Here is a 72,089-nt window from a genome sequence, read left to right on the forward strand (position 1 = left end):
ATATAAAATGGAGAGAAAAAGTGGAGAACGATGATGGAGAATGACTTCTAGTACTTTTTACTCAAAAAAGGCTCTTCACACTTCGGTTCATACAATGACTCTTAGACTAGGCTTTTATAGCACTAGTAAGACCTTTCTAAATGTATTGAGACTCCAAAAGTCTCTTAGAAACCTGTACCTACTTAATAACTCTACAAGACTCTTAGAAACTTATACATACATAATAATTCTAGAAGACTCTTAGAAACTTGTACATACTCAATAATTCTAGAAAACTCTTGTACATACTCAATAATTCTAGAAGACTCTTGTTCAAGTTTAATTTATTCTCAACATTTTCTACAATAGATTGATATCATAGAGGATTCAGGTTGATGATGTGTTTGATCAGCCACATTTCCTCCATTCTGGACTGATTTCATTCATGAGTTGTCTTTGTAGGCCAGCCATCCACAACTGTCCAATGTGGTGAGTTCTGTTAAGCGTATGCACTGACCAAGGGAAGTATATTGTGGAGGCTTCTGGCCGAATTGTTGTTCATCTCTGCACTATTGATATGTATGCTTTTCCCGTCCTCCATCCATCTCCAATATGGAAGGTGCTCAAACATCTACTTACCTGATATTGCTGACATCTACCAGTGAACCATCTGTTTTGACTATTGGGATCTAAGATAGTGTATCCATGCTAGTGCTTAGTTTCATTCTTCAAAAAATGGCTGTGCTGCATGACACAACTAACACGTTTTCCGAAATGCTCTATAATTTTTAAAATCCGCACGATGTCCAAATTTGCAAATATATGGCTCTAAAACGATGATTTTAACTTTTGCAATAGTGAATTTTTTGAAGTTTGCATGATATATCGATACGCTCTCTGGTTCAAACTCTCACTAAAAGATAGATTCACATGATTTTTTTTATAGACCTCAAGAAGTTTAGATAACTATATCTGTGAACTTTTTGTAACTCAAACCTAAAAACTTCATAAATATTTTATTAAATCCGTATATATAGTATGACATTCACATAACCATTTATGTGAACTTTTTGGTCGAAACATCGTAAGCTAACTTCACATATATAGTACGAAGTTCACATAAAAACCTACAGATTTCAATTAAGCAACTCAAGGAGATCTACAAATAGGAAGTGATCTGTACAGCAATATCAAATAGGAAGTGATCATACAACAACTCAAGGATGTGCAAATTTTTGGTATGTGATTTTTTTTACATTCACATGCTTGTTGAATCATATATAAAGTTATTTTTGTTCATTTTATTTCTTTTTTTATTTGTTTTTAAAATATTCTTAACCCCTTTTCCTTTAGAATTCTCAACATTTTTCTTCTCGCCTTGCGGTGATTGTCATGAAATTGTGATGATTCTCGTGATTTTTTTTTGCTATATTTCGACAAGGTTTAGATTTTATTCACATCGACTTTTCAGGTTAGGTCGAAAGGTGAGTTTCATAGTCATATTTATATTATTTCATTCCAAATTTTTTGTTTGTTTGTGGATGTGAGCATTCAATAGTCCTATGCATCTTTGTGTTTGATTGTTGTTGTGGATGTTTTTTGTATATTCCTTATGTTTTATTTTATATTTGTCATCAGATATATCGTTTATGATATATATATATATATATATATATATATATATATATGTGTGTTGTAGATAATTTATGTTTGTTTGTCCTTTAATTAATATTTGATGTTTTTGTGTTAATGTAATTGGGCTAGCATTTATTATGCACAAGAGTTGAATAAAGGGATAGGGGGTATTGTGGGTAGTTGGTTTTTAGAGTTGTTGTATGTAGTTATGTTAATTGAATGTATGAAGTATACGTAAATGGTCTTTTTTCATATACTATTTTTATTTAATGAATGATATGTTGTGTGGTTGGTATAGATAGTTAATGATGACCTTTGAGAAGGTTAAAGTATACTATCATAACACTTATCACTTTACTTGATATATAGTGATTTCCAAAAATAGTAGCTATAAGAAAATTATGACTTTGATGTATCATAAAACTGGATATATGGAAGAGTCAATGATCCTCTGATATAGTTTTCTCTGCGCCTAAATAGCTAACATATATGGATGGATGTGTTAGTTGATGATGATATAGAATAAATGTTATTTAGTGGTGACGTTTACTTAGTTTCTCATAAAGTTAAAAAAGAAGTTTGCGAATGAAATGATGAGAATCTTCTAAAGAATGTTCATCTATCTGAAGCACCATTGATCGAGCTCAGTCCTTTGGTAAACATCCAACTATAGGCAATGAAGGACTTTCATAAACAATTGATGTTGTAAATAATCAGAGGATCACTGAAGAGGATGTTAAACTACGTGGGAAAATCAATGTTGGTGATCTTGGTCGCAGTAATGTGAATGACATCTAGCCTTTTAGGGCAAATGATAAAGCTAGGTACAAGTTGTTGGACTTTGTAATTTATGCTTGAAATAAAGGTGTAATGATAAATGTTATATTTTTATGGTTAATTTTAAAATGTAGAAATGTTGCATGTATGAAAGTAAAAAAAGTGATAAATATGATGAATTTTGATTTAGTTTGTGCAACAAAATAGTCAATTAGTAGTAGCAATGATGATATAGACAATGGATAATCGAATTATATCAATGATGATGACTATACCATGTTTGTTGAGATATACTTAAAAATGATAGAAGATAGTTGAGACACTGATAACATTAGACAAATAATGATGGTTAAAAATGTTTTACAAATAGCAATTGGTAAGTCAAACCCTTGGTATGGTTGTATAAGCTATATGGGCTTTTGTTGGGTAGTAGAACTATTTTATGTTTTTACACTAATAAGATGTAGTTGAATAAATTTTTGTTCAATGGATTCTAATGCCATAAAGAGCAATTGAAAATCATCGAAGTGGAGGCATCTCAGTTGTATGACGAGTTGCGTAACAAAAAAGTTAATGATTGTGAACATTTTCAGTGGCTAACAACTAGATCAAACGATCGAGAAATTTCTTTCGACAAAAGATTTAATGATCTTTAATACTGTCACAAATTTTGAATGATGTGATTAGAAATAACTATAAAATAAAATTTATGAAGAGCTACAATAACAGTGTTGCAATACATATGGTTGATCATTGAACAACCTTATAATGAAAAAAAAAATCATATAAATTTCAGGTATTATTCACAAACACATGCATGATAACACAAAGATGACTTCAAGATAAATCGTGAATAACATCAGTCACGAGAAAGGTGTAGAGATTACTTACAAACACGCATGGTGTGGATGAGAATGGATGATGGAAACACTATATGGTTCATTCGAATAGTCCTTCAGGATGCTTATCACCTATTTGGATCATTTGATGAAAGCTAAATGAGGATCACTAGGGTACATTCAGATCTATCAAAAATATCGATGTAAGTATCTATTCTTATTCTTCTGTTCACGCATTAATGACTTTTTGAAATGATGTCCTCCAGTTCTTATGGTAGATAACACATTCCTAGAAGTAAGATACATGTGTATATTATTGTCGGCCTATAATATTGATTCTCATGGTAAGATGCTTTTGATAGCATTTACAGTTGTGGATAAAGAGACGAAGGATTCATGGGCATGATTTTTGAAGTATGTGAAAGAAGAGTTTGTTGTCTTTGAAGAATATAAAGAGAGATTATAATTTACAATTATCTCATATATGCATGAAGGTCTAAAATATGTTGTATCTGATATATGACTTACATGTCATGTTGGATATTTCATGAATCACTTGACGCAAAACTTTTTTAAGAAATTTGATTCACCACTGAGTGCACTTTGGTAGAACGCAGCCCCAACAACCATGAGACAATAATGCAATTATTTTCTTGAAAAAGTCTAGGAGCAAGATGAAGTTGTATACCATTATATTACTACCGATGTGAATCCAAAACATTGAGCTAACAATCACTTTTCAACAAGAAGATATGAGCGCTTAATGTATAATATAGCAGAGAACTTCAATGCATGGATTCTCGCCATACGTGACAAGCATCTAATCTCTCTTATTGAGAGACTTTGTCTTGTGCTGATGAAACTTTTTGAGAAAATAAAGAAAATCACAGAGCAAATAATAAGAGTTGTGACGCCTAAGATAAAAGAAAAGATATACGAATTGAAGATAAATACACAAGTACATGTGAAAGTAGTACATTGTCATCGACGTTAGTACAAAACCCTCGACCAGTCTCACAGTTATAGTGTTGATCATGACAAACAAAAAAGCTCTTGTGAAGAATGATATGTTAACAGGATTTTATACGAATATTCAATCACATGCATTTTGTATGAGGGCAAGCTACCAAATGATTATTGCGACAAGTTTTTTACAGTTGAATCATATCGAACTGTATATATAATGCATATTCATTTCTTTCGATGATGGATAATGTCCCACATATCTCTCTATTGACTCTTATTCTTATATATCGATCAAAAGTGGTTCGTAAATCAGGACAACTTAAGAAGAAGAAATATAAAACAAAATACAATGATGTTGTGCCATACAAGTGTAGTGTATATGTTGAGGTTGCATACAATAGGCAGAAGCATAAATAATATGTTTGTTTATCTATGTTTATCTTGCAAAATATGTTTTTATTAAGAGTTGTTTAATAAATTATTTCTTGGTATTTATTTATTTTTTTAATGAACTGCTCTGATGTCTTATGTAATTTATTTATTTAGAGTTGTTTAATGAATTGCTCTAATGTCTTATGTCTTCTATTTATATGTTAGGTATTTCATAATGAATACTTATATATATAAAGGAAAACATCAAAGCGAAAAGGGAACCAAACCCCCACCCCTTCTTCTAATGCCAAAACCTGCGCCAGTTGATGATGATTTTCATGAAGTTTGTACTGAAGTTTTCATTGCTAGTGAAGTTTTCACCTATTTCATTTTGAATGAATGAAATAAATATATGCATGAGTAGGTTCATTTTCGAATGATTGGAATGATTATATATGTATAGGCATGTGGTCTAATTTTTTAATGAATGAATGATGATATGAGCATGTTCATTTTTTAATAAATGGAATGGATATATGATTGTATGAGCATCTTTATTTTTGAATAAATAAAATCAATATATATATATAATCTTTGAATGAATGATTGTATGTATATGTTTGTTTTTTAAATAAATGAAATGAATATATGATTGTATGAGTAAGTTCATTTTTGAATGAATGAAATGAATTATTATATGAACATGATATCATAAGTCTCAAAGATGGACATCCACAAATGTATGAGCAGGTTCACACATTTTGATGTGCGAATGTTTCGACATGTGAGAATTTTTGAGTTGTTATTGACAACTTTGTAATCAAATGTTTTCAATAGATACTTTGTAAATGAAATTGATATATGCATTACAAGATTTATTTTTAATGATTAATTAAATGAATATATGTATCAGCATGTTCATTTTGAATAACCTTGATGAATCATTTTTAATCAACATTCGCACATTAGACACATCAATGATTGTAATATGAGCATGTTCATGTTCATTTATGAATGAATGATAAATCACCTTGAATGAATGAATGAATGTATGAGAAAGTTCATTTATCAATGAATGAAATAAATATATGTATAAGCCTGCTCATTTCTTATTAAATAAAATGAATGAATGTATGAGCGTGCTCATTTTTTAATGAATGAAATGAATGTATGTATGAGCATATTCATTTTTTTATAAATAAATGAAATGAATGATTGTATGAGTGTGCTCATTTTTTAATGAAGGAAATGAATGCTAATATATGTATGACAAGGTTCAGTTAGACGACATTCATACATCATATTGTGCGAACCTCAGGTTTGTCACCTTAATAAGTGAGATGCTGAATTGGAATAAAGGCGTACTACCTTGCATGGGTAGTATAGTGCTTATGTCATGAATGATAATGTAAAAAGTTATCTTGGAGGGGTATTGAGCCTTGCAATGCTTGATGATATGAGACACATATAATAAAATATATTGAACCCTTTTAATAATGACCCAATAAATTATTCATTTTATGGCTTATCTTGGAGAGGATAGGTGGTATAACCCCTGTGTGATCACGTTGTTAAAATTTTTATAAGAGCAAGATGTCTCACTTGGTCTTCAATTCTAGGGGGTATAGGAGGTCAATCTACCAATATGTCTTAGGTGGTAGGTCCTACGACTGCTGCAGTAGTATATAATGCATCCTAATTATTGTTGCCTATGCAGAGTTTATTCTCGGTCACAAACCGTCCGCTTTGGATTATTGATCAGTTAGTCACATGAAAAATAAAATATATTGCATAATAAATGCTCAATATAGTCTCTTATGTTTCAAGGTTTTCTTACGAGTACATGATGAGAGTGGTAAGCAAGAGAATCAAAGACCTTATATTTGATCACATTTACTTTATGTTAAACATGTATTGAAAACATGTTAATTATGCAAACACTAAACATTGGATATTTGCATGATGTTAAATGGCAATATGAAATTATTGAGAAATATATTTGTGAGATTATGAAATAGTTTCGGTTAAAACTATAGTATCATGCTTATGTTTTGAATTTGGATGTTGGAAGCATGCAATTGATGATTGTATATCATGAATTATTCATTTTGCAAATTGATGCCCACAACCCAATAAAATCTTATTTTTTTTGCTTTCATAAGGTGCCTGACCAAAATCTCGATTTCACTAAGTATGTACGTATTAAAAGAGGCCACATCCAAGACTGCATGCATGATAAAAATTAAATTCCACATAGATGTATGTATCTAAATCCCCCTCCAAAACATATGTAGTCCTTCTTTGCATAAGTGTGCATGGTTATAGACTCTTAGATTAGAAATACAAAGATTTATGAACTCATGTTTCAAAGACATGGTTAGGTAAACATACACTCATGTATGCACAGATTCATGGTCAATTAAGCATGCTAATGTATGTATACAATATTATTTCCTCACATATTTGCATGCCTTTACACAGTCTCTAACATGGATCCTCCATGGAAATCGATAATATCATGATGCCAACACATAACCAGCTATCTTTATCATAAAATAAATTATGTTTTTGCATAAAACTTCGCATGTACAAAATTTTATTTTCGTAAGAATGAAATGAATCAAAGGCACATCTATGAAAATCGATAATACCATAACACAACCACAATAACAAGCCATTTTATCATGAAATCAATTCTGTTTTGGCATAAAAGAAACATACATAAATTTTTTGTTTTAAAAGGTGAATAAAATAAAAAAAAATGAATCCATGGAAGATGATCCATAAATCCTCTTTCATATATTTTAGAGTAGACATATAAATCTACTTTTTTTCATGAATTTTCATCTAAATCATGCATGAAAAACCCATCTACATTCGATTTCTCACTTAATTCAAGAGAGGAGACCCGTACCTTCACGTAATTTAAAACAAAATAAGCAAAATAGTGGTGAAAAAATCTGGATGGCTGGAGAAGAAGGCTCCTCCTTCTTTCTCCTTTCTCCTTTCTCCTTTCTCCTTTTTCCTCTCTTTTCCTCTCCTCTTTTTTTCCCTTTCTCTTTCTTCCTTCTCTTTCTTTTTTTTTTTGTTTAAGTAAGCGAAGAAGGAGGTAATGCCCTCCCACTTCTTTGACTCTCTCTAAATGGGCTGGAGAAGGAGAGTTTCCTCCTTGGAGGATTCTCTCACTCTATTTCCAAATGTTTTTTAACTCTCATGTTTTGACTTTTTTTCAAAGTTTTCAAATTTTTCAAAAGTCTTTTCCAAAACTAACATAAGTCTCGTGCAAGAACTCCATTTAAAAGTCCTTCTCACCCCTAATTAAAATTCAAAATTAATAAAAAATAATTCATTAATTAATTATTAATTAATTAATAATTATCTAAAAGCTTCCAAAAATAGCCAAATTAACTAGGGAGGCTTTTTAATCTTAATTAACTCAAATTTAAAGCTCTTAAATGAATTTAAAGCTATAAAATTGTTGGGCATGGATTTAGATTTGGATCCGGATCCAAGATCCAAATCTATTTCCAAAAATTCAAATAAATTTTAGACTAGACCAAATCTAAATTAATATGGGTCTTAGATAGAGTCTAGATCCACATTAATTTGGATCAAATCCATCGGATCCAGTTCAATCTAAATCTGGATTCAAACCGATAAATTGCTCTTTTTTTGAAAAAATATGATTTTTGGGCCAACCGAAACTTGAATTTGAAAAGGTAACATACTGTTGCGCTCGACATTTTGAGACGCATCTAATGACATATTACACGAATATCAAATTCTGAGTTTCGCTCAAAAATAACTTGAATTTTATTCGAATGTTGCTTGAATTTAAAAGTAAAAAATAAAACTCTTTTTTACACTTTGATTGGCTCGTATCGACATTGTCGATGAGACCTGGGCCAAGCTCGGACTCAAAAGCATCAGCCTAATAACGAAGTCCAAACAATTTTTCTCTCAGACTTAGCCAAATTTTTGAAAATCTCAAATTTAACTAAGTGTGAAAAATACACGATATTACATCAAGGTCACAAACCATAAATCCCCCTCTAGCCAAAAGTATTGAAAAAATGCCTTTATCATTCTGGTTCTACCGATGGCTGCACTCATAACAACTTTGCTATTTCATATAAACCAAACCCCTTTTAACTAATTCCAAGTATATCCCTTATCAAAATCATCCCTATGCCCAAAATGCCTATTCTTACTCATAAATGACCTATATACCCTCAAATTCAAACGAACCTGAATAGCTCCAATCCAAACCCAAGTTTCAATGATTTCAAAATCCAAATTTCATGATGACCCAATATTCATCAATACTAAACATCCACCTCATATAATAACTCATATTTATTAAATAATAGCTATAATAAAAGGTCCAAAATTTTGAGGTGTTACACCCTCCCTTGTTAGTGATCACATATGAGCATGAGAGTGATGCATCTCTTGAAGTGGATCATGCTCTAAAGATATGAGATGAGATTCTCGCTATGTTGAGGCATAACATAGTGAAGGCTCAACAATGCATAAAACAGATCTATGACAAGGGTCAATTTAATCAAACATTTAAGGTAAGAGATTGAGTGTGGATGAAATACAGACCTCGATAATAGAAGACTCTCTTGGGCCAAGATTACCACATGCTTCTGTCCAAGTACTACTGATAATACTGAGTTGAGGAACAAATTGAGAAATTGGCCTATCATTTGTCACTTCTCGAGGAGGTGAAGATTCACCTTGTCTTTCACATATCTCACCTCAAACAGTTTCATGGTGAGCCTTAAAAGGTTATAGATGTGTAATATCTGACATTTTTCGGTATTTTTTTTATTTTTATAATATTTGGATAATAGAATATTTGAATCTTTTTTTATGAGTTTCGCGTATACAGTTGTGTTTGTATCGAAATTTTGAAGAGAATGGCCTTTATTTTGTCAAAATCAGAGTTCAAACGAGTTTAGAGCATGCCTGACAAGTTACAGGGGTATAGTAGTTATTTTAGGTTAGTTTTGGGGGTATTTTGGTCTTGAGAGACATAGTTGCCCAACTTTGCATTGACCAGCCCAGTCAACTATGAGAAGGCCATGTCTGACTTTTTTTTTACCGGATGTCATGGTGGTTATTTCTAGGTTAGTTTAAAGGTTTAAATGAGTTTTGGAGGACCCATTTGAAGTTGTTTTTGGTTTTAAGGAAAATTTTGATCTTTTTGGTAGTCTTGGAAAAATGTTGCCTGGGACCCAACCACCCAGCCAAGTGGTTGGGCCCCTTAGGGACCTGGTTCTAGGAACCAGGTTGGGACCCAGTTAGCCACAAAGTGGTTTAGGACTCTAAATTTCTCGATTTTATACTTTGCCTTTATTTTTATCTATTTTAAAAACCCTTTTTAACTTTTATTTTAATCATTTTCAAAACCCTAATGTGGGGTTGTAAACACTCCAAATTTTCTACCTTCGCTCACAAACCCTTTTCCCTTGCCACTGGGACCCACTCTCTAAATCCTTCAGGAAACCAGTTGGTCGATATTTGAGCCAGGGCCATTCAGAGCCCGAATTTTGCCTCAAATTCAAATATTCCAAAAGACAATCTCCCTTATGGCTCAATTTTAATCATCAATCTTTAACTCCGAACAAAAATGTTTAATTCTTTATTTCTGCCAAGGGTCCGAGACTTCAATCCCTCATCCAGGGTTTGCCCTTTGTATCTCATTTCATACCATTTCATGTTGTTTCATGACATTTTATGTCATTGCATCCATTGCACGTCATTTTCGAGATCCAGTACTCCTGTTTTTCAAAATATTCAATTCAGATTCAAGTTTTAAAAACTTTTCTTTCGAAATCAATTTCAAAAACTTGGGTTTTAGATCGATATTTTCCTTTTGTCACCCCCCAGGATCTTATATTTCTTTATTTCAAAATATTTTCCTTAGAAAGTGATATGAATTCATTTTAAACTCCATTTTAACTGATCTTAATTCTCGAATGAGACCCATCTATGTGGTATCGCTTCTTTTATCTAGATTTCTCAAATTTTCAGAGTCCTAGTTAGATCAGGACTCTATCTTTTTATCTTTTCAAACCTCTTAAAAATTCTATTTTGATTTTAAACCAGATAAAGTCTTATCCCTTGTCCATTCCTTTCATTTTGGCCAAAATCTTAGAGTTCTAGTCGGATTAGGACTCTTTTTCAGAGTTTCAGTCGGATCAAGACTCTACCTTTTACTGTTATTTCTACATGTTTTCGAGAAAACCTTTCAAAATCTTTCATTTTGGCCAAAATTTTAGAGCTTCAGTTGGACTAGGACTCTATCACAGAGTTTCAGTCGGACTAGGACTCTATCCTGATTTCATCCTTTATCCATGTTTTCACTTATTTTCAAAAACCTTCTCATCTGACTTTCGAAGAGACAAAAATCTTAGAGTTTCGGTCGAACTAGGACTCTATCACAGAGTTTCAATCGGACTAGGACTCTGTCTTTTATTGTTGTTTTCACCTATTTTTGAGTAAACCTTTCAAAATCTTTCGAAAGAAGTCAAAATTCTAGAGTTTTAGTCAGATCAGGACTCTGTTCCAGAGTCCGAGTTGGATTAGGACTCTAATCCTGACTTTATTTTTTAGAGAAGCTTTCAAATACTTCTTCATTTACCCTTCAAACAATCAAATTTCAAAATTTCATGACTTCGTTGTAGAGTTTCAAAATTTTAGGACTCTACCCCAGAGTTTCAATCGATCCAGAACTCTACTCTAATTTTCTCTTTTTACTTTTATCTCTTATTTTTTTAGAACAGATTTAGTTCTAAGAGTCTCAAAATTCTAGGACTTTATCCTAGAGTCCCAGTTGATTAGGACTCTGACCCTGGTCTTGTATTTTGTTCATTTTTACTAATCCCTGAGAAGGTCTTTCAAAATCTCTTCATTTGTCTTTCAAAAAAACAAAAATAAAGACTTTCAAAATTTCAGGACTCTGTCCTAGAGTCTTAATCGGGTTAGGACTATTCTCAATCTTATTTTCACTTTTAATTTCACTTGTTTTGAAAACTTTTTCATTCGTCCTTCAAAAATTAGTCTATTTGCAGAGTCCCAGTTGATTAAGGACTCTAATTCACAGTTTCGATTGAATTAGGACTCTAACCCTAACCACATTTTCTGACTTATTTTCATTAGTTTTGAGAAAATACTTCAAAAACTTCTTCGTTCAGCTTTCAAAAACCTAAATGTCAGAGTTTAAGTTGGTTTAGGATTCTAGTCTAGAGTTTCAGTTCATTTAGGACTCTATTTTCAAAACCTCTGATTGTCATCTGATGGTTTTAACTTTGTTTTAAAACCCTTTCTAGTCTTTATTTCAACTTTTTTTAAAAACCTTGATGCGGGGCCTACTTAGTTGGCGCCACATCTAGAGGAGTCTCGATCCATTCAGAACTCTGATGGATTCCAAACTTTCAATTTCAAAACCAATTTCATTTTAAACCTCTTTGTGAAAACCTGTATTTTCAAGTTTTAAAATCGTTTTTGAAAAATCAAGTGGGGCCCACTCTAGGTGGCGCCACAATTGAAAGAGTTAGGGTTAGACAGTGTTCTAATTAGGTTAGGAGACTAGAAGAGTCAAAATTGATTTTAAAATTTCATTTTTACTTTGAATTTTAACTTAGGTTTTTAAAGCTTTCAAAATGTAGGATTTTAAAAACCAAATGTAGGCCCACAGAGGGTGGCGCTACATTTGAGATTTATTTTAAACAATTAGGACTTAATTAGGATAGTAATTGGGGCTTTAATTAAGTTAGGAGACTTTAGAAAAATTGTCCCCCCATGTAGCTTATCCAAAACATTTAAAAAGAGCCCAAAAAAATCAAAACTCTTCCTAAACAAATAAAAAAAAATCTATTTAAAGGGGCCAAAAGGGGGGTCGATCCTCATTAGCTCTCCCTAAGCTCCAGCACGTTCTCCATTGTTGTAGCCCCCAAGGTAAGGTTCCATTTAATTTATTTTGTTATTTTAATCATTTTTATTGTTTTATTTCATTGATTTCACCATTATCGCCCATTATTTGTTGAATTCAAGCATGCTTTTAGTTCAAAAATCATGAAAGAAATTCAAGAACATGATCTAATGTTGTACTATGAGATTCGTCTGTTCAATGGGTTGAATCCCTCTTTTGAAGACTAAATCGAATTCCAACCATGCTTTCCCTGATTTTTTATTTTATTTCATCATATTAATTTTTATTTTATTCAGTCAAGCACCAAATCTAAATTCGTTATATTATTTATTGCTATTTTCTTTATTATTTTTCATGTTTAGATTAGTTTATTAATGCTTTATCGATAATCCATGGATTTCGATCTCGGGCATGCGGGAACTACGTTATTTTATATTCAAGTTTCTGTAAAAAACATACAATTTTTTTAGACTTAAACTATGAATATGTCAATGATTTTCTATAAAAAAATTGGATTATTTTGGGTTCTGAAACCTTGTCAAAAAAAATAGAAGACCGAACTATACTTTTTAAACCGTGAAATCACTATGTGGATTCAGAAATGACTTGCCGAGGCGATATCTCCCTTGTCGGAGATCCGATCGATGATTAGTAATTTTCAGTGTCTTTGTTATCATGTCTAGTATTTCCTATAATTGTTTTAGATTTTTATATATCTGTTTGTTATTTTTCCTTTATCAGAAACTAGAATCGGTTTTACAGAGCTCGTTATGCATTATCTAAACCTTAGATCGACTTGTGTGGATTGTATCTCCCTCACCGGAGATCCGATCGATGATCCATAAAAAGAAGTATTTTTATATGTGTAACTACTATTATCTGGGAAAATTTTATAATTTTTGAACATGATTTGCTATATTTTCCTGTACCCAAAATCAGATGTATTTATTTCAACTCGTTATTTATTTGCTAGAATCAAGCATATATTGCCAGAGTGATATCTCCCTAACCAAAGATGATTTCTTCAATCTGTAAAAAGAAAAAATTTTGTTTATCTGTCTAATATCTTTCTGTAGATTTTTATGATTTTTCATGGTGATTTGATACCTGATTCGGGTCTGACACTGTGATAGGTATATGCCCACGGGTAAAATTGTATATTTTAGGATTTTATTTAATTTTTATATTTAAATAATGTCAAAAATATATTTTTTTAATTGTAGTTTAATTTGAGGGTTATCAAAACTATCCATGTCAATTTTTACAGATTTTTGAATTTATTTGATATATTATTTGATCAAATTACAAAACAGGGTGCCTGTGGAGTCCCAGTTCGAGTAAAACACTGGAGAAAATCACTATTTTTGTGATATTTTATTTTTTTATATATTTTTAGGGTTTGATCATGTTTATAATCATGATAGGGTGCTTCACACTCGATTTGGTGTTTATTTGAATCTGTTTGAGCCTTAAATCAAAAGTTTTACAAAAATCTTTTCTGAAAACCCTGATTTCAAGGCCATAGTCTTGTTTTCAGGGGCATTTTGGTTATTTTTATCAAAATTCTGAATTTTAAAATTATTTATTTTCATTAGTTATTCAATTTTATATCATCTTTTATTATGTTTATCTCAAGAAAACATGGAAAAAGGCTTATATCCGGATAAATCCCTCAATTTCAGATATTGTTGGATAAATCCAAAAAAATCGGCATATTTTCATTAACAAGTTTGCTAATTTTGCTGGGATATTTAAGATTAATTTTTTTTTATTTTATTTTATTTTAATTCAATTAGTGATGTGAATTAATTATAAATTTGGAATAATAATTTACTTTTCCTGCTTAGAATAATGTTGCATTGCATATAGTTTGTTTGTTTCAATAATGTCAATGTGTGTTGAATGATGATTCATGCATGTTTAAACTCACAATGGTCTACACAAGTGGCACATGCACTAACTTCTAAAGAGTTGATAAACTCGGTGGGTTTCATATTTATGGCCATAGTTAGAATACGAACAAAACCCAGATTTATCATCTTTTTCTAAGACACAAATGGCTTACACTCTTAGGCATTTTTAGAAATCATTGTATATTTCAAAGTTTTCTAAATATTTTTCCCTTTTAGAATCAAATGAACTATATTCAATACATGTTCATGGCCATAGTCAGAGATATGTAAAGAATTTATTTCATCTAAGTTCTATACGACACAAAAATTCTTTTTCTCAAAGATTTTCCTCAAATCGTTCAGAATTTTTTTTTTATATAAATTGCATTCATTTATTCACTTAGGTTTAGATTGCATCATGAAAATATTTCATAGGGCCACACGCCCCTTCTTCTGATTTACTTCATAAATTCATCTCAGAGAAATCAATTTTCTCAAAGTTGCTAGATTTTCCTCATAAATTGATTTTCACAATAAATCAAGATTTCTTCAGAAATCGATTTTCTTTTCTTCAAAAATGTTCTCTCAACATGGTTCACGATTTTCCAAGTGTCTCATTTTTTAAATATTTTGAAGTATTTCAAGCATACATCATGTTTTTCAAGTCAAAATCTTTCTAAGTCATAGCACATGCATGATTCTTTATGCATTTAGGAAATAGAACATCGATTTAGACAATTGAGCAAAGCAAAGCATAAGATTGATCATTGGTTTTATTATCTCTGGTTATGGTTCCAGGAATGGTTGAACCTCGTACCGACAGGCGAGTCCCATTCTTCAGAATTATTCTGCATTTTAAAACGAAGGCGAGTTATTTTCAAAATCTTTTTCAAAGGTCAGTTTGACTTGCAAAAGTAAAAATTTGCAATGATAACAGGGGCCCACACAGTTGGCGCCACATTTAGGAGAGTTTCAACTCATTCAGAACTCTAGTTGATTTAGAACTTTGTTTTTTATCTTTTGTTTCAAACTTCTTTTTGAAAACCTTACTTTTAACCCCTTTATTTTCAGGTTTTTAAAATTATTTTTTTGAAAAATCAAATGGGACCCACAGTAGGTGGTGCCACATTTGAAGAAGTTTAAGTTAGTTCAAGTTTAGTTAGTGTTCTAGTTAGATTAGAAGTTTTAAAAAAAATCAAAATCAATTATAAAACCCCATTTTCATTTTAATATTTTTAAACCTTGTTTTTAGCTTTTATTTAAAGTTAAAAAAAAACAAATATGGGCCCACAGAGGTGGCGCCACATTTGATGTTATTTCAAATCAATTTGGATTCAATTAGGTTAGTTAGTTAGCATTTTAGTTAGGTTAGAAGTCCACCAAAAATCGTCTCCCTTAATTGATTTAATTAAAAAGAGTTTTAAAAAATAAAAACTCCTTAATTAACCCTAATTAAGGAGGTTTTGAAAAACTATAAAAAAGGCATCAAAGGGGGGGGGGGGGTCGATCGATGCTTTCTCACCCTCTCTCTCTCTCAAAAATTTGTGGCTTCCTTCCCCTCCAGCAGGTCCTCCATTTCAGCAACCCAAGGTAAAGTTTTTACTTTGTTATTTTTATTGATTTTATTAATTTTATATTTTTTTTTCATTGATCTAACCATTGTCGCCCTTGCATGTTGATTTCAAGCATACCTTTCATTCAAGAACCATGAAATCGATTCAAGAATATGATCTAAGGTTGTATTAGAAGGGTTTTCATATTTTTAATCCATTGAAATGATTTAGATTATTACTTTCTACGCCAAAGAAAAGAGGAGATTCGATCCCTCTATGGATCAAATCCCTCTTTCAAAAGGCCAAATCAAGTTTCCAGCCATGTATCCCTTAGTTTTTTATTATTTCATCATATTCATATTTATTTCACTCGTTCAAGCATCAAATCATGATTCATTATATGATTCCCATATTTTTTTTATGATTTTGCATATTTAGATTAGGGTATTTCATGTGTTTATCGGTAATGCACACCCCTTGATTCTGGCCACGCGGGAATGACGTTATTTTATGTGTGTTTTTCTGTCAATAAAATATGGTTTTTTTAGGGTTGAATCATATATATGTCAGTGACTTTTCATAAAAATTCATATTATTTTGAGTTTTGTAACCCTGCTAAAAAAATCAGAAACTGAAACCTCGTTCCTGTACCATGAAAATATTATACAGAATTAGGTACGGTTTGTCGAAGCGATATCTCTCTCATCAAAGATCCGTAAAAAGCAATGTGTTTAACAAGATGTCTAGTATTTTCTGTGAAATTTTTAGATTTTGTTATGGTCGTCTGTTATTTTTAATTTATCAGAAATCATAATTTGTTTATTAGAGACCGTTATGTAGGGTTTAAGCCTTGGGTCAACTTACGCAGATCGTATCTCTCTAATCAAAGATTGTTTTTACAATTTATAAGATGTCACGAATTCATAAACATGTCTAGTTTTATCAGTGTAATTTTGATAATTTTTTAACTTTATCTTCTATTATTATTTGAACTGAAATCAGAACTATCTTTTTCTGGAGCTGTTATGTGTTCGCCGAAATCAAACGTATATTGCCGGAATGATATCTCCCTAACCGAAGATGCTTTTTTCGATCTGTAAAAAAAACTATTTTTGTTCAAATGTCTAGTTTCTTCGTGTAAAATTTTACTATTTTTCATTATTGTTTGGTGCCTGATTCAGGTCTGACACTATGACAGGTACGTGCCCGCAGGCAAAGTCGCATATTTTCCTTTCTTTATTTGATTTTCATATCAAAATAATGCCAAAAATTTTATTTTTAAATTTCATTTTAATTTTATGGTTATTATAAGTGTCCATGTCAACTTTTATGAATTTTGAAATTCATTTGATACATTATTTAGTTAAATCATAAAAATAGGATGCCAGCGGAGTCCTGATTCAACTGAAACTCTGACAAAAATTGATATTTTTATAATATTTTGAATTTTCATGAAAAGTTTTATATTTTTAAGGTTTTATCATGTTCATAATCATTCTAGGGTGCTTCACACCCGATTTGGTGTTGATTTGAATCTGTTTGATCCCTGGATTAAATTTTTTTTTGAAAACCCTGATTTCAAGGCCATGGTCTTGTTTTGAGGGGCATTTTGGTTATTTTTCCCAAAATTTTGAATTTCAAAGTTATTTATTTTTATTATTTATTCAATTTTGCATCATCTTTTATTATGTTTATCTTAGGAAAGTATGAAAAAGAACTTATATCTGGATAAATCCAACAATTTCTAGATATTGCTGGATAAATCCCAAAAAGCAGGCATATCTCCACTAAAAAGTCTGCTAATTTTGCAGGGACATTCAAGAGTGTATTTTCTTTTATTTTCTTTTCCCTTTTGATGTAAATTGTAATTGTAAATATTGAAATAAGAATTTAATTTCCTGCTTAAATTAGGGTTGCATTGCATATAGTTTATTTTTTTTATATATGATTCATGTGATGAATGATTATTCATGCATATTTAGATCCACCATGGTCTACATGAATGGCACGTGCACCTGCTTCTAAGGAGTTAATAAACTCGATTGAGTTTGTATTTATGGCCATAGTCAGAATACGAACAATATCCAGATTTATCATCTTCTTTTAAGCCACAAACGACCTACACTCTTAGGCTATCTTCAAAAATTATTGTATTTTCTCAAAAGTAAGAATTTTTCCCATTTAGAACCAAATGAGATATATTTAATGCATATTCGTGGCCATAGTCAGGAATATGTGCTGAGTCTATTTCATTTAAGTTCTATAAGGCATAAAAACTCTTTTTATCAATGATTTTTTCAAATTCTTTAAAAAATATTTTCTCAAATTGCATTCATGCATCATCTAGGTTAGATTGCATCATGAAAAGATTTTCACAGGGCTACATGCCCATCATTTTGATCAATTCAAGAGTTCAAAACCCAGAAAAATCAATTTTCTCATAAATCTCTAAAGTTTCTTCAGAATTTGATTTTATTAAAACATCAGGATTTCTTCATAAATCGATTTTCCTTTTCTTCAAAAGTATTTTCCAATGTGGTTCATGATTTTCAAAGTGTCTCATTTTTCCAAGTATTTTCAAGTATTCGAAGCATACATCATGTTTTCAATCTGCATTTTTCTGAAATTCATAGCGCATGCCTAATTCTTTATGCATTTAGGAATATAACATCGATTTAGACAAGTTGAGCACAGCAAAGTACATGATTGATCCTTAGTTCGATTACCTCTGGTTATGGCGCCGAAAATGATTGAACTTCGTACCGACAGGCGAGTTTCATTCCTCAGTATTTTTCCGCATTTTAAAACGGAGGCGAGTTATTTTCAAAATATTTTACAAATGTCAGTTTGTCTTGAAAAAGTAACATTTTGCAATGATAACACCTCTCCTCCACCATGTTCATCAGGGTTCAACACTCTTGATACGTGTTTCACAGGTTTCACAATCCAAAAATCGTAGGTTCGATCCTCTTGAGTCCGTCGGAATCAAATTTCAATATTCGTCCGTTGTAAATTCAGACCTACCTTCTAGTCCCTCTTTCGTGTCTTCTACATCGTAGATTTCGGAGGGTGTAACACAACCCTCATTGTTTCAATGCATATGTCTCCCATCCCCATAATTTTTTAAGTACTATTATTTCCATCTTTACTACACCAAAATCTCTAGACTTGCATAAAGTAAAGAAATCAATTCATGGGGTAGCGTGGTAGGAAGTAGGGGTGTAACCGAGTCAGGTTTGGGTAAGGTCTTATCATACCCAAATTTTAATTGGTTCTAAAAGTAAGACCCAAATCCGACCCAATCAAATTCGGATTTGGGTTCGAATTCGGTGCAACTACAAACCGTGTGGACCCATATGGGTTAACATGTGCAGGTATACATTGGGTCAAGTTTTTAGTAGCCCATTTTGATTCGAGTTGCATTCGGGTCTGGTTATGGCTGAAAAAAGTAGACCCGTATAGGGTAATGAGTTCAGATATTAACAGTTTGGGTCTTAATAGGTTCAGGTTTCATCTAGAGTCTTGAAATAATTAGTATTTTAGACCTAATTACTAGTTAATAAAAAATATGTGAATTAATGGAATCAACTATTTATTAAGAACATTATATGCTAACAAAATAGAAGCTTAATAATTATTCTAAATAATGTCAAAATCTTAATATAAAAAGAATATATCCATGCCAACCAAATATTTTAAGTTAAACAAGAAAACCAATGATATATCATATTTAAAATGTATCAAATTGAATGAGTTCTCAAGTATTATTCCAGGATTGACTTCAATCCTTCAATTTTCTCGACAAAAGGGCAATAGAAAGTATATGCAAAAATAAATTAAAGTTTTGATTACTAAAATGCAATGCATGTTAGTTTTAAGTTTATCAACATCTTGCTGAATATATAATATTTACCAATTAGAAACTTTTAGATGAATGGGATATAAAGCTGGTTTGGCTACTAGTCGATTGAGGTATATAGTTGGGTCGGTTTTGGGTCGATTCAGGTTCGGGTGTACAATGGATTCAGGCATGAAACGGGTTTGGGTACATATAATCGGGCCAAGTTCCAGTCAGTTTAGTTTTAAAATATGGAGAACCATTTGGGTTTGGGTATATAATCAGGTCCATTCGGGTTAGGGTCTTCATTTACAATCCAAGACCCTACCTTCTTTCACTACAAATCTATATTTTGAACCAGTCCAAAAACCCACGGGCCCACTGGTATTGGACCATGTCGGGTACACCCCCGTAGGAATCACTAGTATCAACAACCCACTCTACAGATTGAGACGTCACATTCAAACATTAATGATTGCAATTTGAAAGAGTAATGATGTCACCTTCAGAAGTAACTGCAGTAGACTTTTTATTTTCTTATTTGTCATCGTCGTTTGCACCTTTGTTTTTTTTTTTTTTCTCTTTTGATAAACCAATAATCTCTTTTTAAATGCCCTAGCTTGCCAGAACGGCACCAGTTCACACCCTTTCCTGACTTAGACCAGCCTCTAGATCTTTGACGGTTGTTGGGCTTTCTACTTATGCTTAGGGATGGCAGCGGGGCGGGGCGGGGGACAAGGTCTCCACCCCCGCCCTGCCTCAAGATTTTATCCTCCACCTCTGCCTCCATGCCCGGCGGGGAATGGATTTTATTCTCCATCCCCATTTCATGTCCTCCATCCCCGGTTCAAACGGGGATGAGGCGGGGCGGGGATATTGCGGGGAAAAGTGGTCGGGGCGGGGTTGGGGCAGAGATGAGGCGGGGACGCGGCGGGGTGGGGAAAAGTGCATGTCCATCCCCGCCTTCACCCCCGGACGGGGATGGATTTTAACCTTCGTCCCCGCCTCCATCCCCGTTTCATACCCTTCATCCCTGGTCCAAACGGGGCGAGGCGGGGCCCCGCTTTCCCCCGGTCCACTGCCATCCCTACTTATGCTCCCTTCCTCTATTTTCCTATAGGAGGGCTTGTGATTGTGAAGAATCCAAGAATTTTCTTCTTGTTTCATCATTATTAATTTGTGATTTAATTCAAAGTCACATTTCCATTTGGCGGTGAAGTTGCTAAAAAGACACCACCCAAGGTCTCCTAGCTATCAGGTTAAGAACTCAAAAGTAGGGAAGCCTGCAACTCATCATCTAAACCCATCTGCATCGAAGGTATCTGATTAATAATACTTTGCATCTTATTTAAGTGCTTAGAAATAGAACCACACTCTTTAAATTTTAAATTCACTAGCTTTCTAATAAAAAAAAAAAACTTATCAGCGACATTCTTCCTTTCATATAAGCCTTGTAGTTTCTTCCAAGGAGAGCATGCTGACATATGGTGGAAGACACTAACTATAACTACTGAGAAATGTAACCCGATAGTCTTTCAGTTTATCTTTTCTTAATCTTCATCACTTGCCTTTTATGGCTTAATTAGCACCCTTAAGAGGGGCATATAGATCCTTGCAATATAAGAGATCTTCCCTCTTGGCTTTTCATATCAGCCAATTGTTTTCATTAAGGCTACCATGACATAGTGACAAACTTTTTTATCGGCAATTTCTCATTTTTCAAGAACTCGCGAGAAATTGAAAAAAATTCCATAAATCTCACATTTTTTTGGCAAAATCTTGGCAATAAAAAAATAAATTAAAAAATATAAAAATTATTTTTATAAGAAAATATTATTAAAAATTATTTAAAAATAAAAAATACATGATTTTTTTTTGCGATAAATAGCTGTTTAAAACATAAATATCACGTTTAAATCACGGTATTTATGTTTTTTTCATAAATCTCGTGATATTTTTTGAAAATCTCGTAAGAAATTGCCGTTTTAAACTTTCAGACAATTTCTCATGATATTATCGCGAGATTTTACGAAAATCTCACGATATTTGTCACACTGCTCCATGATTCTCACAGAAATTAACTTAATTAAGAACCAAGATCTGATAGTATTTGTCGGGAAGCAATACCTTTCTATGTGAGAGTGGATGATAGCGAAAATCACACTACAAAACCAAGCAAACCACAGGACAATATTTTTTTTTCGTGAAATTAAAGCCCTCCTAATGAAAGATAAAAACCATGGGGCAGTGCCGATAAAAATCAATAAGTGAAATAATATTAATACAAGAGATCGTCTCGAACCAATATATATGGTATTGAGGATCTATAAGAAGATAGAATAAGAGACCGTGCTAGACACACGGCTTGGTCCACGACAGGATGAGCAAATAAGTGCTAGACATGGCTTGGATTCAGATAACTGAAAGCTAATTGCTTCAAAGTTAGGTGAGCTCCTTGCCTCTTTATGACTTTGACTTAGGCTTCTCCTTGGGCTTTAATGGAGTCGGTGATGTAGAAAGGCTAACCCTACAAATGGAGGATGAAGGGTTGACCAAACATGCACCATTGTGGTCCACTCAAACTTGATTGTTTATCTTGGCTGTGACTGGTCAACCAGGATTTGTTGGTTGACTTCTTCGGGTAGCCTCCTTCGGCTTGGTCGACCAAGGTGGGCCCGATTTTTGTGGTCTGGTTTGAACTGCGAGTTAGTTATGCACGTGACCTACATCTAAGGTGGGCATGTCCTTCCAAGTATGTGTGGAGCCACAATGGATTAATACTTCTTTTTCTACTCTGTTTTCCACTTTGAAAAAGAGTGAGAAATACAAAGTTTTTCCGTCAGGAAATGCAATTCCCTTGGGAATTGTAAGAGGATATCCAATCCGAATCAGACCCAGGGATTCGGACGCTTATAATAAAACCAAAATGTGGATTTGGACTTATTAAATCAAATTTCTTTTTTATTCGGGTTGGATTTAGATCATTATCTTAGCTCTGGCCTAGTTTAGATTTGGATCAAAATATGATCCCATTGGAATTTTTACATGTGAATGGCTTGTTTTGTGTCTTCTTTACTCGATCCAGTATTACCTCATATATTTAGGATTCACACTCAACCTTATCGGATTGGATCAAATTCACATTTAGATCTACTGTTTATCACCATTTTTCCCTGGTTGTATTTTGTCCCTAACAAAGAGGGTTGACGCGGTAAACATGGATTTTGGAGTTGTCTTTGACCATGGGAGCAGTCGCTCTCAGCTGGGCCTACTATTTCAAAGTTCAAACCTATTTTGTTGCTCAAGAGATCATTTCTACTCAAAAACTTCTTTTCTTTCACTTCATTCTGTTATGGTCAACCACTTTTATCACATGGCAGTAGTGATGACTTTGGGTTTTGAATTCAACTGGTCAACCACTTTTATCACCAGTGAGTGCTAAATGCAAACAAAAACGGGGTCGGTTGCAGGACTGTTGTTCGTTGAACTACAATTTGTTAATTTTTCGTAAATGGACAAACAGGCAAACTGCCCCCCATGAATACACAAACCCACATGCGTCCCTCTCGACTCCCCAAAGTCCTCCTCCTCCTCATTGATTCATTGATGCAAGGTCAGACTGGTGTGCAGGACTTGTTGGAGATTCAAAATTCAACGGTACTGGAAATAACATGATCATTTTGTAATTTAAAAAAATCATGTTATCTTGCAGAAAAAAAATATGATGTAAGGGCCTGTTACGCTCTAACCAGCTATCGGATCAGATTTAATCAAAACAACCTGCATCATTGAGATCCAAGGAGGGGGGTTATCATGATAGAAGATGACTTTGAGCATGAATGGAACAGGATCACACTCTCTCTCTCTCTCTCTCTCTCTCTCTCTCTCTCTCTCTCTCTCTCTCTCATATTTGTTATGAGCAGCAAATAAGTTGTATATAGACAGAGCAGGTAAACAAGCTAAACGAACCAAACCAAAGGTTGTTCAAGTTCAGCTCCTTCTTGTGGCAACCAAGCCAAGCTCGGGCTTATGGTGAGAGCGAGTTAAACAAGCTAGCTCACGCCGACTTCTTTTCAAATAAAAAACAAATTTTAAAATTGAAAGTTTTAAAATTTAAACTCTTAAATTTATTGAGCTAAGGTTAAACAGCTCTTTAATTGAATAAATACATTTGTTCCAAAGCTGTAAGTGACAGGATTTGAACTCTAAACTCATTGCTTGCAAGACAAACAGTACTTCAACCATTTACACTCAGATAAATATATGCAAAATATATTTATTGCTAGTTGAACTTATACAAGATAAGCCAAGCCGATCACCCATTATTCATGCTCTGCTGATTGAGCCTATTTCAGGATTTCAGACAAGCTCTTTATGAGCCGAACATTAAGCTGAGCTATGAGTAGCTTGTCTCATTTTCTAACCCTAGACGTAGGTCAAAAAATGACTGACACTGTATTTAAATCAAGAAAGCTTTAGTTCCAAATTCAAAATCGAGTTTCCCTTGAGCCATATAATGGCCTTCGCATTGTAGTCATTTAATTAAACCTCTATTGTACCATATCAGGACCAATTTGTTGCCTAGTTCTAGATTCCGATAGTGTTAGTGTTGGTTTGATTTAGGAAAATCATCTTGATTTGTCCTTAAATTTGTTCATGCTAAATCATTGAAAAGATCAAAATAAATAAATAAAGCATAATGTGAAAGTGTACCCGAATCTATCATTGCACCGATAAATTTTGATGGTGTTTGATCTTCCAAAACCTCTATTGGTGGCCTTTCCTTCTTCTTTAAACCTAATAAGAGAGGGACAATTTCTTTTTTGTTAGAGAGAAAAAAGAAAATATCCACTATATATGGTTTTTTGGACCATAACCTATATGTAATCACCCTATTATTTTCTTTTCAATTCAGCCTATTATAAAATCAAAAAATAACATATGAGGGCAAAGTATTTACACATTATTATAACCATATTTTATAATATGTCATATGACCCAACAACATAAGATCACTTCAAATGGGCTTCTACCTTGGATAGTTTATAATGAGTGATTAATTACATATGTAGGCCCACATAAAATATCTAAAAAACTCTCACTTGGGCCACATATGTTATTATACAATCATGCATTATACAATAACTTTATGAGCTCAATAACACTATCTTATCAAATGACATCTCTAACAATCTGGTCCATTGATCATGTCAACATAGAACCAAAGTGATCTTCATTATATTTATCATAAAAAGACTCATCAATGATCATATATATTGGCATAACCAACGACATAGACCAAGTATGGATGTGAAGCATAAAAATTATATGTAATGTGATCTGAGCATGCCTATTTTCAACTGGTCCTGCCTTATTCTTTAGTGAGATCACAATAAACGAGTGTAGAGTAAAACTGAAACCTGAGCCTTATACTGTAGTAATAAAATAAAACTTTAATTTATTTTATAACATCTAAACGCAAAATCCTACTAAACCAACATATCATTAAATGATATAACACCCATTTGGGCAGTATGCTCGTGAAAGACCTTCAGTGGTAAACCTTTGGTAAATGGATCCGTAATCATGGAATTTATGCCAATATGTTCAATAGAAATTTGGCCATTTTGTACTCTTTCTTTAACAATAAGGAACTTAATGTCTATATGTTTTGACTTTGATGAGCTTTTGTTGTTGTTGAAATATAGTACTGCTGAATTATTATTATAAAATAATTTTAATGGTCTTTCAATGTTATCTAAAATTTGTAACCCAATGACAAAATTGTGTAACCATATTCCACGATTGGATGCCTCATAATAGGTTACAAACTCTGCCATCATAGTGAAAGATGCAATGAGTGTCTGCTTAACACTCCTCCAAGAAATAGCTCATTCGGCCAACAAATAAATATAACTCAACGTGGATCTACGACTATCTTGGCACCTAACAAAGTCAATATCAGAATACCCAATGATCTCTAACTGAATTGACTTCCTCTATGTGAGCATGTAATCTTTTATTCTTTGTAAGTATCGCATAACCCGTTTGGCTGCTTTTCAATGATCCATTCTTGGGTTACTCAGATATCTGCCTAATATTCCAATAATGTATGTTATATTCAGACGTGTATACACTTGAGCATACATAAGATTCTCTACAGCAGATGCATAGAGAATCTTTTTCATATTCTTAATTTCAAACTGGCGTTTGGGGCACTAAGCGAGACTAAACTTGTCTCTCTTAGCAACAAGGGTGTCATATGGTTTATAATTTTTCATGTCAAATCTATCAAGAATCCTTTTGATATAGCTCTTTTGTGATAATTCAAGAATACCTCAAGAACGATCTCGATGTATTTAAATTCCTAATACAAAAGAGATGCCAACAAGATCTTTCATTTCAAATTTCTTTGTCAGAAATCTCTTGATTTTATGCAATAAGTCTATATCATTATTGGCAAGTAATATGTCATCGACATATAAAACAAGAAAAATGTATTTACCTCCACTAAATTTACGGTATATTCATTCATCAACCACATTCATCTCAAAACCAAATAAGAGGACAACTTGATGAAATTTATGATATCATTGACAAGAAGCTTGCTTAAGTCTATAGATGGATTTCTTTAATTTGCAAACCATTTTTTTCTATCATCTGAGACAAAATATTCTGGTTGCACCATATATATTGTCTCATCAATGTCACCATTAAGGAATGCAGTCTTTACAGCCATATGATGTAGTTCTAAATCAAAATGAACCATAAGTACCATCATAATTATGAAAGAATCTTGCATAGAGACTGGAGAGAAAGTCTTTGTATAGTTAATGTATACCCTTTGAGTAAACCCTTTTACAACAAGATGTGTCTTATATCTTTCAACATCACTCTTCGAATCCCTCTTGGTTTTAAATATTCATTTGCAATCAATGGGTTTCACACCTTCAGATAATGGAACAAGATCCCATATGTCATTGTCTTTCATAGATTTAAACTCTTCATGCATAGCATCTATCCACTTTTGAGAGTTAGAACTTTGTATAGCTTGATGAAAGTTGATTGGATCATCTTTCTTTAAGTCAGTATCACTCTTGTAACACTCCAAATAATTAACTTGAAAATTATTGGAAATTTTTTTTCTTCTAAACAACAGCGGAAAAGCTTTATTAAATCCTTAATCAAATTACTTGGGCGAGTTACAAGTGATAGCACAGACACAAGGCATTAAGTAAATAAACTCTTGCATTGAAATACTATAAGTTATCAATTACAACTTAATGATTTATTACAAGTCAAAATCCCTCAGGACATCCGAAGAAGATATCGTCATATGGCACTGTCCGCAGCGACGACCCCAATAGCTCACCATTCTGTTTCCTGAAAAATATTAATTCAGAATGGATCAGACCACCCTGTCTGAGTAAGAAGCATAATATCCATATGAATGTGCTCAGTGTCATGTGTACAAGTATATATGCTACACATTTATATAAGAAACAACAAACTTGGGAAACTAATGTGGATGTTCACTTGACTTAATTAATCCATTTCATATAGAGTTTTCATAAAGCATCAAAATGCAACACATCATATTTAAGTCATCACGTTTTTCATGTAAAGAGAACAGATTTGAGCTAAGCACCACATGAATCCCAGCATACTCTAATGATTGCAACATCAAACATTATGTAACTTTTGAAGATTCTCATAAATGCACTAACTTTATGTTTTCTCTTGTTAATTATCCTATGGGTACGCAGAGGCATTCGACATCATAGCGGACTGAGACCACACAGGGGTTTATGATTTTATAACCCGTATGACTAGCCATACGGATATCCAAAGAGGACGGTTCATGACCAAGAAAGTACTCCTCAATGGCTAGAACTAAAATTAGGATGCACCCTATACTTCTGCAGAAGACTTGGACCTACCACATAGGATGCATTGATAGTCCTAGCCCCCTGACTCTAAGGACTGGGGACCAGGTGAGACACTTAGCTCTGATAAAAACAAGAAAGTCTCATGAAGTTTGTACTATCTACCCTCTCCAAGGTAGACCATGGGTCCAGTAACATACACCATCTTTCAGGTGTACCCAAAGCCCTGGAAAACCAGTAACATATACCGTTTTCAGGTATACCCAGTATCCTGAAAAATCAGTAACATATACAGTCTTTCAGGTATACCCAGAATCCCTTAGTTATTTTAGATATGCATATTTTTTATTTTTGTTAGTTTGGGTCCAGTAACATACATCGTCTTTCAGGTGTACCCAAAACCCTGGGAAACCAGTAACATATATTGTCTTTTAGGTATACCCAGAATTCCAATAGAAACTGATAACATATATCATCTTTCCGGTATACCCAGAATCTAAAATTATCATTTATATGATCATGTATTAATTTAGCTTTTGTTTTTGGTGCTAGGGAATATATATCGTACCCCACTGGTTATGACGTAACATGGCATTATCTAACTTTATCATTTCTTAAGTGCTCGTATGGCACTCTCAGCTTCCTGCAAAGTTGTAAGCTTGACTTTAAGCTTTCATATGCTTATGCCATGAAAATGTCCTTTATTATGCAAGCTTTTGCAAAATATGCATAGATCAACTAGCACGTAAACATGTCATAACATGAAATCATAATTTAATTGTATGGAATTCACATAGCATCATCGGTGCCTGTATGGCATCACACGGATTTGTCATGCTCAGTTTTAATTTGTACCAACGTGCCTTTATAGTTTTTTTTCTTTTATTGGTGTCATAAGAATATGTATTTAACCATAGGCAATTCATGCATCAAAACCTTCATATGGCAATTACATATGTAAACCATGTTTAACATGAATATGTCATGGATATCTCATTCATATGCTACATTCATTGACGCATAACTTTTTTTTTTCACAAGCGTATAATAAATTCATTATGCTAATTAAACATGTGTACTACAGTGAGCCTTTGCCCTAACCAATGTATGTGTGCATCAGTGCATTTCCGACCTATGCGAAATAAGGGTATAATAGTGAATTTCAAATGTAACATATCTTATTGTAGGGGAAATAACAAGTACACATAGCATTGCACAACTCAAGAATGAGATAACATTCATTCCAGGAACCAATGGTGCAAAACTGCAACTTTTGCAAAAAAGTGTATGCGTACACTATGGTGGCCAAAACCATTCAAAGTTGTATATATATATATATATATATATATATATATATATATATATATATATATATATATATATATATATATATATATATATATTTATGTGTATCAAATAAAACAAGGATGCGTATACTATTGACGTTTTGCAAATTCGAGAAGTTATTTTCTTATAAGATTGTAATGAGCCCCCCCCCCTATCTTCTCAAAATGTTTTATCACACACACACCCATATATATATATATATATATATATATATATATATATATATATATATATATATATATATATATATATATATATATATATATATATATATATATATATATATATATATATGTGTGTGTGTGTGTGTACACATTTGATGGGGCTTATTAGCTATTTATTTATTATTGCTCTTAAGCAAGTTCAACAGTTATGTATACTGGAAGAACTTCTGTTGTAGAGGGGAATATGCTAGCCCCCAATCTGTCGCCATAATGCAGTGTACAACAATTTCACCCAGGTGGTGACCCGTGTAAGTGGTCGATCCAAGTACCGGTAAGCACTCACACAATTTTTTTTTCAAACACATACTCATATTTTTCCTAACTCTTTTGTTACCTGTCAAGTCATTTTGACAACTCGCATGCATATAGCATACCATATTACCGAACCCGAATAGTACCAGCTCCTTAAATGAGACCAAGGACTTGGTTCGTACTTAGCTGCCCTCCTTTTTGTTTTATTTCCTATAATTCTTTTGTCTACTCATGGCACATCAATAAGGTGGCGTACCCTATTGGTAACTCGAGTTTGACGGAATGACTCAAGTCGACATATCCTGTTGGAGACACTACTAAGGTGCAACAACAATTACCGTTGCCCAACGCATCAGGACAACACCACCAAGCTGTTGTGGTTTATCAATCGGATGGGTCAGCAGGCCCCAAACGACCCACTACCATCACCCCGGACTACAACATATATTGGGTCAAACTGTTTACCAGGGTCAGGTCCAGTTTATGTAGATGCCCACCAATTATCTATATTTACAACCTTGTGATTTGACTTGCAGCGTCCCAACACAAGTTGACGCGCCTTAGCTGTTGCTACAGGCAAGAACACTCGACCCAGTCTGCCACACGGGTTGTGCACAACAAGGTGTCACACTTGTGTGTAGCGAGGGAGAGGCAACTGGCAGGAAACCTTCAGATTCTAGTCTATCTGTACCCCTAGGCTGCATCTGAACCTAGTCAATCGGGTCTGCCCCATCCAGCATAACTTTGTGTTATCTCTTTTTTTTTTTTAAACCGTGGGTGTATATCTATATGTTATGTGATTTAACAGCCTAATAATTTCCATCCCAAACATCACAAATATAGAATTCCAATTAACCTGTGAGTGTGTGCAACCATTGGCCTAGCAACTGCAATACAGTTTGATCTTAATAATCACAATTCTCATGAAATGTTTGGTTATGGACAGGCTTTAGATTGAGTAATGAGGATGTTGAAATAGATTCAAGAGAATAAACAGACTGACTCAAACTATTTGACAATAATACTATATAGTTTCATTGTTGGAAAAATGAACGCAAAAGTTTTCAGCATATAAGTTAATTAAAACACAAAAATTTAGAATAACAACAAAATCAACGTCTAATTGGGCAATTCAACAAAACCTCATTATGAGATGGGAAAAAGTAGCATTTTGGAAACAATGGTTAATTTTTTTTTTTTTAAAAGCCCAGTCCTAGCCCTGCCCTGATTCCATATGAAATAGATTTTTATCCATTTTTTAGCCCAGCCCTGACTGCAGCAAATAGTTTGATTTGTCCATATGAAATAGATTTTTATTAATAATTGTAGCCATTTTTATTTTATCTCAAAAAAAAAAATCGGGGGCGCTACCCCCGACTACATTCCCCCCCCCCCCCCCCCCCCCCCCCCACACATGAATCCTAGCTAAGCTGCTGGTTAATCCAATGATTGAACCATAGTCCAGACCATGCATCATTGCGGCAGTTTTTAAAGGCATTCTGCAAATGAGGAGAAACTGAGAATTCTTTTATTGGCACTATGTCAAATTTGCAGTGTCCCCATCTTGACATTCCTTCACACACTTGCAACTCTTGGTCAAAAAAATGTCCTTTTGTGAATTGTTGAAGTTGACCCACATTTTTTAAATGTTTTGTCTTCTGTTTCTTAACTTTATGGTCAGACATGGTGCCACTAAATCATAGATGGTTAATGGTATTGCTTTAGGCACAAAGTCTTAATTAGAGGCATGGTCCTCCTATTGGCATAAATCACGCTGGCATTTTGTACTCTTTCATTTTTTGTACTTGGGAAGATTGTCAAAATTGGAGCTCTGTTTGCCTCTCCAAATAAAACCCCTCCTCGGCAAATATATATATATATATATACAAGGTTGATCTTGGATGCTAGCGAAGGCAGAGAAGTATCGAGTACAAATCACCTTATTCTTATATTTTTTATATTTTTTTGTTGACAGTATCCTATGGATGTGATCTACAAAGTTTATTTAGTAGAAAATGGATTTTGAATCGGTAATGTAACATGTAAGTAGTGTTCTTTAAGAGCTTAAAAAATTAACTGCCCACAATTCAGTAAAATTTCACAACTCGAAAAATCATATTTTTGAATAAAATAACAAGACTTGAACCTATGATTTCCAACTTAATAGTTTCTTCAGTCCATTGCCTTTTGTGGTCAGAACAGCCAAAGAACCATTGACATCAATCCAGGGGACAGATTTAGAGGGGCAAAATGGTTATTTGGAAACAGTAGTTTGGCTGATGTGTAATATACGTTGACATTTTTAGGTGGTACCAAAGGCAACCGACCAGTAACGCACATTTAAATTAATAAAAAAAAAAAAACGAAAAAGGTGTTCTCGGGTCATGTCGGTACCTTAAGAAACTAATTCCAACCCGAATTCTTCTCTCGATGTCATGTTGGAGGTGGACAACGAAAGTTACGAATTTGCCCCCAAATCTTACCTCTCGATAGACTTCTTCTGACCGATCTTCTAAATTGAAAGACCGTTTTATCCTTAGATAAATAAAAAATCATTCGGGCCAGGACTCGAATCGCTTGCACGCTTCCATAGTTCCAATAGCCATTTGGACCAGGACTCGTACGGGCTATGAGATTCAAGTCGAATATCCACTGTGATTCAAACACTTGATATTTTTTGTAAACTTAGATCTATACAACAGTTTCTAAAACAGGAGTTTTAGAATATGAAAAATCTCAATATAATGAATCTTGTGCTGGCAGTCAAGAAAAGAGGGTTTCATCTTTTTTCTCATTTTCAAGGTTGTCTACTTGGAGCAGAAAATTACAAACACAAAAATTGATCCGATTGGGTAATAATGCATTTTCTAGACTTGGCTGTGAACCTGACTACATAGGGGAACAGGGGGGCTGGATCTGGATCCGGATCCGGATCTGATTGGGTCTGATTGACTACATGTATCATCTTGTACAGAATATAGAGTCCTAGTCACTATTAGTTGCTTGAAAGGTCAAATTAAATATCGATATTCACTACTTAATCACATGTAAACTTGTCATATTAAGGTAAGCCATTACTGAAAGCGGATCTGGTTATCTATGTATCCTAATCATACATCAGCATGCAATCGGGCTCAGATTTAGAATCAAATCATAAAACCGGTTCTGACTCGATTAATTAATTGAACGTGAATCTCTTTGCTAAATCAGACTAATGGATGGTCTGTGGGGAAATCTGACCAAGTCCTGTACCAAAGGCACGCAAATGGGCTTAGATACGGGTCAAGTCATGCTTGATCCAACACTGTATTAGCTTATCTTAGTTGGGTCGCTTTTTAATTAGATCCAGGTCCGACTCAACTCACATGCCGGGTTCCATGTCCATTGGCTACAGGGATACATTCGCTATTCTCTAAAAGGTCACGACCCTTCTCGTCATTCAACTATCAAAGGGAGCACCAAGCAAAAACTACAATAAATGAAGTCAAAGTATTCCTTCGTATGAACGACTCCGTCTCGGTACAACTAAGTCGGCAATGCACCGACCATCTGGGCCTTCCCCTTCACCCTCGATATTCGAACCGACCCAACTTCTGTTTTATAAAAAAGTATATATATATATATATATATATATATATATATATATATATATATATATATATATATATATATATATATATATGTTTTCAAGTATAATATAAAAAAATACATATATTATGTATAAATAACATGAAATGTTTTTACACGCGAGTTTACTCGTGTTCGGTTTGTCCCGTTTGAGGATGAACTGAACTCGAGCTCGACTTGGCTAAATTAACATGAACACAAGCCGAGCCACGAGCTCAATCCACTAGTAAACGAACCGAGCCTGAACATGCCCAGTTCGGTTAGTTCGGCTGGTTTAATTACCAGCCCTGCCCTAGGTGCAGTACCTTAACACAACATGATTAATTTTGAGTTCGTAATTGAATCCTCTAAAAAGAAAAGACTTCGTAATTAATCAACATTTGATCAAAATTTAGCAAAGCCTAGTAAAGAAATGAAAATTTAATGGCTACTATAGATCGTACTCTCCAGAGGAAACAACCAGTTTTTTTAAATTTTTTTTTTATGTTAAGCTCCACAAATGTGATTTACATGGTCTTTAAAAAAGAAAATATATTTTTTTGCTGTTAATTGTGTTACGTAAATAGATTTTTTTAAGAGCATAAAAAAGAAATCAACAGCCACGGTACACCAAAATTCATAATTTGAGAAAAAAACATTGACTTCCAAAACACACTATGCAAACCGTTATCACTAATAAATAGACCATGCTGAGTGCAAACTGAATTTATAAAATTTGCACCTGAGGTTTTATTAAAAAGCACGGGACAATACTCTTTCATAGTATTTAGGGGTGTCAAAGGGTCGGGTTTGGTTGAGACCCAGGTGAAACCAGACTTGGACCAGAATTTTGGGTATAGTATCGGGTCTGGATTCGAGTATAATCAGGTCTACTATAAGAGAAATCATACTCGGATTCTATAAAAATTACATGAACCATACCCGATAAAATAATATTTTTTATCATTTTTACATTGAAAAATTGCGGGTCTTAATCCCAACTGCGGTCAGGCCCCGGTCTGGATGGATTACCGTCTGTTAGTTACAAAGACGTTTTTTAATGCCTGGGTCGGCTTTGTGGGAAGCAGATCAGGTCATGTTGAACATGAGCGTTTTTGCTCATGCCGACATCGTGGCCATCCGATTTGCATTTTAAAAAGGTCAAAAGTCAACAAAACCACGTGGCATTCATCTAAAATGCAAACAGATGGCCACGATGTCGGCATGAGCAAAAACCCTCATGTTCAGCATGACCTGATCTGCTTCCGGCTTTGTGTGTTACGTCGGCGCAAGGGTGGATTATTTGAATTCACGAAAGGTATAAGACTAGCCGTTGGGTGACCAATTCCATCGTTGATCATCCCGCCGCCAGCAGCATCATCCTCAATAATGTATTATACGTGTACGAAAGTGGCGGGAGAGCAGGATTCCGGCGAAGACTGGCCGATGATCCCCGCCGGATGGGCTGACGAAGAGGCCGAGCAGGAGGACGTGGTGGCACCACCGCCGGCAGCAAGGGAGGAGATGCAATTCCCCCTATTGAGCAGCGAGCAGGAGATGTCCTTGATGGTCTCGGCGCTGACCCGCGTCGTCTCCGGCGAGACAGCGCCGCCGTTGCGGCCGGACTGGTTCCCGCCACGGTTCCGGACAGCATCAATGGCGTCCGGGAGCTCGGTTTCTGGCATGAAACGGCAGCGAGAGGAGTTTCTGGAGGAGGCGGCGGTGCCGAACGTATCACCGGTGCCGTTCAGGCAGTTCAAGGTGGAGGCAGAGGAGATGGGGCGTTCTTCCTCCCTGTCCGCGCAATTCCTGTCTTCTTCTTGCACCTCTCAAGGTAAGTGTTTGAATGGATGGTGTCATGCCAAATGTTATCACATAACCTATTGCATGGTGTAGACCCAACCATAATGACAAATCTCGCGAGAAATTACCTGAAAGTTAAAAACGGCAATTTCTTGTGATATTTTTAATTTCTTGCGACTTTTTCATCAGAAACATAAATATGGCATTTTAAACGCGATATTTATTTTTTGTCAGCTATTTATTGTAAAACAATCACGTGTTAAAACATGATATTTTTGTCAGTTACTTTTTCACAAAACAATCACGTGTTTTTTATTTTTATTGCCAAGATTTTGTCAAAAAAACACGAGATTTACAAAAAAAAAAATATTTATTTTTCGTGAGTTTTTGGCTGCTGAGATTTTGCCGTTTTTAACTTTTATATCACTACGAATCCAACCCCCCAAAAAATGTTATGCAGATTATTAACGTGTTCTAAGTTATGTGATTTAGACACTGAGCATGATGAGAAAATATTGGCTAATATCGAGGGTTACCAACTTATATACCATAGTCTTCACATTTCTTTGGATTATTTTTTAATCAAATCTTACGGATATGATCTATATGGTTCGTTTAATTAAAAACATGCTTTGTATTAATAGATTTCATCAGACTACTAAATCTGACCATCAACAATGCATCAAAATTTAATATTAAAAAATTATATTTTTACATTAAAACCACTCAAATCAAAGTGCATAATTATCTGATAAATGAACCATGCTGAACACATTTGTGTGGTCAAATCGGTCAAATAAAACTCATACTTATGAGATTCAACTAGAGAGACCATACTCTAAGGGTGCGTTTGCACGTTTTTCAAAGCCTAAAAAGAATCCCATCAATTTACACCTGTAGTCCACAGACAATGAAATACAAGAGACAAGAAGAAGAATCCGACACATGGATGCTCCACAGACCCGTTCAATTTTGTCCAAAAAATCAGATTATCTCATCACCGTTATTATTACTGATGAGTGACCATTGTTTCTTTCGTTCATTAAAACTTGGATCAAATTGATGTAGCCTGTTCTTGTTATGGGAGAGAGAGAGTCAAACTTCATTTTTACATCGGATTGCTGCTAACAATCTGCCTCATCAATGTCGTCACCAGCCTACCACCATCATTTCGTACCAATACCTTTTTATTTTTATCTTGGCTTCCTCCATCAGCTCGATTTCTAAAGAGAAAAAGTAACTGATCATCTTGTGTTGGTCTTTGCTTAGGGGAGGAGAGCACGAGGAGCTCGGAGGAGGCGTCAGGAGGAGGGGAGCAGAGGAGGAAGTACAGAGGGGTGAGGCAGAGGCCGTGGGGCAAGTGGGCGGCGGAGATCAGGGACCCCCACAAGGCCGCTCGCGTCTGGCTCGGCACCTTCGACACCTCCGAGGCCGCCGCCCGCGCCTACGACGAGGCCGCCCTCCGCTTCAGAGGCAACCGCGCCAAGCTCAACTTCCCGGAGAATGTCTGCCTCCGCCGTCCTCACCCAGCCTTTCCTTCTTCTCCCCCCACCACCATTACCACCGCCACATCCAATCCTTCTCCGGCTGCGACGAGCCTCGGCGACGACTACCTGCAGTGCTTCCGGCGGCTGCAGAGCAAGGGGGCTCCCAACCTGCCTCAGAGCCTCCTCGACCAGTACGTGTTCTCCTCCACCGGCGGCTCCTTCTCGACTTCCGCCGCTCCTCATGGTGGTTCTGGTCGGACTCCGGCGCCTGAAGAGAATCTCCAGGCGACTTCTTGGTCCGGACCGCCCTGGTTCCCCTCGAATTCCGGCTAATACTTTTCCAGATTTCCGTTTCTCTGTGCTCTCGTTTTTCTTTTATTTTTTGTTTACTGGCTGGAATGATTTTAGCGGAAGGGTTGACGTTGTTGTTCTGTTCGTGCCATTTTGCGTAATTAATTGCTGAATGTTTTGACGTAAAAGTACTCATTTGTTGGAGGGTTCCGTGCGGGAGAAGATTTTGCGTCGGTGGTTGAACGGATGATCGTTTTTTTTTTTTGACAAACGTTGGGGGGCCAGATCAGGTCATGCTGAACATGAGCGTTTTTCCTCTGCTGACATCGTGGCGGTCTGTTTGCATTTTGGATGAATGCCACGTGGTTTTGTTTGACTTTTGACTTTTGACCTTTTTAAAATGCAAATCGGATGGTCACGAAGTCAACATGAGCCATACTTGCTGATCACGTGAGATGCTGAACTTTCGGAGTCTTCCGTCCACGTGACGAGCGTGGATGTGGTATTAGGGGTGTCAACGGGTCGGGTTTAGTTTGGACTAAGGTGAAATCCGATTTGGATTAAATGTTTGGGTATGGTATCTGGTTCATATCCGAGTCTAATCAGGTCTAATATAAAATAAACTATACCTGGACCCGATAAAAACTTCATAAACCAGACCTGGATCATACCCTATAAAGTAATAATTTTTATCATTTTTACATTGAAAATTTGTGGGTCTTAATTAAAACCTAAGTCGGGCTCGAGTTTGGTATACAATTTCACAAACTATACTCAGATCTATCTATTAATCGGACCTTTGAGTCACACTACAAGAAAAATGTTAATTAGCGGTGAAAGTTTGCGACAAAAATAATCTGTCGTAAATTTGCGACGGATTAGCTAGAGAAAATGAGTCATGCCTAAAATTGGAATTAGTTGCAGAATTAGCGATAGAAAAACATGTCTCAAAATTCATCACTAATTAGCGACGGATTAGTAACGAAAAAAGTTTGTCTCAAACTCCATCGCAACTTAGCGACGGATGAGCGACAAATTTTTTGTCACTACTTCGTCGCTAATTGGCGACGGATTTTGAAATGAAATTTTTTCGTCGCTAATTTCTCTAGTAAAACCCTAATGCAAGCCCTTTTCTTTCTCTTTCTTTTTCATCTCTCGCACGCCGACCACCACCAAATTTCTCTCCATCACCTTTTCCTTCTTCCCTCACTCCATCTCTCTCACCACCGTGTGCCACTGCCGACCATCGCCGTGTGCCATTGCCGCCCGCTGCCCGTCGCCCGTCACCCGATTTCTCTCCATCACCTCCTCCTTCTTCCCTCACTCCATCTCTCTCGTCATCGTGTGCCGACCTCCTTTTCTTCCTCACCCTCCCTGAGTCCTCTCCTCACCTCCTTCCTTTCCCATCCGCAGGTCGTCGGAGTGGCGCCATCGCCGACCTCCTCTTCTTCTTTCCCCTCCTCGAGTCCTCTCCTCACCTCCTTCCTTCCCCATCCGCAGGCTGTCGAAGCGGCGCCATCGTCGACCTCCTCTTCTTCCTCCCCCTCCCAGAGTCCCACCCAATCCGTCGGAGGCCGACCATCGCCGCTGCCATGGTATGCAATAGTTTATCATAACTAATGTGTTTCATATTTAATTTTTTGTTATAGTCACGTGTGTTAACTTTCTGAAAGTATTTGTAGGCTTCGCATCGCTTCGCGACTGCGAATGAGGAGAAGTACGCGAGGATATTGTGGTAGAAGGTAACTGTCAATCGATTTGCCGACATGTTGGATAATATGAAGACTGTAGGAATAAAAGCAACTGGTAGGATAGATGATCCACTGCAGTGGAAGGGCCATGACCCTTCTACTATTAGGAGAGAATATTGGGAAGGAATGCGCGACAAGTGGATGAGCAATGAATTTCAAAATCGCTCAGCAATGACTGCACAAAATCGAGCGAAGATGCTCGATGCCCATCTACACACAGGTGGATCTAAGACTTTTAGGAGCAACAAAAAAAATGGTAACTCATCAATATATATATATATATATATATATATATATTGTCAAATTTATAAGTATTTCTGTATATTTTTTAATTGATTTTTTTATCCTTTAACCTTTAACCTTGCAGGAAGCAGAAAAAGGAGGCATTGTACTTTACAAAGATGTGTTTGTTGAAACACATAAACGTAAGAGCACGAGAGAGTTTGTATCAAAGAAGGCAAGAGTGGCATCGGTATATATTTATTGTATTAATAAACATTGTAATATACAAGTTACTATGAATTACATTATCATAAACATTGTAATTCTTGATTATCAATTTATATTGTAATCATTACTTTGTAGGAGTCATACGAGCAACAGATGGTAGACCGATATGACGATGACTCCACTCAGTATTCGCCTTTTGATCCTGCAACATGGGTGACTACAACCGGTGAACCCAAAAAGGGTCGTGTGTTCGGATTTGGGAGTAACATGAACACCACACTAGTTGTTTCCTCCTGCAGTCAGGGTTCCTAGAGTTCTCTCGCCAGTATCAACTCACATCGTCTGATAGACCCTGTTGTTTCTTGAGATGGTGTCTGCCAGCTTCTTCAGGACACAATATGTGACTTTTTACATGAAGCAATTCCCAACCTTGTCCATAATGAGTTGTGCAACTTTTTTTAGAACATGAGAACTTTGTCTGCATTCAACATGAGCTCTGGTGCATGTCAGGTATGAATGATTGAATCACTATGAATTTTTATTGCTAGCATTAGAACACATGTATGCATGATTGAATCACTATAAAAATTTTGACAACCTTATAACACATATATGCATGATTGAATTACTATAAAAGTTTTTTGACAACCTTAGAATACATGTAAGCATGATTTCATCATTATGAAAGTTTTTTTACGGTATTATAACACATATATGCATGATTGAATTACTATAAAAGTTTTTTGACAACCTTAGAACACATATAAGCATGATTTCATCACTATGAAAGTTTTTTTACTACCTTATAACACATATATGCATGATTGAATTACTCTGAAAGTTTTTTGACAACCTTAGAACACATATAAGCATGATTTCATCACTATGAAAGTTTTTTTACTGTCTTATAACACATATATGCATGATTTCATCACTATAAAAGTTTTTTACAACCTTAGAACACATATATGCATGATTGAATTACTATGAAAGTTTTATGAGAACCTTAGAATATATACAAACATGATTTCATCACTATGAAAGTTTTTTGACTGCCTTATAACACATATATGCATGATTGAATTACTATGAAAGTTTTTTGACAACCTTAGAACACATATAAGCATGATTTCATCACTATGAAAGTTTTTTGACTGCCTTATAACACATATATGCATGCTTGATATACTATGAAAGTTTTTTGACAACCTTAATACACATATAAGCATGATTTCATCACTATGAAAGTTTTTTGATTGCCTTATAACATATATATGCATGATTGAATTACTATAAACGTTTTTTAACAACCTTAGAACGCATATAAGCATGATTTCATCACTATGAAAGTTTTTTTACTGCCTTATAACACATATATGCACGATTGAATTACTATGAAAGTTTTTTGACAACCTTAGAACACATATAAGCATGATTGAATCACTATGAAAGTTTTTTGACTGCCTTATAACACATATATGCATGATTGTGATACATAACATATTTATTTGACAACCTTATAAACCATATATGCATGCTTGAATCACTGTGACATTTTTTTGACAACCTTAGAACACATATTTGCATGATTGAATCACTATAAAAAAATTTTGTCAACCTTAGAACATATATCTGAATTCTGTTAATGTTCTTCACTTTATTGCTAGTCTATGTGTCATTCAACCATGTTACTTTGATTTTCTTAGATTAGGTGCATTGCATATAATTTATTTCATTGTATTTTGTTTATCAATACTAACATTTCGGTTCTCTTGTAGGATGTTGGAGATAATCAGCGTAGAGGAGCTGATGGAGGCATAGATGAAGGGGCATATCAAAACAATGAAGAGGATGATGCTCAAAATCTTGGCGATGATTTGATTCATGTGTTGAATTTGTTTCACGTACTTGTTGTTTCAAATGAAGCTCTTTGTATATGTTCACTTGTAACTAATTAGAACTTGGCGAGGATTATAATGGATTGTTAAATTTATTTCACTTATAGCTTATGATAAATTTGTTTCACCTGCTTTGTATATGTCTTTTTTATATGTACTTTGTTTTTTATACACAAATTATATAACGAGAATTTTTTTCTCGATATTTATATTTTAAATAAAAAATTGTATTTTTTTTTTAATTTTTATGATGAATTAGCGATGGATAATATCCATCGCGAATGTAGTGACGGATTATGGATGGATATTAATCTGTCTCAAAAACTAAATCAGTCGATGTTTGCGGCGAAATATAATCTGTCGCTAAATGGGCGACGGAAATGTATCTATCATAAAATTTTAGTGATGGATTATCGACAAATATGTATCTATTGCAAAACCAAATCAGTCCTTATTTAGCGCAGGATTAGCGAGGGATCATGATATTCGCTAATCCATCGCGAATTAGCGATAGAAGTAGCGACAGATCAGTTCTATCGCTAATTAACGACTAGAAAATTATGACGGACGCTATCCATCGCTAAGCCATTGCCAATCCGTCGCTAAATGGATTAGCAACAGATTTGTGATGGATTATCATCAGATAGCGTTCGTCGCTAATCCGCAGATTTCTTGTAGTGTCTGTGTAAGGCCCCAAATATTTATCTTAAAAATTTTGGAAATTTTTTTTTTCTAAACAACAGCGGAAAGGTTTTTATTAAATCCTTAGTCAATTTATTTAGGCAGGTTACAAGTAATAGTACAAAAGCAATAACAGTAACCTCTTACATTGAAATATTACAAGTCATAAATTACATTTAAATGAATTATTACAAGTCAGAGTTCTTCAGGACATCTGCAGAAGATATAGTCACATGGCATTGTCTGCAGTGATGACAACAATTGCTCGCCTTTCTCTATTTTCTGAAAATAATAATTCAGAAGGGGTCAGACTACCCCGTCTGAGTAAGAGACATACTATCCATGTGAGTGTGCTCAGCGTCATGTGTACAAGTACATGTGCTACATATTTAGATAAGTAGTAACAAACTTTTAAACAAGTGTGGATGTACACTTCACTTAATTAAAGCATTTCATGATATATGGCATAAAATATAAACATCAATGTATAACACATCATATTGATGGCTCACTTCTAAGCTAACACATTTTTCATGTAAAGGAAAACAGATCTGAACTGAGCACCACATGAATGAATCACAAACATATTCTAACAATTGTAATATCAAGCAATATGCAACTTACTTGAAGATTTTCAGAAATGCTCTAACTTTATACTTTCTCTTGTTAATTGCCTTGTGGGTGCACACAAGCATTCGACATCGTAGCGGACTGAGACCACACGGGGGTTTGTTATATTTTTTTCAATTAATACCCTATATGACTAGCCATACGGAGGTCCAAAGGAGACGGTTCACGACTGAGAGAGTACTCCCCAATGGCTAGAACTAGAATTAGGATGCATCCTGTAACTTCTGCAGAAGACTTGAATCTATCACCTAGGACGTATTGGTAGTCCTAGCTCCCCTAACTCCGAGGACTAGGGACCGGGTGAGATGCCTCACTCTCATAAAATAAAATTGTACCACAGAGCTTTTATTATCTACCCTCTTCAAGGTAGACCATGGGTTCAGTAACATACACCGTCTTTCAGGTGTACCCAGAGCTTTGGGAAACCAGTAACATATACCATTGTCAGGTATACCCAGTATCCCGGGAAATCGGTAACATATATCGTCTTTCAGGTATACCCAGAATCCCACGTTTAGGTTATATGTACATATTTTTCATTCTTGTTTGTTTGGGTCCAGTAACATACATCATCTTTCAGGTGTATTTAGAGCCTTGGGAAACCAGTAGCATATACCATCTTTTAGGTATACCCAGAAGCCCAATAGAAACTGGTAACATATACTGTCTTTCAAGTATACCCAGAATCTAGATTTTTTATTTATGTAATCATGTATTAATTTAGCTTTAGTTTTTGGTGCTAGGGTATACGTATCGTACCCCACAGGTTATGCTACCACATGACATATCCCAACTTTAACATTTCTTAAGTGCTCGTATGACACTATTAGCATTCGGCGAAACCACATGTTCAGTTTTGAACTTTTGTATAATCATGAACATGTAATGATCATAACTGTGCAAATATCCATGTCATGCATTTATAATAAGTGATCCATTTGCTGGACATAATTGTAACACTCATATATAGCTCATATATTTAGCTTATATTCGAACAATTTATAACAAAAATATCTCATTTTGTCAAAGCACAGTAGTAGCCTAACCTTATTTTCATATGCATGCGATAAAAATGCATTTTTGCGAGAACATATACATACACCCTTATTCCAATAACAAGAATCATGAAATAAGCATTTCTTTATCATTTAACCAAGTTTTCAAAACAAACTAACTTATTGAGTGTGTGTCAACCAATATGCCAAATTTGTGTTTTTACGAAACTATTGAGCATGTGTGTTTAATCGATAACATTGTTTGGTATAAATACACTCTTACTATAATTTGATAACATTTAATTTTTGACCCTACAAGTTGTCACCACAAGGAGACATGCATTTCCCAATTCACTTTTAAACGACACGCATCATCAAAAATTTTGTTTTGACAATCTATAATCCATATGTACTTATAAAAATTCAGTCCTTATTTCATCATGTTATACACGTATTTTTGCATGAATCTGATACAAGGCTTATGCTATCGATCCCACTATTTAGAGTGGATTGATGCACAAACCAACATGTGTTCCAGCATCACCCCATATGTTACATGCTATTCATCTACCTAAGATCAGTTTGATCTTTGATCCATTATGGCTAACACCCATGAGTAAGTATATGTATTTTCCTACATATATTCAGATGGTAGGATTAACACGAGTTCTACATGTCACCAAGCATACGCATAAAGATAAAATGCCCTTACATGGACCGGGCTATAACAGACCTCCTTCAATCTATCCACATACCTAAAGTTTATGATGGACTGCAGACCAACTAATGATACCCGTCAGTCACTCATTTACTAAGAGTGAGTATCGACAATGACAACGGCAACCAAACCTGTTGCCAATATATTTTCTTTTCTCAAAGTCAAGCTGGGGTTGCAGCAGAACCCATTGGGACAACGCATAGTGTTGTTGAGGTCTGCAACGTCTATCCCACACTATATATATATATATATATATATATATATATATATATATATATATATATATATATACATTAAAGGCAAACTAGGGTTACAGCAGAACCCATTGAGATAAGTGTTTAGGTCTGCAGTGCCCAACCAATGTATTTTTTTTTTTATTGAAAGGCAAGTTGGGGCTGCGGCAGACCCCACTGAGACAAGTGTTTGGGTATGCAGCCCAACACAACACAATATATATATATATTTTTGAAATGGCAAGCTAGGACTGCAACAAAACCCATCGAGACAGTAATACCATGTTCGGGTCTGCAACGCACCATCAACATAGTATGTTTTTTTTTTTTGGTAGTCACAAAACATTACACATAGAGGTATGTTGGAACCATCTGATTCACGACTCACATAAATAAGAAAACACCATACTAAAATATCTCACAATAACTTGAAATAACAGTCATATTTGTATACACGATTTCTGCTAATGTTATGATAAAAATTAATGTACACAACCATGAACGATATATCCTAAACTGTCATAACATATACATGGTTATCATCAAAATGGAATAAATCAATGTACTTGGCATGAATGTTTGATTAAACCTTGAATCAAAATTCCAAAAATTAAGTCATTAATGATACTTAGATCTACTACATTCCAATGTCATTGAAACATTTTTTTTTTAGCAACTACAGTGCCAATCAGACATAATACATACTTTCTTTGAATGGCCGGTTGGGCTGCGGTAGACCTCATTGAGACAGCACGTAATGTTGTTTTGGTCTACAGCACCCATCCCGACAAGCAACTTGCTCTTTTTTTTTCTCTTGGCAAACAGTCATGTAACAAATATATATCAGCAAATAAATCTTAGTACTTCAATAGGTATGTAATAGCCTATACCGAGAATGAACAACATTGTTTTTTTTTTTCTCGTCGTGTAACATGGAAAATTTCCTGCACTTTTCAAATTAATGCACACATACATAAAAACATGTCTTTAGGCATGAGTATGTATTACACGCATGAGCAATGTCCATGATGTTTTCTTTTCTTTTTCTTTTTTTTTTCTAACAGGTTCACTGTCATGGGTGCAGGTCATGTGGTATGATCTACATATGATCAGGTTGTGACTTCGTTACTCTAGGAGCAGATTTATGTCCGCGTATAAATATACAGATCCCCAAAACCCCTGGATCTTCATTTTTATACTTACCATGGTGCCCGTGAAGCCATATAAATAAATTTTATATATATGGTTCTTGCATTTCGTGGACATAACTATAGAAATCTAGAGAGATTTCTATGCCAACCATGTCTAAGGTTGCTAATCGAACCATGGTATATGTAAATCGACACATATATATACCGCATAATACTATGCACACGCATAAGGAGATTATGCCCTTACCTTGTTGAAGATACGAAGTCCGGAGGTGAATTTGCTTCGGCTTTCCATGCGGTTTGTAAGATCTCTTGCAAGGCCTTCCCGAAAGAAATGGAGGAGTTTGGCTGGTAAGGGAAAAAAATGAGGAGAGAGAGGGAGAGAAACCTCCTTCTCATTTTTTGTAAGGCTTCTTCATTTCCGTTTTTTTTTTAAAACCGACTCCTCATTGAATACCTTGTAACTCCCCCTTCCAATTTGAAAATAGAGGCCCTTCCACCTTCCATTAGCCATTGTTGGGTTTCCCATTTGGGAATTCGGCCAGCCTCCTTTCCTTGGAAACAGGTTTTCCTATTAACTCAATTTTAATTAAGGAGTAACAAAAAAATTTACAACCATTTGAACTCGGTTTCTTTGGCAAAAAGCATCTGACGCACAAGGAGATTTGAACCGGAGTCATCCTCCCTAAGGGGTAACGAGCCCCACCAATGTGCCATATTCAATTTCGTTGCATATCTTTGCAACGAAATTTTATTTGACCTCTTGTAGATGTTTACAGATTTTTCTCAAAATGATGACTTCTATATTTTTTTTTTTTGTTTTCCTTATAACTGACCTCCTTAATTGAGGTCTTAAAACTCCCAATAAATTCAAAAATTATGGGAGACATTATTACTTCTTTGAAACCTCCCCCTTCCCATTTTGAAAATCATGGGAAGGGGTCCTCATTTTGGGCTGTTGGGTTTCCAATCAAGACCATCTGTTCAGCCCCCTTTCTTGAAAAAATGCATTTCTTAATTTAAGTCCTTAAATGAGGGGTTATGAGCCATTACGAAATTTCAAAAATTCTAATAAAAGCTTTTTTTTAGCAAAATATAACGACACACAAGGGTTTGAATCGAGGTTCTCTTTCCTAAGAGGCAACAAACCTCACCAATGTACTATTGCATATTTCGTTGCATATCTTTGCAACCTTAATCTTCTTATTTCCTTTCAACGTTTGACATTTTTGACAAAAAGACATGTCCTCTTTCTAAAATCCGTGTATATGGCTAATGAGATTTGAATTTAGGTTGTCTCCTAACTAGGAAAGACCTCTTTTCATAACACAACTTCATCTCTTGTTGCATTATTGGTCTTTGTTAATTCTTTTATATATGAATTCATTTTTTTGACAAATCTCAATTACGAGTTGGATCAAAAATATATTTTAGATCTTCTGAACTTTCTAACTACATTTTTGGATCTTGATTGAGATTCAATCATATTTAGATCTATTAAGATCCAATTAGATTCTAATTGGGTTTCAGATCCATCCAGGATTTGAATCCATACGTCGTATCCAAACACTGGATCCATTTGATCTTGTTTGAATTTAAGATCTATTTGGATCAACCCTATATCACGTTACCGTATTTATTTCGAAGAATTTTACGCTTTATTTATTTTGATAATTATTAAAATTTTGCAGGTTTTACTGTCTGAATCCAGGTCTTAATCGAGACTTCTTATTATCTGTGACCATACCCGGACCATATAGGGTTTGGTCCGATCCAGGTAAACCGGACATGTTGACACCCCACTACTGGGTCTGGGTGTTGTCCTACACACCACGGTCGAGCAATCCTCGTGCTGGGTCAAGTACTAGAGAAGCGGTGGATGTGGTTTCCCTTTTAAGGGGTTGTCCAGCGTGGTAAGCAATAAGAGTCAAGTGCTAGTTCCAGCTGGACCGGCGCCACTGACTTCCATCGTCGACCATCTTGATTCATGTGCTGGCCATTGCGTTGCACGTGTTTGGATCTGGGTCATGCATGGATCCGAAACATGGCTAGTTGCGGGGCTGGTTCAGTTTTTGGGAGGTATAAGAAATGTCCTCCATCCATGAAGCTTGAAGCGTTTAGAAAACACAAGTGAAGAGAACATCATAAAAGCGTAGTTCATAACCTGCTTATGTTATTCGAAATGATTTTTGAGTTTCTTTACTGAAGATTGTTAATTATAAAAGTGGATTTTGTATTGAGATCATACATTTAAACAAAGTGTTTGAATGAGTTTGTGGTTACATGGGTTGATTGTAAGATACTTCTTGATCTTATTTCTCAAGTTTAATCATCTTTAGTGGCAACATTTTGAAATATGTTAAGAATTCGGATCATATTTAAAAATAGAAACCAAATTTGTATTCGATTGGACATAAACCATATTTGACCCGATTTCTCAATCAAATTTAAATTTTTTTATCAAACCCGTACAATTTGCCCACCTTACCCCGGAAGCAGATCAGGTCATGCTGAACATGAGCGTTTTTATTTGGCCATCCGATTTGCATTTTAAAAAGCTCAAAAGTCAACAAAACCACGTGGCATTCATCCAAAATGCAAACAGACGGCCACGATGTGGGCATGAGCAAAACACTCATGTTCAGCATGACCTGATCTGCTTCCCCTTAACCCATGAAAGAGAAAAAGTCTTTCGATAGAAAAAGAAGGCACGGTTTTCTAAAAATTTCTATCAGCTCAGCTTTCCCGTGAATGTTCTTTCATGCACGAGAGGTATGGAAGGATTTACACATGAAAAAAATGAAGGTGGTGGAGAAAAACTAGGCCCACTTAGTTATGCTAGCATGACAGTCTTCTTCAATATGTTTTTTTGTTTTTGAACAGCAAGATGGGGTTAGGCAGAACCCACCAGTTATTATTCAACGTATCACTGGGGTTTGAACCTGCAACGTTCCACCACAAGGAGACATGCACTGACAGATCCTACAATGATATGTTTGTTTAACCCATGGTGGAAAAGAGTGGGATCGTCAACTCAGCAATTTCTCATAAAAACTATATGAAACAACCGAGGCCTACACCCAGTGAGAAGTGACAGACTTGTTAAATTTTGAGAACTGGGAAAAAAAGATAATGGAAGACTTGGGAGACGCCCACCTGTCTAGGTTAAAGCACAGACTTGCTTTCAGGTCGAACTGGTCATTGGTAGGGCTGTCAATGGGTTGGGTTTACCTTTACAACCTGGGTTCAGAACCGAAGGTCCAATTAATACATGAACCCAGAAATAATTTGTGAAATTTTATACCAGACCTGAGTCCAGGATGGGGCACAGTTTTTCATCAGTCCTATCATAACTCCTCCAAAGCTAATCTCATTTAGATTAGAAGTCTTGGATTCTTGATGTTCTTGATTAGGATTCTTGACTTCTTGTTCTTGAGGACTATTGATTTCTTCTTAATCTTGATGGATCTTGAAAGTTACCAAATCTATCTTGCCTACAGTTCATTTGGTGAGTCATGGGACCCACTAGTTGTAACAACTCTTAGTGCGAAATGTCTTTAAATGTCGGACCTACTTGTAACGTTTCAAAATTTTATCTTGAAATTCACAATTTTTTTTTAAATAGTTTTAGAAATCATGATGAAAACTCGATAAAGAGATTGAGTGGGTTACATATCTATCAAACCATTCACCATATCAAATTGAATTTAACACTCATATAATTAATTGAATTCAATTCTACAATTTAAAAATAATATTAGGGTTTTAAATGTCCGATTGACACATGAATATTCAAAATCCAAAACTTTATAGAAAAATGAAAGATTTGACTCAAGTCTCGCTGCAATGTTTTGCCATCGCAATGACCCTCTATTCAATACCAGATATATATCGGGGTCTGACTCATCATGTTCTCAGTAAAAAGTACTATGCAACACAAGTAAATCAAAACCAATATACATTATCATATTATGATAAATTCATATTATGCAAACAATCATCCATTCGAGTATGCATATCATCACAATGCATCACAAGAATAACATTCATAAATGCCTTCATTTAAGTTTTCTTTTTATGTGATGCATGTCATGCTTAACTAAATGCACAAAGAATTATGATTTTTACTTCTTAGCCCTGTGGGTATTACTTAGGAATGTATATTCAAACAATTTATGGCTTAACCCCGATCGAACACTTTTCACCAGTCTTAGGTGAGGGACGATCTAGTCAAAAAAGAGCTCCCAACACCTCCATCATAATGCATTTTCACTCATGAGTTTCATGACCACCACCCCATGACTAATGTGGAGGTCGTCTCCTATCTTTGTAGCTGAGAATAATTAAGAGTTGATTGTTATCAGTTTTAGTGAAACAATTCATTTATCTTTGTTCTAAGTAAGAAGGAGACCAGTTTTTACCTTTGGTGGCAAGTGAGAAAAAAGGGCATGGAGATTAGAGAACATACTTGTCATCTTCTTCCTCCTCTCCCTCTCTGTGATGATATGAACCTCATATTCAAACCCACCTGGCTTGGAGCTCCTCTTCCTAGGCCCAAACTCTTCGGGTTGAACCTCATTGTGGGAGCTCTTCAGAGATGGCTTCTCCATTGCCGGAGAGCCAACCAATTCCGGCTGGGTGGTGGTGCTGTTGGAGTTGGAGAGGGGTGGTATGGGCTTGGAGGGTTCCCCACAAGGCAAGTAGATGTTGCAGTTCTCCCACTGCTACAGTTCTCAGAGGAGAAGGTCCGGGTTCAGCTTCGGATCTGCCATGTTGTGGCCTGTGGTTGCTTCCCCCACTGTCACTGTAGAGGGAGGACGGGGTTCCTTCTCATGCCACTGACTTGACTTCTGTGAAATTGACGCATGTATTTCATGTTCTCTCTTGAAAGGATATGGCCAGCTCAGGCTTGTCTTTCCATTGATTTCTACAATGTATAAATGAGATTTGTGTCCATTAAAAGTTTAAGCCCTATATTAAAAATTAAGAGTGGGTCTTTAGAAATGTAGATTAAATTAAATGGAGAAAACGAAATGTTTGGGTTAGCTGGAATTTTGGATTTAGTGTCGGGATTATAGCTAACTTCACACATTGGCTTAATATCCATACTTTCCTTGTGGCCACTGCTCAAATTCTAGGTTGTAAAGAACAGGTTGGAGCTCAAAATCCTCTAGCAACTATGATATCTTTGTATACTGAGTTCACTAGGTCACAGAAGACAGAGCTCCGTCTAGGAACCTGTTGGATGCTACTAGTACCTAGACATGGGGAATTGTGAATTCACTATTAATCTTGCTTGGTAACATTTTTTTCTAAAAGAATTATAGCAAGAATATTCACCATTAATCTGATTTTTTTTTTAAAATCAGGATGCCTAGAATGTGAGTTAAGCCCACAGAGTTTTACATTGTCAAGACAGTGAACCTAAGTATGGCAGGCAAAACCAGCTGGCTAAATATTCACATCCGGCTATTGTATTATGATTGAGGATAGCCCTGTTTCTTAGAAGACTAAAAACAATCCATCGTGTCTCGCTCATCGGCTGAAGTTGAGTATCGATCTATGACCTTAGTGTGCTACGAGCTCATATGGAACACGTACCTGTTGATGGATCTTGGCATTAATCACTCCCAACCCATGACATTTAATTGCAACAATCAAGTTGTTCCCTTGCGACTTACAGTGTACAGTTGCGCTTAGAGTCTGTTTTGCTTTTGTTGAGTCTAATGTAAGCTGCCCGGTTCAGGTGAATCAATACCCCGAAAGGGCAACCCGTATACTTGAACTGTAATAGCCTGCGAGCAAAATTATGAATGAAGTAAATGCGTTGAGATTTCTTTTGTTCACCCTCATTGTGATTGCTTCTTGTGATTGCAATTTCTCTCCCTCTATTCTCTTTTGCTCTCTTGCACTCTGATTACAAGCTTCCGCAATCGGCAAGCGAACTGACGATTAGGCTTGTGGTAGTGAGGAAAGACAGTCACGCCGCACTGGCCCATTGAAGGAAATAGACCCGTGGCAAGTGGTACCAGATCCTGTTCTCGTGCTGGGGAAGGGACTCTGGAGTCGGTGTCGACAGACACGCCGACAGGCTGCGATTTGTGAGCAAGACATCGTGGCGCCTTATCAAAACTTGCGCAACACCAAAGGCAAGGCAGTTGCTGAAACTGAGGAGATGGGTTCACCTCGGGGCCAAGAAGAGTTAGTTGCAACTGTTAACAAGCTGGTAGAAGAGGTGACTTCGCATGATGAAGCGATTTCACGCGCATGTGAATCATTCAATGGACTGAATGATGTAGTGGCAAGCCTGCAAGAACATGTATCCTTATTAATGGGGCAGGTCACTTCGTTGACGACTACAGTGGCTAACTTGCAGACTGAAGTAGGGGAGCTTCAGTTGAAGAACCGTACGTTGCAGCGGACGGTGACCCTAAATGGCAGAAATGGTGAGAGGCCATCAAGGATTGATGTGCCAAGACTCGTAAAATTCAATGGTTCTCGTGACAGCAAGGCCATTGAGAACTACTTGGAAATCCAGAATGTGACCCTCGAAGATCTGAAGATTAAGGTTGCAACGGCCTTACTTGATGGAGATGTTATCGCTTGGTGGAGGCGGAAGCACAATGACATGAAGAGGGGTTAATGTGTGATAAACACCTTTAATGACTTCAAAGTGGAGTTGCGCAAATACTTCATGCCAAGAAATGCGCAGAGGCAGGCTTACCGGATGGTTCATGAGCTCAAATACACTGGTTCGTTGCAAGACTATGTCAGAACGTTCCAAAAGCTTGTGCTGGAGATACCTAACATGCCAGAAGACGACATGCTCAACTGGTTCATTATGGGACTTCAGCCATGGGCACAGTCTGAGGTGGAAAGGAGTAACCCCCGTATTTTGGAGGTTGCATATGTGGTGGCAAAGCGCTTAGTTGACACTCAGCGCAAGCCTTTCACCCCATCAACCAAAGTTGGGAAAAAGCCTAACCACGGAGGCAAGAAGGATAAGCAACGCAATGATAAAGGTGAGGTGTCGACACGCCATCAATCCGAAAAGAAGCAGAACTTCACAAAGCATAACAACAACAACAACAAGGGTGTGATTGTGATATATTGGTTCTGCGGTGATAGACATATCGCCAGGCAGTGCCCAAAGCACCTTGTAAAGAACGACGGGCAAGCCAATGCTCCACGGGAAGAATGCAGCGATACTGAATACAGTGACACTGAGACCATACAACCAAGGATGGGGGTCATGCGATCGATTAACGCAGCTAGAAGTTGCGCAGCTAAAAACATGCAGGTTAGTAAGGAACTTATGTACGTTGAAGTCATTATGAATGGAAAGTCTACTTCAGCTATGATAGACTCTGGGGCTACACACAACTTTGTCTCGCGGGAAGAGGCAGAGCCGTTGGGCTTGAAAATTGGGCCAAAGCAGAGGACTATCAAAACAGTAAACTCTGAGGCCAAGCCCATCCTTGATGAAGCAAGAGATGTGGCTACTCAAGTGGGGAGTTGGGTCGGCAAAGCCAACTTCTCTGTGGTGCCCCTGGATGATTTTAAGGTGATTCTGGGTATGGAGTTTCTGTGAAGCCAGAATGTTATGATGTTTCCAAAGTTTAACACGTTGACGATCATGGGGTCAGACCTGTCCCACACAGTGCAGTGCCTTATACAGAAAGGCAAGTCTTCAGTGTTATCGGCAATGCAACTGAAGAAGGGTGTCAAGCATGGAGAGCAGACATTCTTAGTTGCAGTGCGTGCAGATGAAGGAAAGGTAGAAGCAGCAGTGTCGTCGACTCTAGCCCCACTATTGAAGGAGTTTCGAGGGGTGATGCCTTTGGAATTGCCAAAGCGTCTTCCGCCAAGACGTGAGGTCGACCACAAGATTGAGTTGACCTCGGGAGCGAAGCCTCCCGCAATGGTTCCATACCGTATGGGGTCAGCTGAACTGAAGAAGTTGCGCAGGCAACTAGACGAGATATTGGACGCAGGCATTGTTCGTCCATCAAAAGCCCCATTTGGTGCCCCAGTCCTTTTCTAGATGAAACATGATGGCTCTAAATGGTTATGTGTGGATTATCGTGCTCTGAATAAGGTCACGGTGAAGAACAAGTACACATTGTCATTGATAGCGGACTTGTTCGATCAGCTAGGCAGTGCCCGTATCTTTTCCAAGCTAGATCTGCGATCGGGTTACTGGCAGGTGAAGATTGCCAAAGGTGATGAGCCGAAAACAACTTGTGTCACCTGCTATGGTGCTTATGAATTTCTAGTAATGTCATTCGGGTTGACAAATGCTCCAGCCACGTTCACGACTTTAATGAACCAGATATTCTACCCTTACTTAGACAAGTTTATGGTAGTCTACCTGGATGATATCATGATCTACAGCAGTAACATGGAGGAACATGTCGGGCACTTGCGAACAGTGTTTCAGGTGCTGAAGGAGAATGAGTTTTATGTCAAACGAGAGAAGTGTCTCTTCGGGCAGGAGGAGATCAGCTTCCTTGGCCACGTTGTGGGGCGTGGTGTGCTGCGTATGGATAGGCAGAAGATAAGGGTCATCCAGGAATGGGTTCCGCCAAGCAAAGTGCCAGAATTGCGGTCATTCCTCGATTTGGCAAACTATTATCGACGTTTCATCGAAGGTTATTCCCTCATTGCTGCGCCCCTCACAGATTTGTTAAAGAAGAATCGGGTATGGCTCTGGATAGGAGCGTGCCAAGATGCCATCGATGGCTTGAAGAAAGCCTTAGTGAAGGAGCCAGTGCTGCGACTGCCTGATCATTCGAGACCCTTTGAAGTTCACATTGATGCCTCAGACTTTGCCATTGGCGGAGTTATTATGCAAGATAGTCATCTGATCGCATATGAGAGTCGCAAGCTGAAAGATGCAGAGAGGCGTTACACAGTGCATGAACGTGAGATGACCGCCATTGTGTATTGCCTCAGGACCTAACGACACTACCTTTTGGGTGTTGAGTTCGTCGTCAAGACGGACAATGTGGCCATGAGCTATTTCCAGACGCAGAAGAAGTTGACGCCTAAACAAGCTCGATGACAGATGTTCTTGGTTGAGTTTGACTTTGCCTTGGAGTACAAGGTTAAAAAGACCAATGTTGTGGCAGATGCCATGAGCCGTAGGGCTGAACTGGCAGCTGCACGCGCGGAGCCTTTTGAAGTGCATTTGGAGGGTGCGTTGTTGAGCCGCATCCGCGAGGGTACGCAACAGGATCTGACCGCACAACACCTTATTTCTCTGGCGGAGGCAGGAAAGACTCGGCGATTTTGGTTACAGGATGGCCTCCTCGTAACAAAAGGGGGACGCATCTTTGTGCCACGGTGGGGAAGCCTTCGCCGAGAGCTACTCAAGGAGTGCCATGATACACTATGGGCCAGTCATCCTGGTCAGGAGCGGACCTTAGCACTTCTTGAGTGCGGCTACTATTGGCCGCAGATGAGAGACGACGTTGAGGGGTATGTGCAGACATGCCTCATCTGCTAGCAAGATAAGGGGACAAACCAGAAGGTTGTCGGTCTCCTTGAGCCTCTACCAATTCCAGAACGTCCTTGGGATAGCATCTCCATGGACTTTATTGTTAGTCTGCCGAAGGTAGAGAGCCTCAGTTCTATTTTGGTTGTGGTGGGTCGTTTCTCAAAGTATGTCACCTTCATCCCAGCTTCCAAGGAGTGCCTTGCATAGAAGACTACAGAGTTGTTCATAAAGCATGTGGTGAAGCACTAGGGCATACCAAAGAGTATTGTGAGTGATCGCGATGCTCGCTTCACAGGCAAGTTCTGGCTTGAAGTATTTCGACTACTTGGCTCTGAGTTGCTGTTTTCAACAAGCTTCCATCCGCAGACAGATGGGCAGACAGAGCACATCAACGGGATACTGGAGCAATACCTTAGGCACTTTATTAGTGCCAATCAGAAAAATTGGGTGAAGCTCCTTGATGTGGCACAATTTTGTTATAATCTGCAGAAAAGCGAGTCTTCAGGCCACAGTCCGTTTGAGATAGCAACGGAGCAGCAACCACTGACCCCGCACACTCTTGCCACACAAGAAAAGGGAAGGTCATCCTTCGCCTATCAGTTTGTTCGTGACTGACACGAGCAAAATGAGTTGGCGAAGGCATTCTTACACAAAGCGGCAAAGAGAATGAAGAAGTGGGCGGACAAACACCGTCGGCCCGCAGGGTTCCAAGTTGGGGACCAAGTGTTGGTGAAGTTATATCCTAGTCGCACAAGCATCTTCCGCGGGCGGCACCATGAACTACTCAGAAAGTATGAGGGACCCTTCACCATCACAAAGAAGGTGGGCAAGCTGGCATACAAGCTGGGGTTGCCCCCAGACTTCAAGGTGCATCCGGTGTTCCACATGTGCAACCTCAAGCAGTTTAATCCAGATAATGGAGACCTGGAACGCAGTGTGCCACAACGCGCTCCCATCATGCAGAGGGCCTCGACAGCACAACGGGCCGAGAAGCACCTCAGTCAGATCCTTTGCCACAAGGTCAACTACTTGGGACAAGCGAAGAAATACTTGGTGCAGTGGGAAGAAACAACGGAACCAACGTGGGAGCCTGCATTTCGAATGAACAGTCGCTACCTGGCTGAAGTCAGGGCTTACCACGAAACAGATGGCACCGAGGACGACGCATGATTTGAAGGAGGGAGCATGTTCATTTGCGACTTACAATGTACAGTTGTGCTTAGAGTCTGTTTTGCTTTTGTTGAGTCTGATGTAAGTTGTCCGGTTCAGGTGAATCAATACCCCGAAAAGGCAGCCCGTATACTTGAACTGTAATAGCCTGCGGGCAAAATTATGAATGAAGTAAATGCGTTGAGTTTTCTTTTGTTCACCCTCGTTGTGATTGCTTCTTGTGATTGCAATTTCTCTCACTCTATTCTCTCTTGCTCTCTGATTACAAGCTTCCGCGATCAGCAAGCGAGCTGACGAGTAGGCTTGTGGCGGTGAGGAAGGACCGTCGCGCATCACTGGCCCATTGAAGGAAATAGGCCCGTGACACAAGCAGCTCTTCACATTGCCACAAATTCGGTTTATCATGAGCGCACCAAAACACATTGAAGTCTATGATCTTAAGGGTAAGGGTGGTTTCTCCATGTAAATATATAAAAAGACCAAAAAAAACAATTTTAGAACGTTAGACCATAGTTAGCAATACTGAATGTATTATTTGAAAGGTCTCACACTCAAAAGGCGCTGCAAAAATAAGCAAAGGAATGAGATGCTAAAAAATCGGCCAACAATATGTACAGAGTTTAATTCAGTTTCAATTTTATAAAATAGGGTAAAAAAAAGGACTTATGGTTTTTCTATAAGAACAGTGAGATTTAGATTCAAAAATCATTATAGTCCGAACTTAAGATCCATAATTCAGTTTTTTTTAGAAAGTATTTTACTTAAATATAAGTTTCCGTGTTCTAATCTCAAAATAATGTGTTTTTTAGTTGATTTCTTGAAAAAGACTCTTCTTCATTTTCAAAGTTTTGTTACAGAACATGTTTTAAACGGAATTTTGTTTTTTTCAAAGTTTTTCCAAAACACAGTGACTCCTACCTACAACGAGGTTGCCATTTAACCTCCAGTTCTTTTCTTTCTATAGATACAAGATGAACAAAATGGGATAATAGGAAAATCAAAATATAGAAATTTTATTCCTTGCTGTTTGGCTAGCAAAAGCAGGATAAATAAAAATCAGATTTGTTTTAAAACCCTGAAAAAAGAAAATCCAACTGCTACCTGCATTTATGGAAACTGGAATTTTTCCAAATTTTTTTTATCTCAAAACGCGGGCATGACCCGCTGTGCATCTGCGCCCTGTACCTTAGTCGTGCCTCCTTCCTTATATACCACCTCTCTCTCTCTCTCTCTCTCTCTCTCTCTCTCTCTCTATATATATATATATATATATATATATATATGGAAACCGGAAGTCTCACCGGAAAATGGCGGGCAGCCGGAAAACAAGGTCTGTGGCAACAACAATGTGCCAAAGAATGCCGAGATAATGCTGGTCGATGAGTGTGGTCCTTTCTCTTCCAAAGTTACTTTTAGGATTTAATCAGTTTTAACTGTTTGCAACGAGTTTTAGAATGTAAAAAGATAGGGTTTTCTAGTAGTTGAATGAAATGAAGAGTAGGTTCAAGGAGATCGAAGTGGCTGGTGCTCTTAGCAAGATGCAAGCCACTGTGGAAAGGAATAGATAAACAAAATTTAACAGAAATCATTTCATTGAATGTTACAAAATGCTATATGGAGAATGGGAAGTTGTCTGTTATATGTTTGATGAAAAGCCTGAAAGAGATGCCAATTGCCATCTCACGAGCTAATATAGAAATTATTCTGCGTTTGTTTTGACTATTGTTTTTATGGTTGCCTTTCTTTTCTCTGTGCTTTAATTCTCAACTACTTGACTATACCCAGATCAAACAAAAAGATTAAAAGGGCTTAATGGCTGGAGATCTACAATATTATGAAGTGTTGTGTTAGTGTCACGGGTCTATTTTCTTCCAGCACGGTGTGATAATCCTTTCTTATCTTCACAAGCTTACTTGTCAGCTCGCTTGCCAGTGATGAAAGCATAATCTCAATACATCAAACTCAACAAAAGCAAAACAGATTTTAAATGCAACTTTATAATGTAAGTCACAAGAGAACACTTACGGTCTTGTTTCTAAGTTTGTCCTATATTGCAGCCATTAAACCTACTGACATCCTTTGAAGGCATGTCAGGTCATGCAATTTATTGGCAGTCCCAAGCAAGTCTCAAGAAGTTGAGAAAAACAACCAAACATGCAAAAACTAGAAGCTGGATAATTCTTCCACATTTTGAAGTACATCCGAACACTATAATTTTTCAGAATTAAAAAGATTGAGTTTTCTATAAATCTGTATCAATATAAAACCAGAAAATTAGATTTCTGGATTTGCGACCAAGCAGGCCCTTAGATGCCTCAGTTCCATATTCTCAAGAACTTCTGCCTGGAAAACTTTCATGATCTCTTGATATCATTAATTCCTGAACTTTTACATATTTTTAGACAATGTTTTTACATTCTTTGTTTTTTTTATTTTGTGATATGAAGGCGCATTTCTTACCATAAATGCTGGTGGGTACTCCCATTTGTCAGCTTCTATTACATGGCATCATGCATACATAATATTGATATAGCAATGTGATGAAGTTGAGGTGCTCATTTTGCACATCACTTGACGGAATGCATGGCATCATATGTGACGTAAGTCGAAAGCATGTTATAGACTAATAGTTAACCAGAGTGATTTTTTTAGTGCGTTTCAGGTTAGAGCGACCTCTGAGGTCATCCTGGTGTCATTCATCCATGCGATGAACAAGGCATTTAAATTACCATGGCTGAAGTATGTTTTCAACTGTTCATTTTAAAACTGTTCACGTAGGACATCAATTGTAACACTGACCTTTTTAATTTTTTAAAAAATACATAATAAATTTAACTTTTTTTCCCTAAATGAACAGCAAAAATCTTTTTAAACTTGGATTAAAAACTTCAGGTGGGTTACATGCGTGAACCAAAAATGCACAAATCAGAGCATTAAAAACCAAAATCATGCATATTATATTATATATATAAAGTCTTTTACAAAAATGTCTAGTTTAATAAATACTTAGGATTAAAATAAAATCCTAAGATTTTCTTGGATCTTGAAAGTTCTAATTCATGATGTCGCTCATGTCTAACATCCTCTATTGTTCAAGATGTCTTGTACTTAAACATGTATTCTCCCATAAGACGAGGTTAGACTTGTCATAGCCTGGTAAGTAAAAAACAATTGCAAGTAATTTTTAATGTTAAAACATAATTTGAGTAACTCAATTGTCAGATGTCCTTCAACAGATTTGCATAAAGTGTTTCAATAAAAAAATACATGCTTTAGAAAACGTTCATGAAAAAAATATCATAATTATATGTTATATTAACAAGGCATATTTTTATATCAATTTGTGTGAGAAAGAAGGTCTTTGTTTCCACCTTGGTATGTAGGAAACGACATTCGCTTTCAGACAAAGCATTTCGAGAATATATTATTCTCATGTATCTTACCCAGATGTCTAACTGAACCGAAACCCAAAGTGGATGGTCTATGACCGAAAACAATCATCGCTAAGGCAAAATAATAAATATAAGATGCATCCAAGACTAGTTGAAGTATATCACCTAGGACATGTCGATAGCTTCAGCTTGCTAACCTGAGTGGCTGGAGACCCTCCGGGATGCTTTTGCTCCCACAAATTATTATATGTCACTGCAGGCTATATCATCAACCTCTTCCAAGGCAGATGTTATTTTTAATAAGCATGAAAAGTTAATTAATAATTACAGGGACTAGCATTTCTTGTGCCTCATACTTGTTAGCAAATCCAGAGCTCAATAGCCCAAATACCCATTTAGGGTAACAACTATAGTAATATGTATCCAACCCATTCAGTATGGTTCTGTATATATGAGCATTTAGCCTATGAAGAAAGACAACAACTTTAAGTATATGTGTAAGCATGAATCATTTAACATCTAGTACCCTTTTTGTACCTCATGGGTTTGAGCCACCCAAACTTGTATATGAGAAAAAACTCAAGTACAATTATACTTTACAACAATACAATCACATGTTATACACACACCAACATGCCCCAATGGCACCAAAGGTTGCTCCAACCTTGGCTATAGCCTGGCCATAATATTTTTTTGCACAAACAAAAATTTTGGGCATATTGATTGAAAGCCCGCAAGGTTTTGGTATTCATGCATGCTGGCATAAATAAATGCATAACATAAATTAGTGCATACGAACATAATTTAGATCATGCAAACATAGATCAAAGTATGCTAACATAAATCAATGTCTACAATTTTGATATAATTATGCACTACAAGAAAAATATGGATTAGCGACAGATGTCATCCGTCGCAAATCCATCACCAACGTGTTTAGCGACGGATTGGCGACGATTTAGCGATGGATAGCATCCATCGCATAATCTTGGTCGCTAAATAGCGACAGAACTGATTTGTCGCTAATTAGCGATGGATGTAATCCGTCCCTAATCCATTGCTAAATAGGCACGAATTTTGTTTTACGACGGAATATAATCCATCGTTAATTTAGCGATGGATTACATTCCACCACAAAATCAAATATTAGCAACGGATAATATTCGTTGCTAATCCATTGTAAAAATTAAAAAAAAATTAAAAAAAAATCTTGGTCGGGTATGATCCATAAGAAACTGGGTCTCAAGCCCAAGAAAAAACTTGGTCGGGTATGATACTGCTAAATCGTATAATACAGTTAACACTTGGGAAAAAATGCCATTCTTACCCAAAATTAACAAAAGAAAAGAAAAGACAATAAAAATGCCTGAAGTATATTTAAATAAAAATAAAGTTGACACAATTGAAAGTGGACAAAGCAAACATGATTAAAGATAGAACAAAGTAGTATTAGGTCATGCCAAATTGCCTACAATTCATTCAAGTTCATACTCATTTGAATAGGAAACTAAACGGAGACGATGATTCTCATGTAACATTTATAGTGATTACTTGGTTCTTTGACAAGAGAATGAGCAGACTCATGCTTAACAATCATTCACTATGTGAAATGGCTAATGGCAATATTCCTATTTACAAGAATCAATGCAATGAAAAACTCCATGAAATGGTAGGTGACAAAAAAATAGCATCTATCACTTACAAAAATGGAAGTATACAAGTATGCACCAGTAGCAACTGATAAACCTATTGTCGTGGTACCCTCTGGAAGTGACCGGAGTTGGTTGACGAAAATTCCAATGAGCAAAAGAGCAAGAGCCTCCCACTTCTTAAGATAAAACCACCATCATGATCAGAGGAAGAAAACAACATCCTTAAATGCAACATAAAGTAATCATTCAACAATAACTCTTTCAAGAACATCAAGACCACTTGAGAAACTTATGATGTGAAGATACAATTTTCCAGAAAAACAAGACAAGTGACTCCAACCTTTTATAAGAGACATTTAACCATATTGTCAGAAGCAATGAGCATACCTATTTTCATGGATAACATGTATATCCTTAACTTTTTGATAAAAATAATTTGTAAAGAAAAGCTGAAATGTTGAATACACTTTCCATATACAAACACAAAGAAAATGACCAGATGAGAACTCAATAAATCTAATTGCAATGATTGGTAAGAGTTCATCAAATGCATACAACAACAACATTAATGAATATTAAATGCACACTTCCAATCAAAACTTGAAATATATTAAGACAGTTTCAAGGTAAAAACATAAGTCTATTGCATATGCACATAGCATTAGATTGTTAACATGCCTCAATAATGTCAACCAAATCTTCATCTACATAAGAGCTCAAATATCCATCATAAAAGATCCAACTATGTCTGCTCATAATTAGCTCCATTGAGAAAAAAATATCAACTTAAACCATGCCTTTGGAGGAGGGAAGTCTACCAATAAGGGAACTAAAAAATAGCTAACCTTGGGCCCAATTTTTGCTGCTCCCCATCCAGCTTGGGAGTAAGCAGCTTAATGTAACATTTCATATAAGTCACAAACTGCTTCTTGTCAAAAGAAGGTTGCTCCTGTGAAAAAAAACAATGCAATGATCAGCCTTGATGCATTTTTTAGCTGTATATATACATCACAATATTTGTGCAGCAAAGCAGCATTGCCCATGTTACCATACATATTGAATACCTGGAAAAAATATAACAAGATAAGAGTAGATATAAAAAAAACAAATTATAACCCGAATATATCCTGCAATGCAAAGCTATGACTCACATGAAAATATAGTCAAGATCTTTATCTTCTCTTTCTTGTTACTTGGTTTGCATGTTTGAGTGGGTGAACTAAGCCAAGCTCAATACTCTTTATAAACCACTTGACTTACTTACGGACTCTAAGTGCTTAGGTCAGAGGTTATGATGTTTGCAGAACATGAAAAAGGTGTTTGGACAATACCCATGAAATGCTAGATAGTGCATTACATATTGACATCCAGACTAGAGAACCTGTGGCTATTCATAGTAGTAGTAGTTTCTAAATAAGAATTTATGTCAAGACTAGCCAAGAGTATTGGAAACTGTCAAGGCTTATCACTAGAAAACTTGTTAACTAAAGACATTCTTATGCTTCTCTAGAATATTTCTGCCAAAGTAAAAATAAGATGAATGGTAGTCTGCACTCTTTAAGGCTAGAATGTCATCAAAATACATTCTTCTTGGTTATCATCATAGATAAAAGAAAAAGATAACCATATGCTTATGAATTGCCACAAAAGCTCACAAATATAAGCCAATGTAATAAGAACCTATACATGTAAATAGGTACCAAATACAGACATAAAGTTGTTAAAAAGGCATACAATGCTAAACCAAAGGCTCACTTCATGTTCTGCCTTCACATCTCGCACCATGATCATTTCAAGAACTTGTGGGAACTTTTCTGAAGTTGAAGATTTAAGATCCTTAACATGATTGATGATGTGTCCATTTGCGTTGAGCTCTGAAGGTCTGCCCTTAGACAGACTATCAAAGAGTGAAGCAGAAGGTTTGTTGTCAACATCAGCTATTGATTCTTCCTCCTCATCAGGACTATACAAAGTGACTGTAAAGTGAACATCTTCTGCCCCAATCTTGTGGTTAAAGCTGCATTACAGCACATAGTGGTCTCTTGTCGTTAACAGCTTAAAGCAACAGATGTTTTGTTAAACCAATGGTTCTGTCACACGAACTCAATAAACATGGTAACCCAAAAAAAATCACTTCTAAAATCTTCAAGTGACAAAACAAGATGTAATCAAATAGGGAAATAAATGGACATACTGAACATCATATGAGAGCTCCCTTGCCATAGAGAACACTAATTTAGTACTTATTTTACCACGCAGAACCTTAAAGGTCATAGCGTTACACTTGCAGGCCTTTGTTGGAACGTAGAGATAAGATAATTGTGCAAAGTTGCTAACAAATTGATGTTATAGTTCAGATTCAAAGGTGTAATCAAGCATACTGTAAAAGAAGGTCTTTCTCTCCATTTTGGATGCACAGTAACAACGGCAACAATCTTCAGGCTAAACATGTGATAAACCACAAGACTCCCAACTTCACGATAACTTAGAACCTTAAATTAAATATAGAGTGGCTCATTGGACCTATTCATTTTCCCACTTGGATTCCAAAATGGGAGCTTTGTCAAATACATATGAAACTAGCACCTAGACGTTCAAACTTTAGTGATCAACCAACTTAGTAAAGGCATTTATTAGCAGTTGTAGGTAAATGCCAAACAAAGAATCATGCCAGAAACACCATTTTGATGAATGTAAGGCAAGTAAATGTCACTCATAGGTCGAACGTAAAACAAGCAGAAGTTACTTACAGATCAGCTTTAGGAAAAACTAAGGAAGGAGATGCAGAGTACAAGATGGGATGCTACATGGCGACCAGAGCATATCCACTGAAGAATTTAACCAGAGCATATCCACTGAAGAATTTATGGGCTGCTACATGGCGAGGTAGCCTCACACTATTCACCTGAACCACAACAAGAGTACAAGATGTTTTCTTACTGAAGACTCGTTCAATGATGATTGTTTTTAGTGCACATTTCAAACCTCAGTTTCATCTAAAGATAGATAATTCAATAAATATACAGAGCTCTACAACATATTATAAACAGCAGCAAGAATTAACTAGGATGTCATGAACCTATTAAAGACTAGCTTAAACAGCTTCAGGCCAACACCTATCACGACCATCCATACTACAACTGCCAAGGCCACCAAAAAGGAAATAAAGAAAAGCCCTCTTCGCCTGCCACCAGGATCCAAAGGCCTACCAATAGCACCAGTAGCACCCCCGGCACCACCACCACACAAGCATCTGCAGTTTTATGAAGGGTCCACCATGTATCTACAAGACGCAGTAGCTCCTGCAGTGCTTGATGCTCGAAAGCTTGACATATGTCTCAACAAGGGATGCTCTGATGCAAATGCTGGGAGAGTGGGGATTGAGTCTAACAAACCTAAATGAACAGAGTTGTACCATGATTCTGTGGAACTAGGGGTCAGGCTTCCACCTGGCTCCATATCTTGGTTTTGATTTATTGTAGCAGTATCATACACCAAGCTTGTATATCAGTTTTTAGAAGACAGTGATGAGAAATGGGAACAAAACTCAGCAAGATGGCTCAACATTTCAAAAGCATCACAAAAAAGATATCAAGCAACCCACTGCCTACCTGATGGAGGAGCCATAACCACATGATTTGGCTCATGTGGTGCCATCATGCAGAATTGTTGATCCATAATTTGCTGACCTTCACCAGCAAATGGGGCTAAAGAGGAATAACCTACCCCGCCAACCATTTGGTGGTTGAACGCACCCCCATAGGATTCTAACACATAGGTTGTTTTTGTGAGATCATGAGGAGGGATCACCAACTGAGAATCACCTGCATACCCAGCTTCATTGAGAAATGTTGATGCATCAAAGTAAAGATCAGCATCATCTAACTCGCCAACATGCACAGAATTGTTGTTAGCATCTAGAATACTCGGAATGGGAGGCAGGTACAGTTCATTACCGATGAGATCATTCATTTTCGCTTTCTTCTATCGATTTCTTTAGGAAATTGTCCCCAAGAAGATTACTATCGCTGAAGTAGAACTCAACCTGGGGACCAAAAAATACAGTTTATTTTTCTTTTAAACTTCTATTCTGACCGATCAAAACCCTCAAATTTTAATGGGAAGAATCGTAGAGAGGGAGAGAGAGAGTGGGATTTACCTGGCGGCGAATCTTCTTTGTCGTTTCATCGTCCAATGGAGCTGATGCCATTGTCATGGATTGGATGGGACGAGGAAGGGAAAGAGGTGAGGGAGGGGGAATTTTGTACCCAAGATGGGCCGGTTTAAATAAAAATTTAGCGACGAAAACATTCTATCTCAAAATCCATCTCAAATTTGCGACGGATTGGCGACAAAAATATTTTGTCACTAATTCATCAAAAATTTGTGATGGATTTTGAGACAAAATATTTTTGTCATGAATCCATCGCTAATTTATGATGGATTTTGAGACGGAATGTTTCTATCGTGAATATGTCGCTAATTTGCAATGGATTTTGAGACAAAACTAATCTGTCGCTAATTTTTTATTTTAGAGACGACTAGTTTTCTCTAGCCAATCCATCTCAAATTTGTGACAGAAATAATCCGTTGTAAATTTCTGTCGCTAATTAACGTTTTTCTTGTAGTGTTGCATGTGTTCGAAACATATTTAATATTATAAATTATAAGCTTTTAAATAACAACTTACTTTGATCTTTATGTAGTGTGATAAAGTGTGACTATCTCGTAAACATGCGAACTGAAGTAGAGCAGAATGACCACAAATGGTAGTACTTCTAAAAAATTTGATAGAAATTCCTTTATATCAAATTATGGTATTATTATAAAAATTTGAACAGTACCTTCACTAGTTAAATTCTTCAAAATTTATTTTAAAATTTTGAATAGCACCTACTCTATTTTTGTGCAATAATGCCTGCAAGATTTCTAAAATTTGCGCAGTACCTACCCTATATTAGTTTGAAAACCCCAATGATCATTCTAAAAATTTTAGCTGAATCTTCCATATATGGGAGCATAATTGGATTAAAATTCTAGCATAATTACCGCAATTTAATCCATAAAAGAGATCCTAAAGATTCAAGGGAGAAATATGTAATTCTATAAGCATACAAAGTATTAATTAAAGGTTCTTAGTTTATTTTTGAACCTAGAGAAATTTTAGCAGCACTTCCACAATGTCAACTCAAAACTGCCACTGAATTTGGGCAGAACTTCTGCTAACCAAGCTTCAAAAGCCAAATTTGTTTAGGTAGTACTCACCCCAACAAATGAAAATTTTCAATAGGTAGAGGCAGGGGTCACGATCTACCAAAATAGATCAGAAAAATAACATGGCCTAAGTCAAAATCTTAGAGAAAAGGATTGGGTTTTAAAAAAAGAAAGAGGAATAAAGGAGAGAGAAAAGAGAAGGAGAAAGTGGGATAGATAGTTAGAGAGAGAATGGGAGGGTCAAGTTAGGTGAGAGAGACACCCCCCATGGGGTATTTAATGGCAAGGGAGTGGGTTGACCCCCTCTAGGTATCCTCTAACTGAAAGAGTGTCATCACAAGAGAGAAGAAGGGAAACTTGCCCCCCCCCCCTTCCCCTCCTATGTGTCAACACAAGAGAGAGAGATGGTTTCAAAAATCATTGTCTCCCACCTTTTCTGTGAGACGATTTTTTGAAAAAACATGGTTTGGCTTTCTTAAAAATTCAAAAGACCTCCTTTAAAATATACTAAAATGCCCTTGGTCTGATTTCAAAATAAGCCACTTATGTATAAAATTGAAATTTTCCCTTTAGTAATTTAAGTATTTACCAAAATATCACTTTGAATGATAAACTTCGTCTGTGTATAACTGTTTAGTTATACACTGTCGGTCCCAAGCCCGGATAAAGGAGGAGGGTTGCGGTAGGCCAGTGACAGCCAGCATAAAAACTTAGTCATACCCTATGAATATGAACCAATATGAGAATTTCGTTGAGGCGTTCCCTACTGAGCGACGCGTTGTACTCTATAGGCCTGGAGGCAGTGATAAATGGGCAAGGGTTGCTAGGTCGTCGCCCAGAAAAGACGTGTCACACCGGCGCCCGGGTGTGGTGTCAAATAGGCAAGGGTTCTCTCACTTTATTGGACAGGTGGGGTAAAGAAGTTAGTCCAAGACTATAAAATTAGGTTAGCCACTTGGAACATAGGGTCTTTAACTGGTAAGTTGGTAGAGTTAGTAGATGTTATGTGTAGGAGAAAGATTGATATTTTATGTCTACAAGAGACCAAATGGGTAGGTGAGAAAGCAAAAATGATAGAACCTTAGGGATATAAGATTTGGTATACAGGAATAAGTAAGAATAGGAATGGAGTAGTGATTGTTATGAGTCGTGAGTTTATAGATAATGTAGTTGAGGTCCGTAGGAAGGGTGATAGAATTTTACTTATTAAATTAGTATTAGGTACAAATATTATTAATATTATTAGTGTTTATGCACCTCAAGTAGGTTTAGATGATTTCATTAAGCATCAATTTTGGGAAAATTTAGATGAAGTAGTACAAGAGATATCTTATGGAGAAAAATTTTTCATCGGCGGTGACCTTAATGGACATGTAGGCATTAATAGGGATGGATTTAAGAGTATCCATGGAGGCTATGGTATAGGAGAAAGAAACGAAAGTGGAGAAAGGATTCTAGATTTTGGTTTGTCCTATGATATGATCTTAGCAAACACTTGGTTTAGGAAGAGGGAGTCTCACCTAGTAACATTTAAAAGTGGGGTTAATACGAGTCAGATAGATTTTTTTCTACTTAGAAAGAGAGATAGGGGTTGTTGCATCGATTATAAGATTATACCGGGAGAAAGTGTAGCTACACAATATAGAGTCTTAATTTTAGATCTTAGAATTAGGCAATGCCACAAAAGGGATAGACATAGGATAGATCCTAGAATTAAGTGGTGGGCATTGAAAGGAGCTAAACAAGAAATGTTTGTAGAGCAGGTAGTTAAGGAAGCTGATTGGTGTCTCGAGGAGGATTCAGAATCAATGTGGAATAAGATAGCGGGTGGCATGAGAAAGGTGGCTAAGGAGGTATTGGTTGAGTCTAAAGGCGGTGCACCGCTAGATAGGGATACATCATGGTGGAACGAGGATGTCAAATTAGCTATTAAGTTTAAAAGAGAGTGTTATAGAAATCTAAGTAAGAGTCGTGATCATGAGAATTTGGAGAAGTATATGATAGCAAAGAAAGAAGCTTAAAAAGTAGTTTGAAACGTGAGGGATAAGGTATATAAGGAGGTTTATGACAAGTTGGATACCAAAGAGGGCAAGAAAGATATTTATAGGCTTGCAAAGATGAGAGATAGGAAATCGAGGGATCTGGGTATGGTTCGATGTATCAAAGATGAAACGCAAATGGTTTTAGTCAAAGATGAGGAGATTAAGGAGAGATGAAAATATTATTTTGATAAGCTATTTAATGAAAGTCATGCTCAGGATCTTGGAGACTTCTCCATTCCTTTTCATGAGATGAATTGTGACTTCATGCGCAAGATTCAAAAGAAAGAAATTGCAGAGGCTGAAATCAAGAAGGGAAGTCAGCCTAGATGGTATACCTATTGAGGCTTGGAAATGCTTGGGAAAAAAAGGTTTAGAATGGTTGACAAATCTTTTTAACAATATTTGGTGGACAAATAAGATGCCTAATGAGTGGAGGAAGAGTATTTTAGTGCCTCTATATAAGAATAAGGGTGATATACAAGATTGCATAAACTATCGTGGTATAAAACTCATGAGTCATACTATAAAACTTTGGGAGAGGGTGATTGAGTCTAGGTTGAGGAAGGTTGTCATAATATTGGAGAATCAATTTGGTTTTATGCCTGGAAGATCAACTATGAAAGCTATACATCTTCTTAGACAACTTATTGAGAGATATAGAGAGAGGAACAAAGATTTGCGTATGGTTTTTATTGATTTGGAGAAGGCATACGATAGAGTACCTAGGAACGTTCTCTGGTGGACAATGATGAAGAAAGGTGTTTCTCTCAAGTACATTAGTATAATTAAAGATATGTATGAAGGAGTAGTAAACAATATCTACACTTGTGGAGGGGTGACAACCAATTTTCCTATAACGGTTGGGTTACATCAAGGATCTGCTTTAAGCCCTTTCTTATTTGCTATAGTGATGGATGAGCTTATGAGATCAATTCAAGAAAATGTGTCGTGGTGTATGTTGTTTGCTGATGATATTGTTTTGATTGATGAGTCTAGGGCTGGGGTTACTGCTAAGTTAGAATTATGGAGACTGACATTGGAAGCAAGAGATTTTAATTTGAGTAAGAATAAGACAGCATATATGAAATATCGGTTTAGTAAGCAACAAAGTAGTGATGGGAGTGTAATGAAGCTTGGTAAGCAAGAAATATCGGTGGATGATTGTTTCAAATATTTGGGATCTATCATTCAAAAGTATGGAGAAATTGATGGAGATGTAAATCATAGGATAAAGGTTGGGTGGATGAAATGGAAAAGTGCAACTGTAATGTTGTGCGATCGTAGAATGTCATTGCGGTTGAAGGGAAAGTTTTATAGGATGACTATTAGGCTCGCTTTACTATATGGTACGGAATATTGGGCTGCCAAGAGACATCATATTCAAAAAATGAGTGTAGCTAAGATGCGTATGCTGAGATGGATGTGTAGAAATACAATAAAAGACAAGATTTGAAACGAAGAGATACGTAAGAAGGTAGGCATTGCATCCATTGAAAATAAGATGAGAGAGAATCGTTTACGGTGGTTTGGACATATTCGGCGAAGGCCTAATGATGCTCCAGTTAGAAGGATGGAGAAATGGGAAAATATATTAGTTAAAAGAGGTCGGGGTAGGCCTAAGAAGACTTGGATGGAGATGATAGGAAATGATATGAATGTTTTGAATCTCACCGAGGACATGGCATTGGATAGAAATGATTGGAGGAGAAGGATTCATGTGGAAGACCCAGAATGATTTTCTTTTTTGGTTTATATCGCCGACCCCAATTGTTTTGGGATGAAGGCGTAGTTGTTGTTGTTGTTGTTGTTTGTATCACTTTGAATGGTAATTTACTATTTTGCCCTTTATATTTGAAGAATTTATAAGTATTTCACTTAAATATGAATTCGAGTAAGTATTCAGATCTATTAAAATATCCTTAAAGATTTGAATAATATCCATATTTATTATCCATTTGGTTAATATCCAGATCCATTAAGGAATCAATTAAATTCTTGGATATGGATTCAAACCAGTATCTAGGTCAGATAAAATTTCAGATCTGAGTTTTATTTGGATCAAGTCTCTGGACTTTTAAATTATATTATGATCTAATTTAAGATCAATAGAATTCAAAGTTATCTAATGACTTAAATTTCAGAATATATGAATGTATTTAACATTGAAAATTTTTAAATAGTACATCAATGGTTCTGAAAATATGTGAGACCCATCTAAAAGATGTTTTGAATGCCATTCATTGCTTGAATGAATGGCATCAGGGTGGTTACTAGTGGTGTCAACAGGTTGGGTTCATTTTTTAGTATGGCATCGGGTTCATATCCAGGTCTAATCGGGTCCACTGTAAGAAAAACCATACCCAGACCTGATAAGAATTACATGAACCAGACCTGGACCATACCTGGTAAAACTATATTTTTTATCATTTTTATATTGAAAATTTGTGGGTCTTAATTGAAACTCAGGTTGGGTCCAGGTCTGGTATAAAATTTCACAAACTATACCCGGGTTCATGTATTAATCCGACCTTTGGGTCCAAACCCGGGTCTCGATGGGGTCCTATTATTTATCTCCATACCCGAACCCTATAGGGTTTGGTTTGGGTCGGGTTCAGGTAAACCAGAGTGGTTACCCATCAGTGGTCGCTCGCTCTCACCTGATCCGCACTCATAATTTTCACCAAGTAGATGGGTAAGGCTGAAAGTAATAACTTATTCACTTAGGGGTAAAAACCCTCGGGATTTAACGTAATCATTGGCCTGCAAGAAAACCCCAAAATACAATCATCAGTGAAGAAATCTTACTCCGATAAATTGCGTTCAAACAAGAGAAGAAAAAAAAAAGTAGGAGAAAGGAAACAATGCGCGTGCTTGAAAGGCCCCTACCCATGGAGAACGGCATGTTAGAGAATTTGTTGCATGCACGCTACTTTGCATCTCTCTCTCTCTTTAGAGAATTTGTTGCATGCACGCTACTTTGCATCTCTCTCTCTCTCTCTCTCTCTCTCTCTCTCTCTCATTTTGCTCCCTTGTAGTGTTTTGAAAGATATGAATGTTTTCTCTCACGTAACACAAAAGATCATAATAGCTCCTTTTGGTTATTTGTGGCAGATGTATCATTTTCAGAGAATTGGATGGATGGTGGATATATACTGCTCTTAAGGGTTATGTGAAATCAAATACTGTTTTGGTCCTTCCATAACGGTGGTATCTTTTTTTGTCCTGACATTCAATTTTTTTTTCCATTGTACTGATAAATCTGCCACAACCCAAAAGGGGTTTAAACTACCATATATAAGCATGTAACAGAATAGCTAGTGATATATATCATTTTCGTATGAACTTGCATGGAAGCCTAATGGTTATTGTTAGCCATTATTCTTTTTTGTGGTTTTTCTTACCTTGTCCAGTAGAAGTAAGGTGTGGGCGTTAGCTAAGGATGTTTTTTGTTTTGAAAGTGATATCAGGAATCAAATCTTGTGCAACTGACACATTGTCCATCAATGCTCTCTCTCTCTCTCTCTCTCTCTCTCTCTCTCTCTCTCTCTCTCTCTCTTTAGCACAACCAATCATTCTTTTTTTTTCTTCCATTTGTATATTAATGGAGGTATACAATGTTCGCAGCTCCTTACTAACCGTTTCATTCCTAATGTTGCTTTTGTTTCATCTGCTTTTTGTCCACTTGTATTCACGCGTTCTCTCTCTCTCTCTCTCTCTCTCTCTCTCTCTCTCTCTCTCTCTCTCTCTCTCGTGGCGAAATAAAGGAATTAGAAGACAGATTTCGATGTTTTTTATAGAAAGATTACAAAGGCAAATCTCCTCAAACTGAAATGACCAAGAATCAATAAGCCCAACCAACCAAATCATCGATAAATGAGGCAAATGAGAAGGTTGCCAACTGTAGCTGGCAAATGGATAGGATAG

General features: G+C 36.3%; 1 protein-coding gene across 1 annotated transcript; it reads left to right on the forward strand.

The window, feature by feature from the left end:
• The first annotated feature begins 34,462 nt into the window (after positions 1-34,462).
• LOC149847099 (uncharacterized) lies at positions 34,463-36,877 on the forward strand. Its single transcript, XM_089998294.1, has 2 exons — positions 34,463-34,942; positions 36,181-36,877. Exons 1-2 carry the CDS (start codon positions 34,498-34,500, stop codon positions 36,729-36,731), a joined length of 996 nt encoding a protein of 331 aa, XP_089854420.1. The 5' UTR covers positions 34,463-34,497; the 3' UTR covers positions 36,732-36,877.
• The last annotated feature ends 35,212 nt before the right edge of the window (positions 36,878-72,089 follow it).

Source organism: Nuphar pumila, chromosome 2 (assembly GCF_984573655.1).
Source record: "Nuphar pumila chromosome 2, dmNupPumi1.hap1.1, whole genome shotgun sequence".
Classification (NCBI taxonomy): domain Eukaryota; kingdom Viridiplantae; phylum Streptophyta; class Magnoliopsida; order Nymphaeales; family Nymphaeaceae; genus Nuphar; species Nuphar pumila.

What these genes read in the sequence shown, in the direction of transcription:
- LOC149847099 (XM_089998294.1), top strand. Translation starts at nt 34,498, where the DNA reads ATGTATTATACGTGTACGAAAGTGGCGGGAGAGCAGGATTCCGGCGAA. An exon ending in TTCTTCTTGCACCTCTCAAG is followed by an intron (nt 34,943 to 36,180) that starts GTAAGTGTTTGA and finishes GTCTTTGCTTAG; the next exon opens with GGGAGGAGAGCACGAGGAGC.